Source organism: Taudactylus pleione, unplaced genomic scaffold (assembly GCF_031769625.1).
Source record: "Taudactylus pleione unplaced genomic scaffold, aTauple2 ptg000138l, whole genome shotgun sequence".
NCBI lineage: Eukaryota > Metazoa > Chordata > Amphibia > Anura > Myobatrachidae > Taudactylus > Taudactylus pleione.
The window spans coordinates 3,488,149-3,560,237 of NW_028284540.1; positions in this window are offsets into that span (position 1 = coordinate 3,488,149).

Sequence of the window (72,089 nt, forward strand, 5' to 3'; positions counted from 1 at the left end):
TGTGGAATTATTTCCATCCCGATCCGGACAACAGTTGTCAAGCCACATGTGCCCATTACCATTCAAGAGTGAGTAGAGGGAGGGACCTAAACCACCTAGGAACCTCCTCCTTGTTACGTCACTTGGACCGCATTAATCAAATAATAAAGTGTATGTCGCCAAGTTCCAAAACTCAAAATGTAACAAGTCCAGTATCACCTACCTGCTCCCTCTCTGTGGTATCCAAGCACCTTCAATCTCCAACACCAACACCTGCATCATCACCTACATCCTCATTCGTGATCGGAAGTCCTTTAAAAAAACAATTGACTATTAAACAATCCTTTGATAGAGGAAGTAAGTATAACAGCTGTCACCCAGTTTCACAGCAGATCACTGACACCATGATGGCTGTGCTAGTATTAGATGGTAAAATTATAAAAAATGAGGATGATAGTGTGGAGGAAGTGCAAAAGTAGGATGAGGGGGAAATTTGTGTCCTATCTGACGCTAATGTGGATGTTGATGATAAGGATGTGGTATGTGTAAATCAGCCACCAGTGGCAGCAGTTCTTGCTAATTATAAAAAGAAAGCCAGAAAAGCAACATCTTGGGTGTGGAGTTATTTTAATCTAAATTCTGACAACAGTTGTAAAGGGATCTGTTCCATTTGTAAAGCCAAAGTTAGCAAAGGAAGGGACGTTAACCATCTAGGCATCTCCTCCCTGTTACATAATTTGCAGCAAGTTCATGTAATTTGTTTAACAAATTTATAATTTGTAAATTAATAACAAGCAGTCCAGTATCAGCTAACAGCAGTTTGGACCATAACATGCAATCTTTACCACCAACACCCTCATCATTAACCTCCTCCTTAATAATTTAAGGTAGTCCTTCCAAAAAATGTTTTGTGGGGGCCCATACAAACCAAGGAGTTGTTGAAGCTGGATTAGTGGCTGAGACGGAATCAGCGTAAAAATTAGCTTGCGCGATGCCATCTTGCGAATGGCAGCTAGACTCCATTTTAGAAACAAGAACCTGCAAGATGCCATTTTGCGACCAGCGCCATTTTAAGTTACAACTCACGAGCTAAGTACAGATGGCAATGTTTTTGATAACCTTTTTAGAAGCCATGACAGGCCCTTTCTGGGGACAACCTTGCATAGAGAAATACCAAAACAACTAGAAAAACAGCCTCCTGAGAAAAGTAAATAGAATAGACAATACACCAGTAACTGTGAGTGTTTTACATACAAATTGGGAATCCCTGTATATAGACAATTATAGTTGTGGCAATTGTAATATAACCCAGACATTGATCTGCACAATTGAATTTGTCTGAATCCTAAACAGGTTTTAGTCTCACTCCCAGACAATATGGCCCCAGCTTCACAGCTCGGGGTCTCCACCTTGTTTGAGAAGTGAATCTCACTGCCCATAACACATTTGCATTGCAGTTTGAAACTGTTAGTAAGGAATGAGATAAGTGTATATATATATATATATATATATATATATATGTTAAATTCATCATAAATAGAATCTCATGCATACACACCACACATTACGTACAGTTGCGCTGCTAACATGATGCACAGTAGTGAATGCTCAATTTCCTGCATGCAAAAGCTGTTTATTAGCTGCATGTGTGCACATCTGCCCCAAACCTTATCAGCAGTGGGTAGTCAACATTTCAGAGGCTTTACCTCTTTTATCAAGACATCATATCTGTATTATGCAAGGAACACGTCAGCCTTTATGATCCTAATGGCAGAAATTCAGTAGGTTATGTGACATTTCAGATCATGTCTAAGAAGCCTTAATTTGAGTATATATATATATATATATATATATATATATATATATTAGGGGTGAGCGGGTTTGGATTTCTGAAATCCGAACCCCCCCGAGCCCCCCCGATCCGAGTCCGATCCGAGTCAGGCTCGACTTTTCCCGCCTGACTCGGATCTGAAATCGAGGCAAAATGTCATCATCCCGCCTTCCGAGTCTCGCGGGTTTTGGATCCTATATAAGGTACCCGCGTCGGCGCCATTTTCTCACTCGGCTGTGGACAGTGAAGAGGGAGGGTGGGAGTTAGGGCTGTGTAGTGTAGTGTAGTGTAGTGCTGCTGTTGTCCACTACTTCAAAGTCCATAGGGGCTGGCTGTGTTGTGCTGTGCTGCTATTGTTAATAGGGGCTGTGTCCACTACTTCAAAGTCCATAGGGGCTGACTGGACTGTGTTGTGCAGTCAGTTCTCCATAGGGGCTGTGTCCACTCCAATGTCCTGTGCAGTGTCCCAGTCCTAAAGGGGTGCTGTAGTGTTGTCCAGGGGGTGCTCTGTCCATCAGGGGTGCTCCCCCCAAGTGCTAAAAAAATAATATATTTTCTGTGTTTGTGAATTGTGTGCGCAGTAGCCGCACGTGCATCAACAAAGTAGTGCCAAGCGTGCGCCTGTGTCATAGGTAAAGGGCCGGCTGGCTTGACCGTTAAAGGGTGCTGTAACCCCCAAAGTATACTCCAGTCCAAACTAAAAAAAAAATTATTTTCTCTGTTTGTGAATTGTGTGCGCAGTAGCCGCACATGCATCAACAAAGTAGTGCCAAGCGTGAGCCTGTGTCATAAGTAAAGGGCCGGCTTGCTTGACCGTTAAGGGTGCTGTAACCCCCGAAAGTACACTCCAGTCCAAACCAAAAAAAAAATTTTTCTGTGTTTGTGAATTGTGTGCGCAGTAGCCGCACGTGCATCAACAAAGTAGTGCCAAGCGTGCGCCTGTGTCATAAGTAAAGGGCCGGCTGGCTTGACCGTTAAAGGGTGCTGTAACCCCCAAAGTACACTCCAGTCCAAACCCCAAAAAAAAATTTTTCTGTGTTTGTGAATTGTGTGCGCAGTAGCCGCACATGCATCAACAAAGTAGTGCCAAGCGTGCGCCTGTGTCATAAGTAAAGGGCCGGCTGGCTTGACCATTAAGGGTGCTGTAACCCCCGAAAGTACACTCCAGTCCAAACCAAAAAAAAATTTATTTTCTGTGTTTGTGAATTGTGTGCGCAGTAGCCGCACGTGCATCAACAAAGTAGTGCCAAGCATGCGCCTGTGTCATAAGTAAAGGGCCGGCTGGCTTGACAGTTAAAGGGTGCTGTAACCCCCAAAGTACACTCCAGTCCAAACCAAAAAAAAAATTATTTTCTGTGTTTGTGAATTGTGTGCGCAGTAGCCGCATGTGCATCAACAAAGTAGTGCCAAGCGTGCGCCTGTGTCATAAGTAAAGGGCCGGCTGGCTTGACCGTTATAGGGTGCTGTAACCCCCAAAGTACACTCCAGTTCAAACCAAATAAATAATATTTTTTGTGTGTTTGTGAATTGTGTGCGCAGTAGCCGCACGTGCATCAACAAAGTAGTGCCAAGCGTGCGCCTGTGTCATAAGTAAAGGGCCGGCTGGCTTTACCGTTAAAGGGTGCTGTTACCCCCAAAGTACACTCCAGTCCAAACAAAAAAAATATATATTTTCTGTTTTTGTGAATTGTGTGCGCAGTAGCCGCACGTGCATCAACAAAGGAGTAGCGCCAAGCGTGCGCCTGTGTCCCATAAGTAAAGAGCCGGCTGGCTCATTTCTGAAAGGCTGGTGTAACCCACAAAGTGCACTACTCTCCAGCAAAAATAAAGATATATTTTCTGTGTTTAGCAGCACGTTTATATCAAATCGATATAACATAAATGGAGGACCAAACTTTCTCCGATAAAAATAAAATAGAGAAAGATCAAGAACCACTTCCTCCTAGTGCTGAAGCTGCTGCCACTAGTCATGACTTAGACGATAACATGCCATCAACGTCGTCTGCCAAGGCCGATGCCCAATGTCATAATAGAGGGCACATGACCTTGAAAAAAACATTTAAATCAGCTGAAGAGAAACGTAAACTTGCCAATATGCCATTTACGACACGGAGTGGCAAGGAACGGCTAAGGTCGATCCCTAGTATGTTCATGACTAGTGGTTCAGCTTCACATGACGATGGAAGCCCTCCTCCCACTAAAAAAATCAAAAGAGTTAAGCTGGCACAAGCACAGCGAAGAACTGTGCTTTCTATGAAGATATCACAAATCCCCAAGGAGAGTCCAAGTGTGGTGGTGGTTGCGATGCCTGACCTTCCCAGCACTGGACGGGAAGAGGTGGCTCTTTCCACCATTTGCACGCCCCCTGCAAGTGCTGAAAGGAGCTCCCACAGTCCACTTGTTGATATGCAAATTGAAGATGTCACTGTTGAAGTAAAACAGGATGAGGATACAGGTGTAGATGGCGCTGAGGAGGAAGTTGGCGAGGAGGATTCTGATGGTGATGTGGTTTGTTTAAATCAGGCTCAGGGGGAGACAGTTGTTGTCCGTGGGATGAAAAAAGCCCATCACGGTCATGCCTGGGCAGAAGACCAAACATTCCACCTCTTTGGTCTGGCAATATTTCTATCCAAATCCAGACAACAACTGTCTTGCCATATGTACCTTATGTAAAGGTGGAATAAGTAGGGGTAGGGACGTTAACCACCTAGGAACATCCTCCCTTATACAGCACCTGCAGCGCGTTCTTAATAAGTTACTGTCAAGTTCAGAAACTTTGGCTAAGACTGTAAGCAGTCCAGGGACACCTAAATCCCGTTGTCCTGTTGTATCCAAGCGCCTGCAAACCACACCGTCAACTCCCTCCTCGTCAATTTCCTCCTAAGTCAGGATCGGAAGTAGTCCTGCAGGCCGTGTCACTGGCATGACTGACTCTCCAATTCGGGATTCCTCCGGAGGATCCTGCATTGCTACGCCTCCTGCTGCCGCTGCTGCTGTTGCTGCTGCTGGGAGTCGTTCGTCATCCCAGAGAGGAAGTAGGAACACCACTACTTTTACTAAACAATTGACCCTCCAACAGTCCTTAGCGAGGAGGATGAAGTACGACAGCAGTCATCCTGAAGCAAAACGTATAACTGAGGCCTTGACTGCTATGTTGGTGTTAGACGTGCGTCCGGTATCCGCCATTAGTGCAGTGGGATTTAGACAATTGATGGAGGTAGTGTGTCCCCGGTTCCAAATCCCGTCTAGATTCCACTTCACTAGGCAGGCGATACTGAGACTGTACAGAAACGTCAGAAAAAGTGTCCTCAGTGTCCTGAAAAATGCCATTGTACCCAATGTCCACTTAACCACGGACATGTGGACAAGTGGAACAGGGCAGACTAAGGACTATATGACTGTGACAGCACACTGGGTAGATGTATCACCTTACGCAGCAACAGCAGCAGCGTCACCAGTCGCAGCATCTCAGAAATGCCAGCTCGTTCCAAGGCAGGCTACGCTGTGTATCACCGGTTTCAGTAAGAGGCACACCGCCGACAACCTCTTAGAGAAACTGAGGGAAATCATCGCCCAGTGGCTTACCCCACTTAGACTCTCCTGGGGAATTGTGATATCTGACAACGCCACCAATATTGTGCGGGAATTACATCTGGGCAAATTCCAGCATGTCCCATGTTTTGCTCACACAATAAACTTGGTGGTGCAGAATTTTCTGAAAAGCGACAAGGGCGTGCAGGAGACGCTTTGGGTGGCCCGAAAAACTTCAGGCCACTTTTGCCATTCAGCGACTGCGTGCCGAAGACTGGAGCGCCAGCAAAAACTCTTGAACCTGCCCCACCATCACCTGAAGCAAGAGGTTGTGACGCGGTGGAACTCAACCCTCTATATGCATCAGAGGATGGAGGAGCAGCAAAAGGCCATTCAAGCCTATACATCCACCTATGACATAGGCAAAGGAGGGGGTATGCACCTGACTCAAGCGCAGTGGAGAATGATTTCCGTGTTGTGCAAGGTTCTCCAGCCCTTCGAACTTGCCACACATGAAGTCAGTTCAGACACTGCCAGCTTGAGTCAGGTCATTCCCCTCATCAGGCTTTTGCAGAAGCAGCTGGAGAAAGTGAAGGAGGAGCTAAGATGGAGCAATTCCGCTCGGCATGTGGGACTTGTGGATGAAGCCCTTCATTCGCTTTGCCAGGATTCCAGGGTGGTCAATCTGTTGAAATCAGACCACTACATTTTGGCCACCATGCTCGAACCTAGGTTTAAAGCCTATGTGGTGTCTCTCTTTCCGGCCGACACAAGCCTGCAGAGGTGCAAAGACCTGCTGGTGAACACACTGTCAGCTGAAGCGGAATGTGACACGTCAACAGCTCCTTCTTCATTTTCTCCCGCAACTGGGGCTGCCTGGAAAAAACTTAGGTATCCTAAGCAACCCGCTGGCAGTGATGCAGGGCAGGCAGGACCAAGTTTGGACATCTGGTCCGGACTGAAGGACCTGGCAACAATTTCTGACATGTCTACTGTCACTGCATATGATACTGTCACCATTGACAGAATGGTGGAGGATTACATCGGTGACAGCATCCAAGTAGGCATGTCAGACAGTCCATACCTGTACTGGCAGGAAAAAGAGGCAATTTGGAGGCCCCTGTACAAACTGGCTCTATTTTACCTGAGTTGCCCCCCCTCCAGTGTGTACTCCGAAAGAGTGTTTAGTGCAGCCGGGAACCTTGTCAGTGAAAGGCGTAGGAGGTTGCTTCCACAGAATGTGGAGAAGATTATGTTCATCAAAATGAATTATCAGCTCTTCCAGGGAGACCAGCCTCCAGAACGTACAGAGGGACCTGTGGTGGTGGATTCAAGTGGGGACGAGCTAATACTTTGTGAGGATGAGGATGTACACACTGAAGAGGGTGAGGAATCGGTGGATGAGGAGGATGAGGATGACATCTTGCCTCCGTAGAGCCAGTTTGTGCAGGGACACATTAATTGCCAGCTTGTTTTGTGGGGGCCCAAACGAACAAATCATTTCAGCCACAGTTGTGTGGCAGACCCTGGCGCTGAAATGATTGGTTTGTTAAAGTGTGCATGTCCTGTTTATACAACATAAGGGTGGGTGGGAGGGCCCAAGGACAATTCCATCTTGCTCCTCTTTTTTTTCTTTGCATTATGTACAGTTTGGGGCCTAGTTTTTCAAACTGCCATCCTGTCTGCCACAGCAGTATCACGCCTAGATGGGTCACGTGTTTGTGCCGCCCACTCGTGTCGCTTAGCATAGTCATCCAGCTACCTCGGTGCAACCTTTTGGACATAAAAACACTATTGTGAGGTGTGAGGTGTTCAGAATAGACTGGAAATGAGTGGAAATTAAGGTTATTGAGGTTAATAATAGCATAGGAGCAGAAAAACCTACAAATTCTGTGATTTTAGCTCTTTTTATGCTTTTTTTCAAAAAAATACAGATCCAAAACACAAAACCCAGAACCCAAAACACGGAAGGGTGGTTTTGGCAAAACCAATCCAGATCCAAAACACGAAGTAAGATCCAGGTCCAAAACCAAAACACAAAACACGAAAAGTGGCCGGTGCACCCCCCTAATATATATATATATATATATATACACACACACACAGTATATATATATATATATATATATATATATATATATACAGTATATTTTGACAAGAATCACATAGACCGGCGTAAAATCAGGTCAGTGCAGTGTTCACATGCAAAATGTTAGAGCAGGTGCACAGAATCTTCCATACAGCAACACAGTTCTATTACTGGACCCTTAGGTCCAGGATCCCTAACACGAGTTACCCCCAGGCCTATAACCTGGATGACTAAATCACCGTCAGGATCATTGTGGATTTGCACTTAACTCCGGATTACTTAAATGGACCCAAGCAGAGGCATCATTAAGGTTGGTGTCACCCGGAGCTGTAATGCATGGTGACACCCCCCCTTTCCCCCCTCTACCAAAAAAAATATTGAGACCAAGTTACACACACACATATTTATATATATGTATACACACACACACAGAGTATATACACTAACACACACACACAAAAAGTCAAAGAGTAGATAAACTATTTAAAAAAATATATTTTGAAAAATGTAATGATTAAAAAGGAAAAAAGCATTTTTAAATCTATAAAAGGCTTGGGGGCCAATTTATCAATAAATGAGATCTAGGCATAATATTAGCGCCCATGATAGTATGCAATGATAGTGCCAAGATTTCTGAAATAGCACCTGCAGGGACAGGGGATCTGAATGGAGCGCATCCCTGCAATGTGCAAGGAGTGAATAGACCACATCAGCGTTAATAATATGTATGAGTCCTTAATAATTGAAAACTGTGCTTACTTGGCACCCGCATGTTAATTTATGTGGTGTTGAATGAACTTGATCCTCTGTTCAGTGTTGCCTCTTTTGATCACCAGCCAGCTGCCAATGGCAGAGGCACACATAGATAATGTGGGCAGAGGCACACAGAGGAAAAGGGACAGGAGCATAGATAGGGGGCAGAGGCACAGATATGGGGAGAGGGGGCAGAGGCACAGATATGGAGAGAGGGGCAAAGTCATAGATATGGGGATGTGCAGTGGCACAGACATGGGGAGGGACCAAAAGCACATATATGGGGAAGGGGCAGACATATAGGATGGTGGCATAGACAGGAATGGCAGAAATGACAGTGGGAGTGGGACAGACTTCACAGGATAGATGGGCTGAGGTACCTCTTTGCATGGGCAGCATTGACACTTTCTCTCACATGCTGTAAATATCTTCCTTTGTGCTGTGCACTGCATTCACACTATACCCAGCAAATGGGAGCAGGAGAGGAGAGCTGGGGGGAAGGGACAGCTGTACAGGGTGGCAGAGCTAAGAAAGAAAGCTAGCATGGGGCTGAGGGGGGAACTGCATGTGAGAGGTGGGCCCAATTTTACAAACTTCCTCATGGGGCAGGTGCCAATAATCCAACCTGGACCCAGAGGGGGTCACGGGCAGCGTTCATGGGGGGGTGCAGCCTGTAACCAGGGGACGGGACTGCTGTAAGCAAGAAAAAAAATTCCTGTGTACAGCAGCACTGTGATTAATGGTTCTGTGGGCGGCCTGAAGCTGTAGTTCCACCCACGGTCCTGCCCCATTGTGGTAATCCGGGGGAGGGGGGGGAGGTGCAGGCAGGAGTGTGTGGCTTTTGGTGTCACCCCCTTGCTTCACTAATATTCCATTCCACACGGATTTCAACTTATTTTTGGACTCATTTCTTTATGGTTCAAACACCAGCCTATTAGAGTCATATATGTATCTATTCCAGAAGGCCCTACAAAGTACCTTATTAAGTCATCAATACTGAGATATTTATTTAACCGTGGATATTATTAGTTGCATTGTTATTTTTAAGTGAATGTGATGTGTGGTCAAATATGTCAAATGTAATTAAATTATACATTTTTGCATATAAGAAGCCCTGACTGTTGTTATATATTTCTGCCATCTTACAGTCTAGTAGTGTATTTCTAATTAGTGCAGTCTTGTTTGGTTATTTGCATTTTTGTTTTTGCTGGAGAATCACAATCCCTGGAGTTTAGATTTGCAGCTGATTGTTATATTACCTCCACTTGCAAAGTTGCAGGACAAAGAAGCACTTAAATCAATTGTATATAGTCTTTATGGTTCATTAGCGCCGAGGTCATTGGTTGGTTTTCATCAAATGAAAGTGAGCATGATCTGTGACTAGATGGAATTCTCATCCCAACAGATAATATTTTAGCAACTCTACTGCCCACTTAATTGCCAAGCACTCCTGTTCCACAGTTGAGTACTTGCATTCTCTGAGCAGAAATTTGCAGCTAAGATAGAGTATAGGTTTCTCCCCCTCAACTACCTCCTGGGAAAGGACTACTCCTAAGCCTGTCCCAGAAGCATCAGTCTGCAACACAAACTGCTTCTTAAAGTCAGGCGCTTGCAAAAATAGCCACTACACACAAGGCTTGTCTTAAATCCTGCCAAGCAGTCTCTGCTGGCCTAGACCATATTATCTGGTCTGGGGATTGTTTCTTAAGGCACTCAGCGCCTGATTCAGAGCCGGACGCTCTGACCAGAGCGCTCGCTCTGAATCAGGGCCCTCCTACCTAAACTTGGAGCGGCCTCTTGGACGCTCGCATAGCTGTGGGTTACCACCCACAGCTTATGCGAGCGTCCATGATGATGGTCGCGATGGTCAAGACCATCGCGACCATAGGGCTTGCGATGAGACCCTGCGGTAGGGTCTCGGTGACCGCAAGCCTAGGAGTGATTTTGGCTCTATCAGAGCCAAAATCACTCCCACTGCCATCACTAGTGATGTCAGTGGGGCCGGACCCAGACGGTAGACATTCCCATAGGAACACCTCCGTCAATCAACATCGACAGCACGCCCCCTTTGGTGTGAGACCTGGAGCGACGGCTTCCCCGTCGCTCCCCGGGTCTCGCGCATGCGCACGACGGAGCTCCCTCCATCGTGCGCATGTGCACTAGGGCGCCATTGACCCGCTTGCGAGCGCTCACGAGCGGGTCTGAATCAGGCCCTCTGTCAGTGGTGCCAATGTTTCTTCAATTGTTGAAGAAACATTGGCACATATTGAAAGCAGATGATGAATTGGCTTCTATTCTCCCAGAAAAACCAAGAATCATCTATAAAAAGGCACCCACAATAGGTAATAACCTAATTAGAAGTCACCTAAAAAGTAAAAAAGAAAAAAATGCAATGTGGCTAAAAGAGGAAACAGCAGGTTTCTACAGCTGTGGAACATGCATTGCATGTAGAAAAACAAAAAACTGCTCTACAAAACCCATCACTTTTATTGAATCCTATTCAACAGGCAAGAGATTTTACATCCGAGAAAAAATGACATGCCATTCAAAGGGAATCATATACTTGCTATATTACCCTTGCGGGTATCAGTATGTAGGCAAAACTATACGCAAACTAACAACACGAATCAACGAACATCTGAATAATATAAAGAATAAAAAGGAGAATCATAGTGTTCCAACACACTTTATGGAAGCACATGATGGGGATCCTTCAAAACTCTCATTCACAGGTCTGAGACAAATTAAGGTACTGTGGAGAGGGGATGATTTAAATAACTGCCTATCCAAAGAAGAAACTAAAATGATCTTTGAGTTGGATACTTTACAACCTAAAGGTCTCAACATTGACTTTGAACTTTTATCTTTTTTGAAAGGCTAGATCTATATTACATGCTTCACCTTTCCAATATATTAATTTTATGGTGCTGTTTGTAGTGGCATTCTAATTACCATAATATATATTATCCTTTATATTCTGATTGTCCTATAATATGTCATTATTGTCTGTGTGTTTTGTTTTGTTTTAATCTTATGGCTTAACATCAATAGCCAAATAGGACATTGACAGTTCTGTATTATTGTCTGTGTCCAGGTTGTGGGCGGAAGAGAGGATCACATGAACTCTGGAGGGTACCGGGCAGAAGTGACCCCTATGTTACATGTACAGACAGTGCTTGTAGCAGATGATATCTGGCAGTGGAACCTTATAGAAAAACGGAAGTGACACTTGTGAACTGGCATCGTCCGCAAACCGGAAGTTATACTCCGCCGCCGTGCGGACATGACGTATACTGAAGGACCTGGGTGGAAGTGACGTCACTGGAAGCTACCGCACGGCAAACCGGCGGAAGTGAGGGGGAGGACCCACAGTCAGTGGGTACTTAAGGAGGAACAGAGGGACCTTCTCAGCATCCTGACGAAGACCGAGGTGCGGGCGAAACGCGTACATCAAGTGAGGTAAGGGATATCTAGAGACGTGGTTCACACGTTCTCCACCCTTACAAGTTTGCCAGCAAACGACCTCTACCTCTACAGACACCCCTGACATACAAGGCATTGGGCTGTTTAGCCCCTGATTAAGGTACCACTTTTATTGACTTTCTTTTACAATAAGACATTGGAGCAATACACCCCGGAGGGTGTTACACACTATCTGAGAGACCAAGAACTTAGCGCTATAAGTGCACTTCCTCATTACCGACCCACTGAGGGCTGCAACTCATAATTTTTGTTTTATGTGGTTTGTCTTTATATGTTGTCTACTAGTAGTAGCTGTTTTATATATTTACTTATAATTTTGAATGCCCTTTTATCTAATTGTGTAATAAATTTCATATACATTTTTATTTACGGTTACTGATTCTTTTTTTACGATCCTCATACTGAAGCGCCAGGGATAATTCTATTTTCCAACTAATTTATACAAGGAAAGTGAACCCCTGTTATTTGATGCCCAGGCAGCATCCCAGAGGCGTTTAGGAGTTATAGCGCTGCCATCTCAACCCCTATTTTTGTTCTCACAAATCTTTCATTAGTTTAGATACAAAAGGAGTACTTTTATCCATCAGGACCTCTTTTGGTATTCCCAGACTGGTATATAGCATCAATAACTCCCGGGCAATAGTGCTAGATTACATATTATGTCAGGGCTTAACACATTTTTCTAAAATCTAGAAGCCAGGATGAAAGTGTAGGAACCAGATCTCTGTCCTCCCAAACAAATTACAGGAGTGATTGAGGAGCACAGCTCTGTGTGTTATGCAACTGTTATACACACTATACTAGTCCAAAAAATGGTCGCAGTTGAATGGATATAGTAACATGGAGGCCCCCTCACTGCTCTGCACAGCTCCTCTACTCCAACCCTCACCCTCCAGTAATACCGGACCACATTTCATATAAAACAATGGTGCCAGAAAGCACAACAGAACCCCCTCCCCTCGTGGTCACATCACTATCCCTCTGAAGCTGCTACACAATCCCTGCCCATGCATAGACCCTATTACTGGGGAGCTCTAAGCAGCCAGAGTTATGAGACAGTAGACAGCCGGGATATACAGAAGGATCAGACTGCGATAGAAAGCATGGGTCAGAGCAGGCCAGGATGGAGAGGAGTCAACAGCGCAGGCACGGATGGAGAGTAGGAGTCAGCACAGGATGGGATGGACAGGAGGAGTTAGCACAGGTTGGGATGGAGAGGAGGAGTCAGCGCAGGCCAGCATGGACACAGGCACAGCAGTCACCGCAGACGACACTCAGCGCATGCACTCCTGTGCATGAAATTAACTCCGCAATACTATAGGCACAAATCTACGTGGGAGCTGATGAGGATCTGATTCCTCCACACTGCAAAATCTGCTAGCCAGGCAGAAAAATATGGTAGCCATGGCGACCTGGCCCCTGGGATTTGTCAAGCCCTGTATTACATAGTGGTATGGCCTCTGGGTACCTTGTGGCATAATCTACTACCACTAATAAGCATTGATACCTATGAGCAGATTTTTCTGCCGGCCCTATCAGATCCATACCAAATCTCTAAAAAGGTACAAAAATGAAAGGGTGGGAAACCAAAGGTGCCCGAAACCCTGGTCGGGGCTCTGTCTTCTGACACACTGGACATTCCTGACAATGGGTTATATTTACTAAGCTGTGGGTTTTTAGAATTGGAGATGTTGCCTATAGCAACCAATCAGATTCTAGCTATTATCTTCTAGAAGGTGCTTGATAAATGTTAAGTAGAATCTGATTGGTTGCTATGGGCAACATCTCCACTTCTAAAAACCCACACTTTAGTAAATATACCCCAATATTTTTTTACTGCTGCATGAATGCCTGGCCAAAAGAATCTTAACTGAATATACTGGAGAGTTTTCTCCACCCCTAAATGGCCACCCACAGGTGTGTATGAGCCGCCCTCAACACCAACTGGCTGTGTTTCTGGTGAACCAACAATTGGTCTACTCTTATCCTGAAAATATGTTACACAAAGTAACAAATCATTTTTCAATGCAAAGTATGGTACACCTTCTGTTGGTAAAGCCGTAACTACTTTACCATTTACTTCTACAACATTTTCAAATGCGTTTATCAAGTTCCCATCATTCTATTGGTCTTGGCCAAAGTCCTGTAAAGACACTTCTTTGCCGATGGGAATCCACTGTGCCTCGGACTCCCTCCCCTCCTGCTGCTCACTAGCTAAAAAGGGTGTTACAGCCAAGAAACTTTGAAATACTGCAGAGCATGGTTCTTGGAACACCTCTGATGCGATCCATCTGCTGTCATCATGCCAAATAACTACCTCTTGTTGTAACAGAAAATCCCATCAATGTTTAGGGTGGTCTGGCAGCTACTGCAGCTGCCACCTTGAGAGATCACCCTTTTATCACTACCAGGAGGTGCACTCGGTGACATTCTTCTACATATCCATGTACACATATAACCCTTACAGGGGATAGCATCTGATCAGTCCCAGGTGGAACCAGGTTGCAGAGATGATAGTTAATTCACTTCCAGTATTCACTAAGGCCCAGATCTCATGGCCTTTCACTTGCACCATCAAACGAAACAAGGTAGTCTCCGCCGGGGATATGCTTCCAACAGCCATGCTGAGCACCAGTCGAGTTTGGGTACTGGCTTGAACCCCTACTTGGCTTTATTCAATTTCCCAAGAGTCAGGTTTGTGGGTCAGCTTGTAGAACCCATTGCTATACAACTCGGTCTGATGCCCGTATAGCATGGTCTAGTGAAACCATTTCCATCATACACTGTGCAGATTGTATATCGGGCTGAAACCAGGCTTTACTCAGTGTGGCTAGTTTTGCCAATTGTACTCTAGAAGGCTCAGACAGGGTCAACTGCAACTCATGAAACTCCTGGGCTTTACTAGGGCCAGTCACCCCAACCCTGCTGAACATAGCCTCTTTCAGATGAGGATAAGAGCTGGCCTCAGACAGACAATTAACATATGCTCTTTGTATCTTGTTTGTTAGACAGGGAGCAAATCTGGCAGCCCACTCCTCCTCTGGCCATTTTAATGAACAGCAGTGTATTCAAAGGTTCACAAAAATGCCTCAATATCATCTGTTTTTGTAACACCTTCTGCTCAACATTTCTTATTTCCTGTAATTCAGCGTGTAGTAACTGTATTTGAGTTTGCTCTCCAGCAGCCAGAGTTTGCTGCTGGCCTGCAACCAATTCAGCATACACTTTCACCTCTTCCTCCATATTACACTGCTTTTCCATATTGTGGATAAATATGGAAGGCTTATTTAACTCTCTCTTGCAAGCCAGATTCCCAGCAATCAATTTCAGCTGGCTTCCCTTAAAACTGCACTACATTCCTTGGGCTCCCAGCCCCGTACACATGAATTAAGCAGTTTTATATTGTGCACAAGTTGCTCAGTGACAGGCAGCCCAAACAGCATATTATGAGCAGTGTGCGACAGTGAGAGCTAAGCTCCCAACATTCCTCATCTATCAAAAGAAGTACCTCCAGAGCTCCACCTCCCCGCCAGCTGCATCTAATCACGGGCCTTAGTATGCGGGTGACGTGATGATGTCACACCACACACTCTCTACTCCCCATGTGCCGGCCTGTAAGTGAATGTGTGAAGCAACAGCAGAGGAGGAGGATGGGAGAAGTGCACTAGCACACAGCACAGTAGCAGGGGGATGCTCTATGGCATGTCACCTGACTGAGATGCATAAAGCCTCAGTTACTTTTGGAGTTGGGCAAAGAGACTTTGAAGAGGAGAGGCCAGGGGTAGTACTGATTACAGCTATCAGGTGTAAGTATAGCTATATATAAAGACATATATATATATATATTTATATATATATATATATATATAGTATGTGTGTTTATATTTGTATATATATATATATATATATATATATATTGTAAGGGCACAGTCATTATATGAAGGCTGCATCTAAAAAAATGGAATTCTCTATAGAGAAATCTGAAGAGGGAGCAGGGTGTTCAAAGGGCCACACCTCAAAAGCTATTAGAGGTACGGATCTGAAATTTGGAAGGGGGAGGGTAGAACTGTCGCACGGTGCTGCATGCCAAACTTGAGTGCAAAAACATAAAAAGTGAGGATTTTAAAGTAATCTAAAGCTCCAACTGTCACTTTTTTCTGACATTCACAATTAGGAACCCTTTTCTGCTATAGTCTATGGGGGATTTTTGGAAGGCAAAACTCAGGGTAGAGGTGGAATTTACACTTGGGGTTTGTTTTATTAGGTAGCTATTGTGCCAGGGTACGTGCATTTGGGGTTCAGGTAAATTAGACAGTTACAGTTTTTAAACTATTACCTCAAGAATGCACCATTGTAGAGATAGGACTTTTCAACTTGTTGTGCAGCCGCAGCAGGAGCCTCCAGCAGGTGTAATAACTGTGGCTTCAAATGGGTGAACCAAGATGGCAGTCGTTTGCGGGCGGTAACGGGGGCCAGGTCCGGGGGAAGAAGCTGGTGTTAGATGCAGCGGGAACCGGCGGACAGGACAGTCACAGGGGGAAGTAGCGGGTGTCAGCTGTGGTTAAAACCCGGGGACAGCAGTGGGCTTTAGCGGGGCGGCAGTGTGGGCGGTGCAGACACTAGGACCCGGGGGAGGTAGCAGCACACAGAATGCAGGCTCGGATCTGGTACCTGCTTCTGTGTTTAATAAAAAAAAAAGGTGTGGCCCCGCCCCCAGAAAACAACCAGCACAGGGGTTTGGAGCCCCAGTACTGGTGTGCTAAATACAGGGGACAAATGATGTAGGGATCCCCGTATTAAGCACATCCAGTACCAGGCTTTGCAGAACCTGTCCTGGTTGCCAAAACACAGGGGACAAATGATGTAGGGGTCCCCTGTATTAAGCGCAACCAGCACAGGGCTCTGAGCCGGTCCTGGTTCTGGAAATAAAGGGGGAAAAATGCATAGGGCACCCCCTGTATTTACCAGAACCAGCACCGGACACCTTCTAGCCAAGGGGTGATGCCACAGCCAGGGGAGCCCTCTCACTGGGCCCCCCATCCTCAGCATCACCCATGACCGCTAGTCAGCCCTGGCCGGAGATCCTTGGGGAGTTGGGGACCCCACAATAAAGGGGTTCCCCTCCTCAGGGCACCCCAGGCCCAGGCTGCTAGCTTGGGGCTATCCCCAGCACCCCTGGGCGGTGGGTGCTGGGTTAATTGTGTTGTGTGGTGCATATGAAAATATAAATATTGTCTTTTGCAGTTGTATTCCAGGTCCCAGCGGGCATCCCCGCATACTAGTACTTGGAGAACCACAAGGGCATTAAGGGCCTGCTGTCACCTGTAGAACCCCTGCAAAAGAAATATTAAAATAAAATACAGTTTTTGAGAGTATTTGCAGGTGGCCCGGTTTGCTCATCCTAACCCTGATAGTTAATACATTTTAAAAAGCTATGAAATTCCATAGAAGAAAAACCTTACGGTATCACATGTTCCATTAAGGCTGCTTAGACATGATCTGAAAATTCACAAAACCTATTGATTTTCTGCCACTCAAACTTCAAAAAACAATGATGACAATTATGATCATTAAGGCTGATGCCTTAATGGACGTGTTCCTTGCGCAATACAGATATGGTATGCATTCACACAATGTGGTTAACTGCAGATTCAGCACTCTCACAGAATGAGATTGCTGTCACTCACAAAATGGTGGAGCTGCTAATTCACCGAATTGTCTGCTCATTGGAATACACGCATGCAGTCTATGCAACTGAGGTCAAAGCAGAAAATAGAGCTGTGCAGATGGGATTAAAGTGGTGTGGATGGGGGGAGGAGACACAGCAGCATGGATAGGTGAGATACAAAGGCGTGTAGTGGAGGGAAGGTTAAGCAGTACAGATGGGGGTTAGCCAAAGTAATGCAGATGTGTGGAAAACAGTGGTGTGGATGGGGGGAAACAAAGTGGTACAGTTTGGGGGGACAGCGACATGGATGGGAGAAGAGAGTGGCATTGACATGGGAAGACAGAGCAGTGCATATGGGTAAAGGCAGATTGGTGTGAATAAGGGAATACAGACTAGCACAATAGGAGAACACACAACAGTAGGGATTGGGGAAGACAGATTAGTGTGGATTGGTAGGAAAAGAGTAGTGCGGGTGGGGGGAGGAGACAGAGTTGCACAGTTGGGGGGGACAGAGTTGTGCAGATGGAGGAAGAAAGAGTGCCACAGAGGAAAGGAAGACAGCAGCGTGGCTTAGGTGAAGGCAGTGGTGCAGAAGGAAACAGAGTGACATGGATGCAGGGCGGTGCAGATGGAGAAAAACAGATTGGTGTGGATGAGAGAACACAGACTACCATAGTTCAGAGACCACACAGCAGTAGGGATTGGGGAAGACAGATTGGTGTGGATGGGGAGGAAGACAGAGTGGTGAGGGTGGTGGGGGGACACAGAGTTGCATGGTTGGAGGACCAAAGTAGTGCAGATGGAGGAAGAAGAGTGCCACAGATGAGAGAAAGACAGCAACATGGCTGTGGAGAAGGCACAGATGCAGGGTGGTGCAGCTGGGGAAAAACATTGGTGCGGATGAGGGAACACAGACTATAACAGTTGAGAGTCCACACAGCAGTAGGGATTGTGGAATATATAGCAGCATGGAGGCATATAGTGGAAGAAAGTGTACATGCATAGACAGAGTATATTTTTAAAAATATGGGAGCTGAACGTGGATTCTAATTGAGATAAATGTATGCAGTGAGAAGGATGTTGGAAGCCAGTGAGATTGTTTTGGTGATCAAATGGGAAGATTTTGGGCACTGAGTGGGATGTGAGAGCCACATAACTGCTCAAACCTCACTTGCATAGACTGCATATGTGTAGTCCAATGAGCACACAATTCTGTGAATTAGCAGCTCTACCATTTTGTGAGTGACAGCAATCTCATTCTGTGATAGTGCTGAATCTGCAGTTAACCACAGGGTGTGATGGCATACCATATCTGTTTTGCGCAAGGAACACGTCCATTAAGGTATCAGCCGTAATGATTGTAATTTCATTGCTTTTTGAAGTTTGAGTGGCAGAAAATCAATAGGTTTTGTGAATTTTCAGATCATGTCTAAGCAGCCTTAATGGGACATGTGAAACCGTAAGGTTTTTTGTCTATTATATATATATATATATATATATATATATAATTTGTGTGTATATTTAAATATATATGCACACACACATACATGATGTACTGTATATATATATATATATATATATATATATATATACACACATGTATGTGTGTGTTTAGATGAAGTGGGGGTATGGAAATAACAAGGGGGCCCAAATCCTGAGCCCCCCTGATATTTCCATACCCCCACTTTCTGGGCTACCAGTTTACAATGTGAGTGTTGTATGTACATGCCCCCTCCCCGTTCGGTCACGTCCCCTTTCTGGGAGCATTCATGCCTTCGGCACATGCAGAGAAATGCCTCCTATAAAACAGAAGATGTTGTGGTGGGGGCACGACTGGGAACTGTTGCCCTGAGCTCCACAATGTCTACATCCAGCACTAATCATCATTGTCCTACTCCTCACTGAAGTTCAAAGCACCATGCAGCAGGGGCAGGCGCACAATAACTCAAAAAGTCATGTCCCCTGTACTTGCTCACTGGACTTCCAATCCAGTATGTTTTGCAGGGTAGGCCAAAAATGTTGCAAATATGGACAGAATGATATGAAAAAACAAGACACAAATTCTCTCAATACTCTGCAATGGACCAGCAAATATGACATGTATCCTACATAATAGTAAAATGCAGAGGACTCTTTTACCTCTTTTACACAAAATATGTGATAAGCCACCAGACATGTCAAGATATCTCTGCTCAGGTCATCCTACACTACATAATAGCCTCATTTTGGGTCAGATATTCAGGTGTTTCTAAATTGAGAGCCAACTAAACTGGAGGCATCCAAGATCCTCCAATAAGGCACTACAAGTATCAACATTCCCTTCAACTACATATCCCATACATGCCCCTAAGAACAGTGCTACACAGAATAGAAGTTACTCATAATCACTTTATAGGCCCATTACAGGTCCTTCTAAGAGAGGGGTTAATCTAGACAAGAAAAAACAAGACACTAATTCCCCAGCACTCTGTATTGGGCCAGCAAAAGAGGCATGTATCCTACATAATAATAATAAAATGGACTCAGGGCCTGATTCATTAAGGATCACTATTGTGATCGCAACTCCGTAATCGCACACAGGTCTGCTGCAAAAATATACTAATGAATGGTATAGCAATGCTGTCACACTACCAGCATAAAGATGCCCACTGCCTCCCACTGCCACTATCTCACATCCATAATACCTTGCACACCTCCATAAGCATCGGTAACTTGGAGTACCATTGGCGCCTCTTGCAGAATTGCAGAATCCCTGACCCTTTTAAGAAATTGCTGACCTTGTTGCACACAGTAAGCACTCAAGCTGCGTATGCAATCACACTGGCTAATTTATGCACGCCCATGCAACGGCGGTCACGAGGACAGACATGTCTGTGTTTCTCCAACCCGTCACCACCCCCAAACACTCACTGTCTGTCATTCACACTGCAATGGCTCCCTGTGGTCTCCGTGATCGCAGTGCAATCGCAGTGGTGCCTTCGTGTACGTGCACTGCAATCCATACGCATGCACAGTACGCAACAATTGCCCGTCTGCATATGCTTTAGCAATATAGATCCACAATTAAGCAGCTCCCACAGTTACACACATCTGCAAATATGTGATAAGCCACCAGCCACATCAAGATCTCTCTGCTCAGGTGATCCTACACTACACTGCATGTGTGGTTAAATTATAACTAAACCCTGGTGCCTCATTAGAATAATTCAGTATACCCTCCAAAATGAAGTCTTATTTTTGTTTGTGTGTTTAAAATAAGCTATAAAATACACACAACTCCACTAATCACAAGATGCTACATTTACACCAATCAAGAACCTCGTTCTTGGCCCTCCAATCACTGCACCTCCCTGTATAAACCTATGCCCTAAGGGATATCTTTACTAAAGGCCGGGTTTACAAATGTGGACATGTGGCCCATAGCAATTAATTAGATTCTACTTATCATTTATCTAGTACCTTCTAGAAAATGATAGCTAGAATCTTATTGGTTGCTATTAGAGATGTGCGCTGACCCCCGTGTTTTGGTTTTGGTTTTGGATTTAGATCTCCCCTAGTTTTGTATCTGGATTGGTTTTGCCAAAACCTCACCTCCGTATTTTGTTTTCGTGTTTTTGGTTTTGGATCTGGATTTTTTCTTAAAAAATAAAAAACAGCTAAAATCACATAACATTGGCATTTTTTTGTTCCTACAGTATTAATAACCTCAATAACATTTATTTCCACTCATTTCCAGTAAATTTTGACCACCTCACAGCTCACAATATTGATTTGTTCATCTTGTTTATTCCCAAAATTTGCACCAAGATAGCTGGCTGACTAAGCTAAGCTGCAGCAGTGGGCGGCACAAACACATGGCAGTTCAACTTCAAACATGGCACATCAGGAAACACTTTTATTATTCAATAGAGGCCTGAGGGAGATGGAGGATGTATGTAGGTGAAGGTAGGGCATGTACAGGAAGGGTTGATTGGTAGTAAATTTTATTTTGTTTTTTAATTCAAAAGAAAATTTATGAGGGAGAAGGGGAGGAGGCATTTACAAAAAATTGTGATACAGTACATTTATATCAGTCCTTACCACAGAAGAATCCTTGAGCATGGCTGCTGCTGCTGGGAGTTGATTTTCTCATCCCAGAAGGGGACTAGGAAGAGTGCTTTCCACAAAAAAATAAACAATTCTCTTAAATAATGCTTTGCAAATCTTCTATAAAGGAATTTCCCAACCTGTACAGGGACATAAAAAAACATAGTTAGTTAGTGGCCTTCAAACTGCCGTTGTTCCCACTGTCCACTTCTTAGATATGTGAATATGTTAGAATGTAGAAGGCCAAAAATTGGGTGGACCACACATGGCTGATTGATCAACCTTGGCGACTGGATTAGTGTCATAAGGAAGAGGAGGATGCAAACTGGGTTTCATGTTATGAGTTGGCCATATGGGGTATGTTGCTGTTAAGGTATCAGGCTGGTTATGAGTGGACACTTTATTATAGTTGTTGTTATTTTGGGTTGCCATCTCCTGAAGGGTGTTAACCAGGGCTATAGCTAGGGTAGTGCAGCCGGTACCATCGCACAGGACACCACAGGTCAGGGGGCGCTGTTTGGACCTGTAAAATTTTTGTTTATTATCATTCACACTTGTAGCTTCCTCTTATTTCATCCCCGGCATCTCCTTGCCTCCCCTATTTCTTCCCTGGCCCTTCTCCGTGAGGACATGGCCCTTTTTGGTGGTGCATCATGCCCCTTTGAAAAATGAGGGGGGCGCCAATGCTCTTTCTGGCACAGGGCACCAAAAAGTCTAGTTACGGCTCTGGTGTTTACCAACAGACAGATACTACATACCTATCAGCTCAGGCATAGACACTTCCTGAGGAACAGAGCTATGTTCTCTGGAGCAAAGCCAAGTAGGTGGGAGCCCCTATTCCAACATCTGAAGCTCTTATCTCTTGACATCATCTATTATAGATGAAAAAAAATGTAATCGGGGAAATCTAGCTCCTCTTTCTGTACCCTGCTCACCCTTTTTGGATAAGAAGTCCAGGATGAATGGTTTGGAAGAAGAAGGCCTAGCAACAGATGGGTATGGTCATTATCAAGACCTGGTCCCCCCCCAGTGGGTGTAGTCTGGGAGGTATTGGTTGGCATTCAGGCAGTGGAATAACAAAGGCCTCCATGTTGTCTGTGCTTACTATTCCGTATTTCAGTTTGCGATTCAGGTAGGAATAAAGTCGGCTAGAGAACACAGTGACAGAATCACTAGATGTCTAAGTGCATTCAAGCCTAATATGATCCATGAATTCCCAGACAGATTCCAGACAGATGATTCCTTTGCTTGTAATAATCTTTGATAATTCCTGGCAAAAGTGGGTGTTATAGCCAGACACTTTGAAGGCTGTAACTTTGAACTGCTTTATAGAAAACATGTGAATGAAACCTTTCCATACTGCAGAACATGATGGAGAAAACCCTTGAAGTTCAGCACCTAGAGCATCTTTTTTATGTTCTCTGAGGCCTTTCCTGACTTTTGTTTATGTTTTTGAATGGATCTGTTTTATAATTTAGGATGTCTACTCTATATAGGTTTGTAAATAAATATAAGCTTCAGTTTTTTAGAGCATATAACTTTATAAGCTGTTAGGATAACATTTCTGCTATGTTTAAGATTTAAAAAAACAACTTTTTGTAACCCAATAACTTAAAAAAAAAGTTTTCATTGCAATATTCATGAAGCCCCTTGGCTGACAGCAGCACAGCACCCCTACACACCTATGCCGTTGACAGTGACAGCCAGGTGTGGCTGACATGCACACTATAAAAAATGTTTATTTATTATTTTGGGCAGCAGACCCTTGACAGACAGCAGCACAGCACCCCTGCGCACCTACGCAGATGACAGTGACAGCCAGGTGTTGCTGACACGCATACAATAAAAATTATTTATTAATTATTTTGGGCAGCAGCCCCTCGACAGACAGGAGCACAGCACCCCTGCGCACCTACGTCGATGACAGTGACAGCCAGGTGTGGCTGACATGCACACAAAAAAATGTAACAAAAAATAGACAATATATATATATTTTTTTTTCAGCTCCAGAACTTGGGCCCTGAGCACAGATTAATCACGACTGGAGCCAGGCAGCACTGGGTTGCAACTTGCGTTGTTTGATCTTGTGCAGTACTGCGGTTAAGCCTAACATGCACACACACACGCACAGAAAAATATAAAAAACACTACTATTGATTTTTTTTCTTTAGCACGACTGGAGTTGGGAAGCTCTAGGTTGCAACTTACGTTGTTGGCTGGATCTTGTGCGGTACTGCGGTTAAGCCTAACACGCACGCACACACAGAAAAATATAAAAGACACTTTTATTGATTTATTTTTTTAGCCTAACACACACGTACACACATGTACACAAACAAACAGAAAAATATAAAGGACATTTTGATTGATTTTTTTTTGTGACTATATATATATATATATATATATATATATTTTTTTTTAGTCCAGAACTTGGGCCCAGATGGACACACCACCAGCCCAGATGTATCTGCATTTCTGCACCAGCCCAGATGGACACAGCAGACAGCACAGTGACAGCACCAGCCCAGAATGGATCAGCACCAGCCCAGGACACAGCAGACAGCACCAGCACCTCTCCCAGCCCTACACTACCCACCCTCCCTGTTCAGTCTCCACAGCCGGAGTGAAATGACATCCGTTGTGTGGTCCCCTATATACTACATTGATCATAGAGATGAAAGCTTGCGAACCGCGAGATTTCTGACTCTATAGTTTTGCCTCTGTTTGAGATCTGAGTCAGGCGTGAAAAATCGAGCCTTCTTGGATCTGACTCGGAACTGCTAAATTCGGGTGGGTTCGGATCTCTGAAATCCGAACCTGCTCATCTCTAGTTGCTATGGGCAACATCTTCACTTTTGTAAATCCACCCTTTAGTAAATATACCCCTAATAATCTAAAGATATGTCATACATTTTTTACAATATCAAATACAAACATAATAGTTTCCTATTATATAAATATAAAGCAAACTCTACAAGTAAATGCTGAATTAATATCCCTTTTAAATACATTTCAGACAAATGATGCTAGGCTGTTGTTCTTGGTATCATTGTGGTAATCATTCTATTAAACTATTTCATGCACAAGCCCAGTTGAGACCTTGAGGACTGCAACAAATTGAAAATTGAAGGTTTGGAGAATGTGGCCCATAATTGGAATTATTACACTTTGAAAATGACTTAATTAATAAGCATAATAGTCATAATCTTGCATACCTTGGCTGTACAGCATCTGTATGGATTGTTTGGTATTATGCGCTGCTCATACAGACATTTGATCTGATGTGCCGATGTGAATGAGAAAGCTGAAATCTTTGTTTGACATTAAAGAGCTGTTTTCAGACTGTCAGTATCTGAGGCAGACAGATACCAGCCACTTCAGGGACAGCGTGCCCTTTGTCAGAAAAAAAAGCAAAAAAGTATTTTCACTTCCTTTATCAATATGGGTCACAATGGCAACATCTCTGGATATGAAACCCCATATGCATACTGTTGTTGGATAAAAGGCTATGCTACCCTAGACAAGACACTAGTTTGGTCCCCCACTTCCCCTTCTCTGAACCCTGCTAGGGACGGATTTAAAATCAGATAGATGGTCAGAAATGTGGTCGATGCAAGGTATGTGGCAGATGACGACTGATAGGAAAGTGTAATCTTGGACCCTCAGTAAATAATATTAAACAAAATAAATAAATTAAAAACATGTTATACAGTAGTAGCCCAGGCTCCTCAGCAGCAACTGGGCCTAGTCAGGAGACTATATTTTATAGTGATGAGATCCGGATCTGTCCATAAGCATAGGTTTTCAGTGTTCAGATGACATTTCACACAGAGAATGTGGGCAAGGCTCTGTGGTTGGTTTAGAAAAAAATTATTGGTTTAGCAATTAAAAATTAACAAACTTAGAGGCACTGACTCATTTTTGACTGCATAGTGTACCTTAAAGCCGCTAAAAGCACAGTGTCATTAGAAGCATTGTGTTCTTTTTAAAGGGGCACTAGTGTTCCATGAAAAAAAATCCATTTAGAAGCAGTGCATTGTGTCATTTGTTAAAAGAAACATTTTATTCTTCTAAACTTGTGTGTGTTCAGGGCCAGTCAGTGGCACTGTGTTAAAAAATAATGTTCAGTAGGTGCCATGCCACACTAAGTATCAGCACTGTGAGTAGCAATGTGAAGTTGTAATTTGCTCAAAAAAGAACAAAAACATTTTTGAAAAAAAAACTTGTGTATTCAGGGAGGCAGTGGCAGTGTGTTAAACAAAAACATACAGTAGGTGCAATGCCACCATTATGAGAAGCGCTGTGAGTCAATATGGATCATGATCAGTTGATAGAAGAGCAGGAGCAACAACAAAGTACTAGTACTGCAGCTACTGAAAGTGATGATGATACTAGTACTTCAACATATAATAAAGCCTGTGCTCAAGAGCAAAGAGGGTTTATGACATCAAAACAAAATCAAAACAACATTTCACAAAGTTAAGAAAAAAAACATCACCTCTAAATAAAAAAAGAAAGTTTACTGCCAAAAACATAAAATTTCTAAGATGCCATATACCACACAGTGGCAAAGGAAATTGCTAACATGCCATATACCACACAGTGGCAAAGGAAATTGCTAACATGCCATATACCACACAGTGGCAAAGGAAAGATCAGGCTTTGGCCTTTATTTGCTAGTAGTGGTTCTAAAACTGCTTTCATTCAGCCATCTTCATACATCTTCTTCTGATAATGTTGATGATGCAGATGTTGTTTAAGTCAGGCACTAGTGGCAGCAGTATTTGCCCGTCATAAGAAGACGGCCATTGTCATGTCTGGGTATAAGACCAAAAATTCCACCAAATATGTGTGGAAAATTTTTTTATTCAAATCCTGACAACAATTGTCAAGCCATCTATAGCATTTATAATACCTAAGTATGTAGAATTAGGAATGCTTACCATCTAGGAACCTCCATGTTACATCATTTGCAGCAAGTTCATACAAAGGTTTTGGAAACATCTGAAAAATATGCTAAATTAATAATAATACAGTACCAAGCAGTCCAGCAACAGCTATCTCTTATCTCTCAGCTAGAGCCCAGCACATGCAATCTCCATTGCCGACAATTTAATTGTCAATTGTCATAATTGATTGGAGACCATAAAATTTGCAAAGGCTAACTGATTCCTCCGCTATCCAGGTTTCCACAGAAGAATCCTTGAGTGCTAAGCCTGCTGCTGCAGATGATGAATTTACATCCCAGAAGGGGATGAAGATAACTACTAGTAGTTTCAAACAACAAATGACTGTGAAAAAATGCTTTGCAAGAGAAAGTATAAAAGCTGCTATGCTGTTGCATAGCAGATCACTGAAGCTATGATGGCTATGCTAATATTAGAACTGCATCCAATAACTGTCATTAACACATCTGGTTTTAGACAGTTAATTGATGTCCTGTATCCCTGCTAGTATCCTTGCTACCAAATTCCATCTCAGTTACTGTACATTTTTCAAGATGAGCAATACCTCACCTTTACCAGAACTCTCCTTAGGATTTGTCATTTGTGATAACGCAACAAATATTGAGAGAGCATTGCAACTGGGTGAATTTGAACATGCCCCATGTTTTGATACACAATCAACTTGGTGGTACAGAATTTTTTTTAAAATGACAGGAGATGCTATCTGTGGCCTAAAAAATTTTGGGCCATTTTTGCCATTTAGTAGCTGCATGTAGAAAATTGCAGCACCTTCAAGAACAGTTCATTTGCTATGCCATCAACTGAAGCAAGAGGTAGTTAAATAGTGGAATTTCACCCTTTATAAGTGTGAGTGAATGGAGGAACAGCAACTAGCCATCCAAACCAACACAACAAGCCAATGACATAGAGAGAGGAAGAGGAATGTACATTAGTCCAGCACATTGGAGAATACTTAGCATTTATGCAAGCTACTGAAATCATTTGAAGTCGTAACCTATGAAGTGAGTTCATACACTGCCAGCATGAGTAAGGCGATTCAGTTAATTAGACTACTGGAAAAAGAGCTCTAGAAACTGAAGGAGGAGATGAAATGAAGTGATTCACCTAAGTATGTCAGACTTGTAGATCCAGTACCTTATTTGCTTTGCCAGGATCCAAAGGTTGTCAACATCTTGAAATTGGATAACTACATATTGTTGACCATGCTTGATCCCAGGTTTAAGTCATATGTAATGTCTTCCTTTCCAACTGACACAGATCTTAAGAGATGCAAAGAGCTCCTTGGGAGCAAGTTGTCAGCTCAAGTGGCACATGACACGACAACATCTCCTTCTTCAGTTTCTCTTGCAACCGCTGCTGCCAGGAAAAAAGATGAGCATTCCCAAGAGACCCACTGGTGTTGAGGATGAGTCAAATTTAGTGCAACAGAGTGATACAACATTTTGACAACTGGTAAGAGAGAGATCATTAACTGCCTTAAGCCCATTGGTAACCAAACACTTCAGCCACAAAATAGGCAGACCCTGTCACTGAAGTGCTTGGTTTGTTAAACTGTGCATATCCATTTTAATATAAATTATATGGGTGTGTGGGAGGACCCAAGCACAATTCCATATTTCATCACTTTGTTTTCATTATGGGTGTATTTTTGGGGGCATTGGGGATTGTCTTTGTTCCATAGACAAACATATTTATTGGTTATTGCTCTAATACATTACTAATTTGCAACACATTATAGCCAGAAAAGAATACAATGTTAATAGCCAAGGATTCTTGACAAGGGTTAAAACAAGAAGTCAAGTAAATTAATAGTTGCACTGCAGGTCTGCAAACTCCAAATCAGTTTATCTTAAACAAATATTTGAATGATGGCCTGCTGGCCATACTATCCCCCCTCACTCCTTCCTAATTAGATAACACACCCTTACATTACATTTATTAGGTACACCAGAGGGTCTGATTATGCAGGATATTGCTTTGTTTTTTCTCCTAAATCTGTTCCGCAAGCAGAGAGATTTTAAGCTACAAGCTTGCAAGCATTTCTGTTGACTCTTGTAATAATTTCTCTTGTGCATCTTACTGAATAATACAAAATATGCTTCATATCTTTTTTGTTTTTGTTATCTTACATTTTTTTTGTCAGCCAATTAAATTAAATTAACTAATAAATCCTTCCATCCTTCAATCCTAATGCCGGTATCCTGACCGGGGTAGGATACCGACACCTGCCAGAAAGTACCCTAACCCAACCCCTACCTCTAAACCTAACCCTCCCTCCCTGCAACCTAACCATCACTCCTGCAGCCTAAACCTTACTTACCCCTGCAGCCTAACCCCAAATCTACCGCCACCACAGCCAAACCATTTCACTCGCCCTTGTTAAAAAATAAAAAATAAACAGTGCTAGCGTGGGAGTTGTTGTTCTAAGTGGGGTTCAGGCTTCGAAGGTGTGGGCATTTCCACACAGAAACGCGTTGAGCTTGCTAACTACACCGTGCATGTGCAGTGCCTACTGATATCTCTATTCTGAATCTACTCTGGGAGGACTTTAAATCACTGTGGACATTCCAACAGGATCCGGACCAGTACATATTTCCCTTCTGAGACACAACTGGAATATCCCTCCATAGGAGGACATTATTGCGAGGACATCTTGCTAACCAGGATTGGTAACGTCTCTTTCATTACTGGAACATTCTCCGGAATCTACAGTCTAACGTCTACTACCTACACCAGTGCCTCCCTTATGAGTAAGACATCAAAGTCAATTGACTGATACATATATATTTGTGATATCATATTTGTGCAGCTATATTACTACTCCAATGCAGGGAGCAGTTTATCAATACTGTGTTTTATATATGATGTAATAAATGCTTTTTTAACCAAGCCAGATGCTAATATATTTGTTATAGATTAGTATTATCCAGGGTGATTTCCTGAACCCCACTTAGAACAACACCTCCCATGCTAGCGCTGTTTATTTTTTATCTATTGATTTGCATTAAGGAGATTAACACCCTCCTTTTTACAGCTGCGTGTTGATAAGCGCCACTCCTAGTTTTTTCTTCTGTATTCACTCTCCCTTGTGCCTAACCCCTAACCCTAACCTCAATACTTACTATCGGGATGCCGGCAGTTGGGATTCTGGTGCTGGGATTCTGACTGTTGTCAGGATTCCAGCTCTGGCATTCAGAGCACCAGCATCCTGACAGCCGGTACGTCAACTACATCCCCTTCCTTTACCTGTCTTCTACTACATACATACTCCACCTCCATTTTCCTGTACTACCCTCAGGGCTCTGATCTAGTTCTTGATTAATGAAAACATTCTTGATTTTATGGGGTCAAATAGTTTATTAAACTGCCATCCTTTCTGCCAATGCTGTGTGGCAATGTTTTGTAGATGTTCTATACTGTATTATTTTAAACTGCCATGTGTTTGTGCCGTTGCTCTGTTTAGCTAGCCAGCCAGCCTTTGCCAATATGGCAACTTGTGCTGATTATCACTATAATGGGGAACTAGCTACTTGGGGTGCCCCAGTTCTCATCTCTGTTTTACCATCACAATTCACCCCCCACATTTCTACAATTGTTCCACATATTGCAAGAGAAATAAGTTAGTGAGCCACATAATTAGTCACTCAATGGTTGTGGAATCATAGTCAACTTTTAAAAATATTTTGGTGTGCTTTTACCCCGCTACCATATTTGACTGAAAAATTGTATGGTTAGTGGCAGTGTTGGCACATATTTTAGGGGTGCTCAAGCACCCAATGCACCCACTGAGCTAGTTCCAATAAAGACTTGTGGGACAGTAATTATTATTAATATTACTATTATTATTATTAATATTATTATTATTATTATTAGAGATGTGCACAGAACCATTTTTGCTGGTTTCAGTTTTGGTTCTAAGTCATTGGCCGGTTTTGGTTTTGCCAAACCACCATGACTTGTTTTCCAAAAATTGGCAAAAGCTAAAATTACATAATTTTAGCTTTTTTTTCTAGAGTATTATTAACCTCAAAAACATTAATTTCCACTCATTTCCAGTCAATTTTGACCACCTTACAGTTCACAATATTGTTTTCAATATTACGTTTTGTGACTGGGTGAGAGCTGTCACACTTGCTTCCTCTTGCAAAGGATTGTTTCACAGTCAGTTATTTTTTTTAAATAGTACTCTTCTTGGTCCTCTTCTGGGATGAAGATCCATCCCCAGCAGCAGCAGCAGGCCTAGTGCTGAAGGATTCTTCTGAAGAATCCTGGATAGGGAAGTAGTCATCAAGCCTTAACAAATTGGATACAGGACTACCTCCGATCATTACTGTGGATATTGAGGATTAAGGTGTTGGCAGTATGGATTGCAGGTGTCTGGATCTAGTTGAAATTGAGAGAAGGGAGCCAGCTTATGCTGGACTGATTTTTTCTGATGCTGTCGAAAACTTTTCATGAGTTTGCTGCAAATGACGTAACATGGAGAAGGTTCCAAGATGGTTAACATACTTACCTCTACTTATTGTGGTTTTACAAATGCTACAGATGGCTTGATAACTGTTGGTTAGAATTTGGGTAAAAATTATTTCACACATAAGAGGTACAGAACATGTATTGGTCCTATACCCAGGCATGACAATGGCCTTCCTCTTATCATGGCCAAGAGCTGCTTCCACTGGTGCCTGACTTACACAAACAACATCCTCATCCTCAACATCCTCATTAGCGCTGGCGTCAGCTACACATATATCCCCCTCTTCCTCTTGCACCTCCTCAGTGATAGCCTCAATTTCTATGTCATCAGCTATATTTGTGCTGCACATCCCCACATTTGCAGAGGGAGTAGAAATGGTGGAAAGCAGCTTCTCTACGAGTACAACAGTATCAGAAAGGTCAGGCTCACACATTGCACTCGTGGATGCACATAGACTCTCCTCAGGGATTTGCGTTATTTCTGTTTCTGAATGCACAGTTTGTTCTACTGCCTTAGTGGTTTTCATTTTTTTGACACCTCTTCTACACTCTGAGTGATAAGGTCTTGCATCCTCATGAGAGGCAGAGGAAGATGCCTCACTGACACTTGCAGAACCACCACTCATAAACAAAGGCCAAGGCCTCAGTCTTTCCTTGCTATTGCATGTGGTGAATGGTATGTTGACAATTTTATGTTTTTCTGCACCACACTTTCCCTTTATTAGATGTGTTTCTTTCATTAGCACTCTATATTGTTTTTTTTTTTTTTGCTGCCCTGACTTAGACCCTCTATGCACTTGAGCATCTGCTTTAGTAGATGACGTTGAAGGACTAGTGTCATCATCATTCATGGTGGCATCAGCTGCAGCAACAGTCTTCGTTTGCTTGTCTTCTCTAAATGGAACGTTATCCATATTTCAATTTGCAGATCACTGTGTAGCTTATATATGCACATGAACAAAACAGAGCGCACCAAACAGTACAAACAATAGAATAGAAACGAGCAGGTTTTATAAATGGCTATGGTGAGGCTGCAATTGTACTCGATGTTACTGATGGTTTCGCAGTCTTGCTAAACATTACGAATGTGTGCTAAGTGAAGTCAGTATCCTTGTGTAGTGCTGCAATGGGGTAGCGATCGCAATGGATTAGCATACTATCACAGTTGAACTGCATGCTAAAATTTAATTACATAATAAGTGCATTGTCTGTACTGTTTTGCTCACGTGCATATATAAGCCCTGTGGCTCTAGTCCACGCAGGAATACAGCTGCACCATAAAAAAAAAATAATTGTATTGTTTGTACTATTTGGTATGCTTTGTTTTGCACGTACATATATAAGAACAGTGACAAACAGCACCAAACAGTACAAACAATAGAATTATTTGGACTGGAGCCAAAAGGCTTATATATGCATGAGTATGTACAAAGGGCCTGATTCATTACCGATTGCAACTTCAATTCCGCACGCAATCTGCTGATTGTTGGGTTCTGTGCATGCAACACAATGCGCGTGTGTGAACACTCCCACTGCGATCGGTACTGTGCAGACCATCGCAAAGTGATTGACAGGAAGTTAGCATTTGGTTGTGGTGATAGGGGGGTGCTGAGTGTAACCCAGGTGTGCCACTGCTTTTGAACACCGTTGCAGGGAAGTGCATAAATTAGCCATTGTAATGCTATACTCAGCTTGGGCTTTCACTGCATGCAATGAGGTTAGCAATTCCTGAGTAAGGTTAGACGTGGTGCAAATGTGCATGAGGCTCCGATTGCACTCGATGTTCCCAATTGTTTCGGAGACTTACTAAGTATTACGGATGTGTGTAAGGTAAAGTGGGTGTCCTTATGTTAAGTTGCGACATCGTTGTGATTGCAATCATTAGCATATCTTTCACAGTAAGACTAAGTGCAAATTTGCTATTGCGATCGCAATCAGACCCAAAAGTACAAACAATACAATTATTTATTTTTTTGATGGCGGCGCTGTAGTCCTGTGTGGACTGGAGACAAAGGGTTTATATACTGTATGTACATGAGCAAAACGCACAAAACAGTATAAATAATACATCTATTGTTTTTTTAAGGTGCAGCTGTACTGCTGCATGGACTGGAGTCATTGTTCTTATATATGTACGTGCAAAACAAAGCGCACCAGATAGTACAAACAATACAATTATTTTTTTTTTATGGTGCAGCTGTATTCCTGCGTGGACTAGAGCCACAGGGCTATATATGCACGTGAGCAATACAGAACAGACAATGCAAGTATTATGTAATTAAATGTTGGAATTTTTTGATGTTGCAGGCTCAACTGTATTCAAACTACATGGAGTCACAGGGATTATACAGTATATGTACGTAAATGTCTTACTGATGGAGTCTGGACACTGCACAGTCAATACAGCAGAGCACAGTACAACATACAGCAGCGTGCACCCCCTATACACACTGACTAAGCAGCAAAGCCACTTGTGACTTGTGAATCTTGAGTTTGGACCCAGCCTATACAACAGAGTACAGCACAGCAGCATGGGTATGCAGTCGGGAAGCCTGTGGACCTAATCCTGACAGCCAGCTTCCCGCCTGTCATATCCCGGCAAGGTCATAAAGACAGACGTCAATATGCAGATGCCTGTGATTAAATATAAGCCAGGAGCCCGACGCCTGGCATCCCGATCGAAGGGACGCCGGCGCCCAGCGCGGATAGCCGCGCGCGGGGGGGTTAGGTTTAGGGTTCCCGGGGGGGACTTTGGGTTAGGCACCCCCCCGGGAGGTTAGGTTTAGGCTAGGGGAAGGGGGGATTAGCGTTAGGCACCCCCGGGGGGATTTAGGGTTAGGCAGCAGAGAAGGGGGAGTTAGGTTTAGGCACTTAGAGGGTGGATTAGGGTTAGGCACTGGGGGGGAAGGTTAGGGTTAGGCACCCCTAAGGGAGGGTTAGGGTTAGGGGTTAGAAATAGTATATACTTTCCTTTGACGATCGGGATTCCCTCCTCTGCTTGGATGCCGCTGTCGGGATTCCAACTGCCGGGCATGGGTCCGGCGGTAAATCATACCGATTCGGCAGCATTCACCCCTCTTTATACACATTAACTAAGCAGCACAGCCTATACAGCAGAGTTCAGCACAGCATACAGCAGCATTCTTAACAAGGAAATGGCACAGTGTCCCATCTGTGACGCCTCATATAGAATCAAAAACCTGCGGGAATCCACCGCTGCTAGGATGACGTTTTGCCTCAAAGTGGAATCCAAGTCAGATGAGAAGATCCAAGCTGCCACTCAGCTCTACTTGGATTCCCTATGTTCGGGGATGTTCGTATTCCAAGGATTCCGAACCGCTCATCTCTAATTACACTGCATAGCAATGAAAATGTTTCCGATGTGAAAATAATTTCCTCTAATTGATTTCAGCATGCAAAGAATGAATATGACATTTAAAACTCTCAGTTAGCTCTGAGTTCCGAGATATAGCCCATTTATGACGATGTAGGGGTATTCCTAGTAAAGTGGGCAGAATGGAGAAAATCTTGACCAGCAATCTGTGTCCTGTGGAGAGGGGCTGGGGCCTAATAACCCATTTAAATGAATCAGTTATTTTTCCCCTCCCCTATTCAAATATATGCGATTCACGGGATTACCCACACAAGATAACTGTGGTGCACTGAGTGACAAGCATAGTGAGCGATTCCACCAAGACATTTCAGCAATGGAACAAAGATATCAGGGTAGGTGAATCACTACTGTTGGACAGTGGCAAGAGATGCCCCAGAAGAGGAGTACAAGTGACAAGCAAAGAGAAAGCACCGCCATGAATAGGCCACTATATTAGATAGTACTTTCGTATGCTATATGTTTGTTTCGTATGCTGTATGTTTGTTTCGTTTTGTGTTCTTATTTGTGATTGATAGAAAATAAATAACAGTTGTTTTAATTCAATCAAGAAAATATCAGATTATTTTAAAATAGCTTTTCACTATGACTATATTACTAATGTACATACAGTATAGTGCAAGTAATGTAGATCAAAAAATAGAGCTAGTAAAAACATTTTAGTTTTTCTTGACCTCAAATTAGTAAAGTATGACTATTTTTAGAAAGGAAACAAATTAAAAGTATCAATTTGTTGTACAGTGTTATTAAATAATAATAATAATAATAATAATAATAATAATAATAATAATAATAATAATTTATGCATACTTCACAGTGCTTTACAATTAGGAACAAATAGTAATAAAACAAGACTGGAGAATAACAGACAAACAGGTAAGTGGTACTGCTTCCATGCTTACATCCCATAGTATCAATACAGGCTTGACCATTGTAATTGGGAAAAACAATAAAGAGTGGGCCTTAATCTGGGGAAAATCTATACAGGTGGTCATGATTTGGGGGACAGTAAATTAATTGGATAATAATTTGTGGTATAAGCAACACAAAAGGAGTCTGGGGGAACCCTATTTATTAACTGTTTGCAAAATTGGGCCTTTCTTTTCCATTCTAGAATGTTGCGAAGTGTATTTATCCTAATAACCAGTTTTTGGGCTGGCCATTTGATGGCTGCAATCTTAGATTACAAGAGTGGATCAAACATAATGATGCCCCTTCCCCTTCTTTGATGGCTTTTGTTAAATAACATTTTTGTACAAAGCGCCAGCATAATCAGAGCCGGCCCTAGGCATAGGCATTCTAGGCAAATGCCTAGGGTATTTGGAATGCATAAGGGGCACCCTGTGGCTGGGAACTATTAGCGGTGGAGCAGGTGCATTGCACCGGGTCCCACAACAATAAAGGGGTCTGCCGCCGGCAGTGTTAATAATGAGTCAAACTGACTCATTATTACAGTACGTTGCGCTGGCTGCGGGCAGTCTGACTGTGGTCAGAGGAGGAGGGTGTACTCCCCTTGTTATGCTCACTCTGACCAGGCTGTCACTATGCCTGAGACCATCCCCTTCATCCGAGTCCCTGTCCCCTCCTCTCTGTCTGTACTACAGGCACACTCGTTTCTCTGCCCTAGACCATGCCCCCTAACTTCGGGTCTCCGCCCCCTGTCTATTCTACAATGACACTCCTTTCCCTGCCTGAGACCCCGCCCCATAACCCCGGGTCCCCGCCCCTTCCTCAGACTCCCGTCTATCCTCTGTCATCTCATAGGCTCTCTTGACTCCACTCCTTTCTGTGCCATGGAGCCCAGTACCAGCAGGGAACACACATCCACTTCCAGGACAGGTAAGTGTCAGTGTCATCTAGGGGGGTGGTATCTGTATGCAATGGGGAGGGGTGTATTTGTTTGTTTTTCTGGGAAGGGGGGAGTTGGAGTGTATTTTACTTCTATGTGGTGGGGAGGTCGTGGACTCATGGTGTATTAATGTAGTGTGTGTGGGGGTTTGTATTAATTTTTTTTGTGTGTGTGTAAGGGTGTGTTTATATTATCTGAGTTATAAGTTATATGTGGGTCACTAATCACTGTCCTCTGTGTTATATGGTGCTCACTGCAGTGCTCTCTGCTTTACATGACGCTCACTGTGACACACTCTGTATTATATGGCCCTCACTGTGACGCACTCCAAATTATATGGCCCTCACTGTAATGCAGACTAAATTATATGGCCATCACTGTGACGCACTCTTCATTATATTGCCCTCACTGTGACACACTCTGCAATATATGGCCATCACTGTGATGCACTCTGCATAATAGAAACATAGAATTTGACGGCAGATAAGAACCACTTGGCCCCTCTAGTCTGCCCCTTTTCATGTATCCTTTAAGCAAATTCAACCATATTTGCTCCTTACGGCTCCATATATAGCCCTCACTGTGATGCACTCTGCAATATATAGCCTTCACTGTGATGCAATCTGCATTATATGGCCCTCACTGTGACGCACTCTGTAATATATGGCCCTCACTGTGATGCACTCTGCATTATATGAACCTCAATGTGACGCACTTTGCAATATATGGCACTCACTGTGACGCACTATGCAATATACGGCACTCACTGTGACGCACTCTACAATATATGGCCCTCACTGTGATGCACTCTGCATTATAGAAACATAGAATTTGACGGCAGATAAGAACCACTTGGCCCCTCTAGTCTGCCCCTTTTCATGTATCCTTTAAGCAAATTCAACCATATTTTCTCCATACGGCTCCATATACAGCCCTCACTGTGATGCACTCTGCAATATATAGCCTTCACTGTGAGGCACTCTGCATTATATAGCCCTCACTGTGTTCACTCTGCATTATATAGCCCTCACTGTGACGCATTCTGCAATATATGGCCCTCACTGTGACGCACTCTGCATTATATGGCCCTCATTGTGACACACACTGCGTTATAGAAGCATAGAATTTGACGGCAGATAAGAACCACTTGGCCCATCTAGTCTGCCCCTTTTCATGTATCCTTTAGAAAACTTCAACCCTATTTGCTCCTTACGGCTCCTTATATAGCCCTCACTGTGATGCACTCTGCAATATATGACCTTCACTGTGATGCACTCTGCATTATATAGCCCTCACTGTGAAGCACTCTGCATTATAGAAACATAGAATTTGACGGCAGATAAGAACCACTTGGCCCCTCTAGTCTGACCCTTTTCATGTATCCTTTAAGCAAATTCAACCATATTTGCTCCTTACGGCTCCATATACAGCCCTCACTGTGATGCACTCTGCAATATAAAAGCTTCACTGTGATGCACTCTGCATTATGTAGCTCACACTGTGTGCACTCTGCATTATATAGCCCTCACTGTGACGCATTCTGCAATATATGGCCCTCACTGTGACGCACTCTGCATTATATGGCCCTCATTGTGACACACTCTGCATTATAGAAACATCCTCACTGTGATGCACTCTGATTATATGGCCCTCACTGTGACACACTCTGCATTATATGAACCTCACTGTGACGCTCTCTGTATTATATGGCCCTCACTGTGATGCACTCTGCAATATATGGCCCTCACTGTGATGCACTCTGCATTATATGGCCCTCACTGTGATGCAATCTGCATAATATGGCCCTCACTGTGACGCACTCTGCAATATATGGCACTCACTGTGATGCACTCTGCATTATATGAACCTCAATTTGACGTACTCTGCATTATATGGCACTCACTGTGATGCACTATGCAATATACGGCACTCACTGTGATGCACTCTGCAATATATGGCCCTCACTGTGACCCACATTGCATTTTATGGCCCTCACTGTGACGCACATTGCATTACATGGACAAGCATAAATGCACTGGCTATAGTGAGCAGCCAAAAAGATGGTCGCGATGGTCTTGACCCTTGTTGTAGGGTCTCGTCTGCTGCAAGCCCTGGAGTGCTTTTGGCTCTATCAGATCCAAAAGCACTCCCACTGACATCACTTGTGATGTCAGTGGGGCCGGCCCAAGACGGTAGGCATTCCCATGGGAATGCCTCTGTCTGGCCAGCCACGCCCCCAGCACGCCCACCAAGGAGGGCGTGCTGTCACTCACCATCGACAGCACGCCCCCCTTGTAGACCCGTAGCGACAGCTTGCCCATCGCTATCCGGGTCTCGAGTGCATGCGAACTGGCCCAGCATCGACCCGCTTGTGAGCGCACAGCACAGTTTGTTGGGGACCCGGGGTGGAAACAGGAGCAGACACAGGTTTAAACTGAAAGTTGGGTTGTTTAATGTGACTGTTTGTAGACATGAATAATAAGATAAACTAAAGTCCTGTAATAAACAAACTGATATATGTGGCTGAAGGGAGCTGTAGTGAATGTGAGAAAACAAATGTCCAGATCAGTGACAGAGATGAATCCAGATAGACTGTGAGAGTGAAGTGGATATCCAGGTTTACTGAATAGTGGCTGAAGGGGATATTCGGTAGTGCTGTGATGCTAGCTGAAATTGAAATCTGGAAATTCTGTGATGGGTTTAATTGAGGAGACAGGTTCAAGCAGGAGTGGGTTAACTGAGGAGACCAGTTCAGGCAGGAGTGGGTCTGGTGGAAGGTGCAGGGCTGATCTCAGCAGACAGCAAGGCAAGGCAGAGCAGTGCAGGCTATGCAGGGAGCTAGAGGCAGACAAGGAGCTAGGGCAAGCATCGGAGCACAAGTCTAGGTTTCAGGAGTGCAGATAACTCTCTCACAGCTACGCTGTCAACTCATTGCACTGGCAAATACAGGGAGCTCCAAACACCTTTAGGTACCCAGTAGCAGAACATGATAGGCCAGAGAGAGCAGGTGACCTACAGACGATTGGCCTGCGATGTCACATGGCTAATGACAACATGGTGGCGCCCAGACACAGACGCAGAGATGCCGCTAGACTTACCCTTGCCAGGGTGGCCCAATGCTGGCAGACCTCTGCGTACATCCAATGCCAGTCTCCATACACCAGCTTCCCCGACAGAAGGACCGCACCACAGGGCCCTCACCGCTAAGGACTGCAAACCTCCACGCCACAAAACCCTGGTCATGACAGCTAGTACATACAGTACATGAGGTGTAGGTTCTAACAATCTTGGGTAAAGACAAATGAGTGTGAGTGTGGACTATGGGCCAGATTCATTACCAATCACAACTTCAATTATGCATGCAGACAGCCGATTGTTGCGTCTGTGCATCCATGTGCACCGCAGTGCGCTAAGGCTCCACTGCTATCGGACTGTGATCGCAGTGTTCATGCAGACCCATCGCAGAGTGATTGACAGGTAGTGAGCATTTGGGGGTGGTTACAGGGGGATGGGGGGCGAAATGCAGGCATGCCAGTGTGTTTGAACGCCATTACAGGGGTTTGTATAAATTTGTCACTGCGATGCCATACACGGCATGAGCTTTCACTGCGTGCAGTTAAGTTAGCAATTTCTGAATAAGGTCAGACCTTGTGCAAGTGTCCGATGGTACTTGATGCTACCGATGGTTTTGCAGACTTGCAAAGTATTACGGATGTATGTAAGATGTAGAATGTGTCCTTAAGATAGGCTGCGACGGCATTGCGATAGCATTCATTAGCATATTTTAACAGTAGGACTAAGTGCATAATTGCAGCTGCGATCGCAAGAGCAATCCATAATTAATCAGGCCCTATGCTGTGTGGAAGAAGTACTTTTGGTTGCTTCGGCTAGCTTACATTAGATGATAGAAAAAGTGTATGTACTGTGTAATGTTTTATGTATAATTTAGGGGTGTGCACCGGCCACTTTTCGTGTTTTGGTTTTGAATCTGGATCTTTCTTCATGTTTTGGATCTGGATTGGTTTTGGCAAAACAACCCTTCCGTGTATTGGGTTCTGGGTTTTGTGTTTTGGAACTGTATTTTTTTGAAAAAAAGCATAAAAACAGCTAAAATCACAGAATTTGTTGGTTTTTCTGCTCCTATGCTATTATTAACCTCAATAACCTTAATTTCCACTAATTTCCAGTCTATTCTGAACACCTCACACCTCACAATAGTGTTTTTATGTCCAAAAGGTTGCACCGAGGTAGCTGGATGACTATGCTAAGCGGCACGAGTGGGCGGCACAAACACGTGGCCCATCTAGGAGTGACACTGCAGTGGTAGACAGGATGGCAGTTTGAAAAACTAGGGCCCAAACAGAACATGATGCAAAGAAAAAAAAAAAAAGAGGTGCAAGATGGAATTGTCCTTGGGCCCTCCCACACACCCTTATGTTGTATAAACAGGACATGCACACTTTAACAAACCAATAATTTCAGCGCCAGGGTCTGCAACATGACTGTGGCTTAAATGATTGGTTCGTTTGGGCCCCCACAAAACAAGCTGGCAATTAATCTGTCCCTGCACAAACTGGCTCTACGGTGGCAAGATGTCGTTCCCATCCTCCTCATCCACCGATTGCTCACCCTCTTCAATGTTGTGTACATCCTCATCAACACAGAGTATTAATTCGTCCCCAATTGAATCCACCACCACAGGTCCCTCTGTACATTCTGGAGGCTGGTCTCCCTGGAAGAGTTGATAATTAAATTTTATGAACATCATCTTCTCCACATTTTGTGGAAGCAACTTCCTATGCCTTTCGCTGACAAGGTTCCCGGCTGCACTAAACACTCTTTCGGAGTACACACTGGAGGGGGGGCAACTCAGGTAAAATAGAGCCAGTTTGTACAGGGGCCTCCAAATTGCCTCTTTTTCCTGCCAGTACAGGTACTGACTGTCTGACATGCCTACTTAGATGCTGTCAGCGATGTGATCCTCCACCATTCTGTCAATGGTGACAGTATCATATGCAGTGACAGTAGACATGTCAGAAATTGTTGCCAGGTCCTTCAGTCCGCACCAGATGTCCAAACTTGGTCCTGCCTTCCCTGCATCACTGCCAGCGGGTTGCTTAGGATACCTAAGTTTTTTCCTGGCTGCCCCAGTTGCGGGAGAAATTAAAGAAGGAGCTGTTGATGTGTCACATTCCACTTCAGCTGACAGTGTTTTCACCAGCAGGTCTTTGCACCTCTGCAGGCTTGTTTCGGCAGGAAAGAGAGACACCACATAGGCTTTAAACCTAGGATTGAGCACAGTGGCCAAAATGTAGTGGTTTGATTTCAACAGATTGACCACCCTGGAATCTTGGCAAAGCGAATGAAGGGATTCATCCACAAGTCCCACATGCCGAGCGGAATCGCTCCATCTTAGCTCATCCTTCACTTTCTCCAGCTGCTTCTGCAAAAGCCTGATGAGGGGAATGACCTGAATCAAGCTGGCAGTGACTAAACTGACTTCACATGTGGCAAGTTCAAAGGGCTGGAGAACCTTGCACAATACGGAAATCATTCTCCACTGCACTTGAGTCAGGTGCATACCCCCTCCTTTGCCTATGTCATAGGTGGATGTATAGGCTTGAATGGCCTTTTGCTGCTCCTCCATCCTCTGAAGCATATAGAGGGTTGAGTTCCACCGCGTCACAACCTCTTGCTTCAGGTGATGGCGGGGCAGGTTCAAGAGTGTTTGCTGGTGCTCCAGTCTTCAGCAAGCAGTCACTAAATGGCAAAAGTGGCCAGAAATTTTTTGGGCCACCCAAAGCGTCTCCTGCACGCCCCTGTCGCTTTTCAGAAATTCTGCACCACCAAATTTATTGAGTGAGCAAAACATGGGAAGTGCTGGAATTTGCCCATATATAATGCCCGCACAATATTGGTGGCATTGTCAGATATCACAAATTCACAGGAGCATCTAAGTGGGGTAAGCCACTGGGCAATGATTTCCCTCAGTTTCTCTAAGAGGTTGTCGGCGGTGTGCCTCTTACTGAAACCGGTGATACACAGCGTAGCCTGCCTTGGAACGAGCTGGCGTTTCTGAGGTGCTGCGACTGGTGACTCTGCTGATGTTGCTGCGTAAGGTGATACATCTACCCAGTGGGCTGTCACAGTCATATAGTCCTTAGTCTGCCCTGTTCCACTTGTCCACATGTTCGTAGTTAAGTGGACATTGGGTACAACCACATTTTTCAGGACACTGAGGACAATTTTTCTGACGTTTCTGTACAGTCTCTGTATCGCCTGCCTAGTGAAGTGGAATCTAGACAGGATTTGGAACCGGGTACACACTACCTCCATCAATTGTCTAAATCCCACTGCACTAATGGCAGATACCAGACCCACGTCTAACACCAACATAGCAGTCAAGGCCTCAGTTTTACATTTTGCTTCAGGATGACTGCTGTTGTACTTCATCCTCCTCGCTAAGGAGTGTTGGAGGGTCAATTGTTTAGTAAAAGTAGTGGTGTTCCTACTTCCTCTCTGGGATGATGAATGACTCCCAGCAGCAACAGCAGCAGCAGCAGCAGTAGGCATAGCAATGCAGGATCCTCCGGAGGAATCCCGGATAGGAGAGTCAGTCATGCCAGTGACATGGCCAGCAGGACTACTTCCGATCCTGACTAAGGAGGAAATTGACGAGGTGGGAGTTGACGGTGTGGTTTGCAGGCGCTTGGATACAACAGGACAAAGAGATTTAGGTGTCCCTGGACTGCTTACGGTCTTAGCCAAAGTTTCTGAACTTGACAGTAACTTTTTATGAACGCGCTGCAGGTCACGTATAAGGGAGGATGTTCCTAGGTGGTTAACGTCCCTACCCCTACTTATTTCACCTTCACATATGGTACATATGGCAAGACAGTTGTTGTCCGGATTTGGATAGAAATATTGCCAGACCTAAGAGGTGGAATGTTTGGTCTTCAGCCCAGGCATGACCGTGATGGGCTTTTTTATCCCACGGACAACAACTGTCTCCCCTGGAGCCGGATTTAAACAAACCACATCACCATTAGAATCCTCCTCGCCAACTTCATCCTCAGCGCCAGCTACACCAGTATCCTCATCCTGTTGTACTACAACAGTGATATCTTCAATTTGCATATCAGCAAGTGGACTGTGGGTGCTCCTTTCAGCACTTGCAGGGGGCGTGCAAATGGTGGAAAGAGCCACCTCTTCCCGTCCAGTGCTGGGAAGGTCAGGCATCGCAACCGCCACCACACTTGGACTCTCCTTGGGGATTTGTGATATCTTCTTAGAATGCACAGTCCTTCGCTGTGCTTTTGCCAGCTTAACTCATTTGATTTTTTTAGTGGGAGGAGGGCTTCCATAGTCATGTGAAGATGAACCACTAGTCGTGAACATAGGGAAAGACCTTAGCCGTTCCTTGCCACTCCGTGTCGTAAATGGCATATTGGCAAGTTTATGTTTCATCTCAGATGATTTCATTGTTTTTTTTAAGGTCATTTTCCTGAACTTTCTCATTTGGGATTGTATATGCCCTCTACTATGACATTGGGCATCGGCCTTGGCAGACGATGTTGATGGCATGTTATCGTCTATGTCATGACTAGTGGCAGCAGCTTCAGCACTAGGAGGAAGTGGTTCTTGATCTTTCCCTATTTTAATTTTATTGGAGAAAGTCTGGTCCTCCATTTATGTTATATTGATATATACGTGCGGCAAAGGCACACACAAACACAGAAAATAATTTTTTATTTTTGTTGGAGACTAGTGCACTTTGTTGGTTACACCACCCTTTAAGAAATGAGACAGCAGGCTCTTTACTTATGAGACACAGGCACACGCTTGGCGCTGCTCCTTTGTTGATGCCCGTGCAGCTACAGTGCACACATTTCACAAAGACAGAAAAAAATTATTTTTTATTTTTTGTGGAGCGCACTTTGAGGGTTACACCACCCTTTAACAGGCAGACGCACGCTTGGCGCTGCTGATTTGAGGATGCACGTACAATGCAGACAATTCACAAACACAGAAAAAAATATATATTTTTTGGAGTGCACTTTAGGGGTTATAGCAACCTTTAACGGACGAGCCAACCATCCCTTTACTTATGACACAGGCGCACGCTTGGCGCTACTTTGTTGATGCACATGCGGCCAATGTGCACACAATTCACAAACACAGAAAATGTTTTTTTATTTTGTTTGGAGTGCACTATCACCCTTTAACAGGCGAGCCAGCCAGCCCTTTACTTATGGCACAGGCGCACGCTTGACGCTACTTGGCACATGCGGCCACAGTGCACACAATTCACAAACACAGAAAATAATTTTTTATTTTGCTTGGAGTGCACTTTGGGGGTTACAACACCCTTTAACGGTCAAGCCAGCCATCCCTTTACTTATGACACAGGCGCACGCTTGACGCTACTTAGTTGATGCACGTGCGGCTACTGTGCACACAATTCACAAACACAAAAAAATATATATTTTTATTTTTTTTGGAGTGCACTTTGGTGGTTACAGCACCCTTAATGGACAAGCCAGCCGGCCCTTTACTTATGACACGGGCGCACGTTTGGCGCTGCTCCTTTGTTGATGCACGTGCAGCCACAGTGCACACAATTCACAAACACAGAAAATATTTTTTTATTTTTCTTGGAGTGCACTTTGGTGGTTACACCACCCTTTAAGAGATGAGCCAGCTGGCCCTTTACTTATGGGACACAGGTGCACGCTTGGCGCTGCTCCTTTGTTGATGCACGTGCAGCCACAGTGCACACAATTAACAAACACAGAAAATTATTTTTTATTTTGTTTGGAGTGCACATAGGGGGTTACAGCACCCTTTAACGGTCAAGCCAGCCGGCTCTTTACTTATGACACAGGCGCACGCTTGACGCTACTTTGTTGATGCACGTGCGGCTACTGTGCACACAATTCACAAACACAAAAAAATATATTTTTTTAATTTTTTTGGAGTGCACTTTGGGGGTTACAGCACCCTTTCACAGACAAGCCTGCGGCCCTTTACTTATGACACAGGCATACGCTTGGCGCTACTCTGTTGATGCACGTGCGGCCACAGTGCACACAATTCACAAACACAGAAAATAATTTTTTATTTTGTTTGGAGTGCACTTTGGGGGTTACAGCAAACTTTAATGGTCAAACCAGCCGGCCCTTTACTTATGACACATGCGCACGCTTTACGCTACTTTGTTGATGCATGTGCGGCTACTGTGCACATCACTCACAAACACAAAAAAATATATATATTTTTTTTTTTTTGGAGTGCACTTTGGGGGTTACAGCACCCTTTCACAGACAAGCCTGCGGCCCTTTACTTATGACACAGGCATACGCTTGGCGCTACTCTGTTGATGCACGTGCGGCCACAGTGCACACAATTCACAAACACAGAAAATAATTTTTTATTTTGTTTGGAGTGCACTTTGGGGGTTACAGCAAACTTTAATGGTCAAGCCAGCCGGCCCTTTACTTATGACACATGCGCACGCTTTACGCTACTTTGTTGATGCATGTGCGGCTACTGTGCACATCACTCACAAACACAAAAAAATATATTTTTTTATTTTTTTTGGAGTGCACTTTGAGGGTTACAGCACCCTTTAATGGTCAAGACAGACGGCCCTTTACTTATGACACAGGCACACGGTTGGCGTTACTTTGTTGATGCACGTGCGGCTACTGCGCACAGAATTCACAAACACAGAAAAAAAATTATTATTTTTTTGGGAGTGCACTTTGGGGGAGCACCCCTGATGCACAGATCACCCCCTGGACAACACTACAACACCCCTCTAGGACTACAGCTTTTATTGGACACTGCAAAAAACAGTCCAGCCAGCCCCTATAAACTTTGGAGTGGACTCATCCCCTATGACTGCAACTGACTGCACAACACAGCCCAGCCAGCCCCTATGACAGCAGCACAACACAGCCCAACCAGCCCCTATGGACAACAGCAGCACAACACAGCCCAGTCAGCCCCTATGGACTGAGTGGTCACAGCCTCTATGGACAACAGCAGCACAACACAGCCCAGCCAGCCCTAGCTCCCACCGTGCCTCTTCACTGTCCACAGCCAGAGTGAGAAATGGTGCCGTCGCGGGGACATTTTTTATATAATCCAAAACCCGCGAGATGCGGAAGGCGGGATGATGACGTTTTGTCTCGATTTCAGATCCGAGTCAGGCGGGGAAAGTCGAGCCTGACTCGGATATGACTCGGATCGGGGGGGGCTCGGGGGGGTTCGGATTTCAGAAATCTGAACCCGCTCATCCCTAGTATAATTTATAACTTTTTATGAGGGGTTGTGGTATAGTGTGCTTATTAAGAAGGCTACTCCTGTGTACATATGTTTGAAAGTGAGTTGAACTTACAGTTTTTTTTACAAGGGTATCTATCTACAGTATATATTGTGCATGAGGGGAGAGAGTTACTATTGTGATTGCAAGCTTAGCTGACCAAAAATGTAGTTTTCTGAGAGTTGTGTGTGGTGGACAAAAAAGCAGTCTTATAAATTGTACATATGGAGGGGATATAAAGGGACAGAGACTATAGCTACCAAGCTGCACAAGGGAAGATTGTATGTGCTTGTGGGGAAGTGTATATTACTGTACTTACAGGCTGTTTTGGCCTTGTTCGCTGCACACCAAAATAATAAAAACTATAAAAAGACATATTTTCTGGTTTAATTTTTTTTTACATTTTATATTTTCAGGGAAGATTATGTTAGGCTGTGTATAATAATGTACTTACCGGCTGTTTTGGCCTTGTCCACTGTACACTAAAATAATAAAAGCGAATCATTTTTTTGCTGGTTTAAATTTTTTTTTCAAGTCTCTTAATTAAACTGTATAAAATATATTCCAGGGAAGATTGGGTTCAGGAGGAAGCATATTTTCCTGTACACTGTACTGCACTCCAAAATATTAAAAGCTAAAGAAGTCATTGTTTTCAGGTAAAAAAAAAAATATAGTATTTCAATTTAACTTCATGGTTAAGGTAACAATCCTTAATTTCCCTATCTCATTGTATGTTCGCTTTGTGTGGTCGCAGCTGCAAGTTCAAATACAATAGCTTTACTCCTGTCCTGGTGTAAATGAATCAGGACCAGTCTATAGAAGAACAAGAACATCTCAGTACTAGTGCTTGCACTTATAGTAATTCTTCAACATCTACTTTTTTCAAAAAAGGCAAGGGGTAAGAAGAATGTGTAAGAAATCCCACTCCAAGTCCAAACAATGTTTGACAATCTTTAGGAAAATTTCAGCTCTAAACTTAAAATTGGCAACATGCCATATACCACACCCTGTAGCAATGAAAACCTTAGGCCTTGGCCTTTATTGGAAGTAGTGGTCTTGCTACTTATCTTTCATCCTATCCATAGAATGCCTATTGTGAAAGCCAGGGCCAAACATAGTTAGGCAACTTCTATAACATCACATGCACCACCTTCTCACTCTGAGTCTAGATCAGTAATTCCCAACCTCGGTCCTCAAGGCACACTAACAGTCCTGGTTTTAGTGATATCCATGATTGTGCACAGATGGTTTAATCAAAATAACTGACGCACTAATTAAGTCACTTGTGCTCAAGTATGGCTATCCCTAAAACCTGGACTGTTAGTGTGCCTTGAGGACCGTGGTTGGGAACCCCTGGTCTAGATGAATCACATCTAAAACCGGTAAATCAGTGCACACAAACAGCACTAAGGCTGAAGGACAGATTTTGTGTTCACAAACTTCACAAAATCCTCAGGAAAGTCTTAGTGTGTTCCCGAGTGCTATGTGTGAGTCTAACATTTCTGATTCTGATACTTTAATCCTTCCACCATTTCCTAGCCCTCTGCAAATGTGAGGATTGGTAGTATTAAAAGTAATGATGATAATAGTTTAAACATCGAAAATGAGGATGCAAGGGGAATCATTTTGTATTTGACACTAATGAGGATAATGATGATGGTGAATGTGTTGGACAAAAACAAGCCGATAAAATTCAGGAGGATGATGTTTGTGTTGAAGTCAGCCACCAATGCCTTCATGCCTGTGATAAGAAGAGCATGATCATGCCTGGACAAATGACCAAAAAAGTAAACTCTTTGATTTGAAATAATTTTTACCCAAATCCTGACAACATTTGTAAAGGCATCTGTTGCATTTGCTGTGCCAAAGTAAATAGAAGTAGGGATGTTCAACATCTAGGCACCTGCTACCGTACCTTTTATGTAATTTGCAGGGAGTTAATTCATGTTTTTTATCAAAATCTTAAAAATCATACACAAGCAGTCCAGCATCAGCAGCATAGATAAATATAAGCACATGCAATCTCCAATGCCAACAACTTCATCAACTTCCTCACTAATCACCAGTGGTAGACTTCCTGCATCCAATTTGCAAATTTTCTCCTAATGCAATTCACAATTATTAAGAAGAATCCCAAGAAGAATCCATGTGCTGCTACTGTGGGTAAATCTTCATCACAAAAAAGGACTAAGAAGACTGGTAGTTTCAGACAAAAATTGTCTGTTAAACTATAATTTACAAGAGCCAAGTATGACAGCCCCAAATATGTTGCATAGTGGATCACTGAAGCCATGGTGGCTATGTTAGCATTAGATGTGCATTAAATATCCACCATCAATACTTCATGTATTAGAAAATTAGTTGAGGTCATGTGTCCATACTACCACATTTCATCTTGAGTCTATTTTTGCAGAACAGCAATTTCTCACCTGCATGGAACCTTAAACAAAGTGTTTTTCATGGCTTTAAAAATGCCATATTACTGACTATCCATTTAACTACAAATATGTGGATAAGTGGTACTGGTCAAACTAAAGATTATGTGACTGTACTGTGACAGCCTACTGCATGTGTGTATCATCTTCAAAGCAGTATCTAACACACAATGCCTGCTCATACAGGTAGGCTACTCTCTGTATCATTGGCTTCACTAAGAAGCATACTGGGGTCAATCTGTTGGAAAAACTCAGGTATGTGAGAGCAAAATGGCTTACCCTGCTAAGAGTCTCCTAAGAATTTTTCATTTCCGATAACGGAACAAACATAGTATGAGCATTACAAATGGGTGAACTTTAACACCTAACTTATTTTGTGCACACAATAAACTTGTTAGTTCAAATTTCTTAAAAACTGACACATCCGTGCAGGACATGCTGTCTGTGGCCCATAAAATTTCTGAGCATTTTTGGCATTCATTAACCACATGTAGAACATTGCAGCTTCTGCAAGAAAAGTTTAATTGCCATGCCATCAACTGAAGCAAGAGGTAGTAAGTTGTATAGGCTTTTGCAACAGGTGGTACAGCTACAAGCCATCAAGATGCATAGATCAAGCCATGACATAGGGAGAGGGGGGTAAGTTACTTTACTGCAGCTCACTGGAGAATTATCTCAGTTTTATGCAAGCTATTGAAACCATTTGAAATTATAACCTATGAAATCAATCACTTCAGATACGTCCAGTTGGGTCATATCCTTAATTACACTTTTGTAAAAGCAGCTAGAGAAACTAAAGGAGGAAATGAAACTAAGTGATATTGCACTTGTAGATCAAGTTCTTTATTCGCTTTGCCTGTACCAAAGGGTTTGCAACATCTTTCAATTTGATCACTACTTTTTGGCAACCATGCTTGATGATAAGTTTAAGTCCAATGTAAAGTCTTTCTTTCCAACTAACACAGATCTTAAAAAATGCATATAGCTCCTTTTGATTCTCATGCAAATGCTAACGCCAGGAAAAGTTGACCTTTTCCAAGAGACCTACTGGTAACAAGGACCAGTCAATTCAGTGCACCATAGTGAAACATTTTCGACATCTGGTCATTGCCCAAATATATTGATACCTCTACTGTTACTCGATTTGATACAGTAAGCATGAAGAGAATGGTGGAGGAATAATTTAATCATAATGTACAAATTAGCATATAACACAGGACCTGATTCAGAGCCGGACTCAATCAGCCGTTCGCCCGCAGTAGGTACGACCGTCCAAATGTCAAACCAAGCGCTCGCACGTGTGGTCGCTCATAGCGAGTCTTCCGCCCCATTTTTCCACAACCCCTCCTCTAGCTAACGAGCATCCGAAATAGCGAGTGCACTACTCGTTTTTGGATGAAGTGTTTGCTCGCACAAGTACGACCGGAAGTAGGCCTGTCATTTGTCGATTGCCTTGTTTCTCCTTCGTCAAACATCCATGAATCGATTGGTGCCAATCATTACCTTAATTTACTTAATTGTTGGTCGAAAGTTTTCAATCTTGTTTCTTTTTGAATGTCAATAAACTTTATTGTTTATTTTGTGTTCATTTTGGTCCGTAGAATCCATTCGCTTTTAACGGCAATCTCGTTTTTTTTTCAATCCAAAGGCTGTTTGTTTGATTTTGTAATAGCTTTTATTTTGGTTTATAATTTAGAAAATGTTTTATTTCCGGCTTGTTGCTAACGCATCCAAATGCAGCAAGCCAATCATAAGTCACAATATATTTTTAGGGGTTGTTCACATGACTCACACATTAACCAATAGAATTCTTCATGTTATTTTTGAAAGTACATTAGCCAATCAAAATTTAGGGGTCCCTGTAATAAAACTGATTTGTGTAAAAAAAAAACCATTGCCATCATGAAAGCCAGTGCTTTTACACGGCGTGACCTGCTGGTGCTTACTGAAGTGCTGGATCACCGAATTACTGACATGCCGCCCCCCGTCACCAACCAATGCAAGCGCCGGGCGTACGCGGAGGTGCGGCACAGGCTGAGGGCCTTGGGATTTCGGAGGACCATCGGCCAATTAGAGCGCCGGTGGTCGGATTTACGCCACCGGTCCCCGCACCTGCTTGTGCATCTTCGGATGAGGATCCGTCGGCGTAAGTGGATATTTGAATGTTTATATACCTATAACAATCTGTTGTTACTTTTTGTCTTTGCTAATGTAAATTTGCATTAATGCGTGTGCATGTGTGCAGTATGCGTTTTTTTTCGGGCTAAATGAGACCTTGTTAATGTAGTTTTTTTTAAATTAATATTTTCTTTTGGGTTAATGTTCTACATTTTAAATGTTTTTTGGTATACATATTTGCTAATATTACAAACTATACATCATTTAGGTCAGGAGCAGATCCATGGACGGAGATGGAGGCCTGCCCGACCCCTCTCACCAACTCCCACCATCTCCTCCCCTGCCCACTCCTCCCAAATTTCTCCACCCTCCCCTGACCTGGACATCCTTATTTCCCCTCCCTCTTCTGCTCCCCAAATCCAAATAACCCCTCCCTCCCCTGTCCTACCCATCCACATTCCCACACCCTCCCCTGATGCACCCACTCCTGATTCCAACCCCTCCCCTTTATCCCCCCCGGACATTTCCCCACCTTCTTCGGCCATCCACTGGCCCACGTCTTCGGAGGAAGAGGATCTGGGCCAACCTGGCCCTGAACCTGCAGGTATTTTGTATTTCATGTTTGCAATTATTGTGTTAAAATGTGCCCTATATGCATACACTGTGGTATCCCTGCTTACAATCTAAGGGCAGTCCATTTTTTTTTTTTATTTATTTTGGGTTAAAGTTTTTTTTTTTTTTTGGGTGCTAATTTTAGAAAAATTTGGGCCAAAATTTTAACTTTCATTTTTTTTTAAATAGTTTTTTTTTTTTTTAAAGTTTTTTGGAGTTTGTTTTCCTAAATTTTGGCCAAATTTATTCATGTTTCATAACAAAATAAACTTTACAATAACCACATATGCCAGAGCCAAATACAAGTTTCATTGTGCTTTTGTAAATTTCTACACTAAAATCAATATACAAATTGTGTAAGGATTATTTAAGATCCCAAAGTAATTGTTCAAACCACTATTCTCATGTTCTTGTTTTGTTAAGTTTTTTTTTGTGCCAATTGGTAATTTAGGCAAATTCATGTTACCACTATATATTAGCACAAAAATTAGCATGGTATGTAAACTTTTTTTAAGTGTAAATCATACTGTTTTTATTTTGTTTTATTTTAAAAATTCACAATTAATTAAAACACATATTTCTCTTTAAACAGACCCAAGGAGGCGGGATCAGGTGATTTTGGGTCATATAATGGCGTTGAGGGGCCATTTGGTGCAGCTGCTGGTCTCAATGGACCATTTAATTGTTTTTTTGCGCAATTAATTTTTTATGTAATTTTTTTGTTAATAAAAGCTGTTTATTTAAACAAATCTCATTTATTGACTCAAACATTAGCTCACAAGGTCAATCAATGTGTTTTTTTTATTTTAAACATTTGGGTTTATGGAATTTGCATATGAAAATGCAAACAATTTGGCAGACTAAATTTTTGGAGTAAGTATTCTTTAAACATTTAACTTTAAAAAACAAAGAGTGGTTTCCAAGACTTTAAAGACATATTTTGACATTCAACTAATTGGGACAATTGACATTAACTCCATAATGTTTTGCTAAAAAAACCCTGATGTAATTATTTAATTTATTCAAAATTATCCATGCAACTCCCAAAATAGGAAAATAAAGATGAAAAAAGGTAGGGCAAACTATGCAAACATGTTGTTAATTGTTATTTTGTTTTAAAAATTTATAAAAAATAAAACTTTAAAAAAAAAAAACACTAGGAAATTAAGTTAAAAGGTACTGTCCATTTGCTGTTTTTTCATGTAAAAAAAACCGAATAAATATAAAATTTGTTTATTACACAATATCTCACAATAAAAAACAAATACACACAAATATTTGAACAAAAAAATCAAGAACTGGTTGAAGATGGTACATGCCAACATGTTGTCCAAAATCAGATAAGAAACACATTTGTCCAGGGGTAAAGGTCATTTGTGAGTCATTAATGTCACAGGTGATCAATTTCAGGAAGTAAGAAGGTTGTTGTTTGGATTTTGCAAAAGAAAGAAAAAAAAAAGGTTAAAATTCGAAACATAGGATAGTAAACACACATAATTTTCATTCTTCACAATGTCAACAAATGTAAATTCAAATACCTGAAAACACATGTAACTACCTCATCACGTATGGCCCCCCTGACACTCTCCTCAGACCAACCTTGGGGGGGGCATCCTCAGGCAAGGCATCCTCTGGCTGCATTGGTACACCACTCCTTATGGCGATGTTGTGAAATATCCCACACAGGATCACAATTTTGGAAATCATAGCCGGCAAATACATGAGGTCGCCACCAGAGCAATGGAGGCATCGAAATCGGCCTTTTAAAAGGCCAATACAATGCTCCACCACCTGCCTGGTGGCAGTAAGTGCCGAATTATATTGACTTTGTGGCCCTGGTGTAGGAACCAAATAAGGAGTGAACAGCCAGGGCATGCTAGGGTAACCACTGTCTCCTGTGAAAATAAAAAAACATTCAGTACCATTTCTAAGTCAACAGTGTTTGCTTTAAAAATTAGGGGTACCACTTACCCAGAAGCCACGCATCACCAGCTTGTAGGTTGTTTAATTTGTGCCAAAGCCCTGATTGCCAGATGACAAATGAATCATGTGCACTTCCTGGAAATTTGGCATTCAGGGACAGGATCTGGAGGGAGGCATCACATACCACCATTACATTTATTGAATGGAAATGTTTGCAGTTCCTAAATATTGCCTCCAGCACTGCTGGAGGCTGAAGTGGTATGTGATTGCCATCCACAACCCCTTTGATGTGTGGGAAGCCTGCAATTTCGAAAAATTTCTGCTTCACCACATTAAGGGAACCCATACCCAATGGCTTATTAATAAAATGATGGAGGTGCTTAAAGAGTGCATCCATTACCACCCTCAGGGTACTTGAAAAGGAGGATTGGGAAATGCCAGCAACGATCCCAACTGTGGTCTGGAAGGATCCTGAGGTGCAAAAATGTAACACCGACATTAACTGCGGAAATGGTGGTATTGTTGTTGGATTGTTAATTTGCCTTTCAAGATCACTCTCTATTAATGAAAGAGTGTCTAGGATGATTTGGGGTGGTAGGCGATAACGCCGTAAAACCACATCATCAGGCATTCCAAAAAGGGTGACACGTGTTCTAATTATCTTGGGCCTTGCACGCCTACGATGCCTATGCCTAGGAGGATGTTCAGGTTGATCTGGGTCGTGTACCATCGCCACTGTAATTCGCCCAACATCAATCTGAAATGTTAGACAATGTAGTTATTTTTACAACATTTAAAAATGTGAAAATATACTTATCTTTTTTACACATTAAGAAGAATCTTACAGGGTTAGGCAGTGACATCTTTAAGTAAACCTACGAATTAGATTTACCATAAAAAGAATGTTAAAATTAACACAAACTAAAGACAGGCTAAGGCAAAAATATAAAGAATGCATGCACTACACATGATGTTGTTATTGTATGTTTTAATTTGAAAATTCCAATGTACGCTAACGCCACATACAGGAGATGTGCAAAATATATGCAATAGAGGATACAAAATACCGCTAAATGGTACGCTAACGCCACAGACAGGAGATGTGCAAAATACATGCAATAGAGGATACAAAATACCGCTAAATGGTACGCTAACACCACAGACAGGAGATGTGCAAAATATTCGCAATAGAGGATACAAAATACAGCTAAATGCTACGCTAATGCCACAGACAGGAGATGTGCAAAATATACGCAATACATTTCGCATTTTTGATTGCAATATAATCATTTGGCCCAAAAAAAAAATGCATAGTGTGACCCCTTAAAAAAACATGATACATTTTTAAAATAAACAGGATCAAGAATGTATGTCAAGAAACACTAACCACACAAAGACGATCCCCAAAATAGAAACGCAGTCCACAAGACGAAAGGAGAGAAAAAAAAAAACCTAAAATAAAAAAAAAAGTATTAACATTAAAAAAATTAAAAAAAACAAGTTTAAATCGACCCAAAAAGTGACCCACCAAACTTACCTCAACACAAAAAAAGGCTTAGTAAAAAAACGCAAAAATGCGAAAAATAAATAAATAAAAATTGACAACTCTCACCAAATCCAAACAACTACTTCACAAACCACTACTCCACACCTATCACAACCTCCAACCACTTCAATCAACCCACCCCAAAACAAGGCCTCAAAAAAGCCTTAAATAGACCTAACTTTCCCGCTCAAATCAATGACGCACAATAGATGTACCCGTATAATGCACACACATCTATAAAAACGTCACGAGAGGCCACAATGGGTCTGCTTTTCAAGGGTTAAATCATGTCAACTGAACAGCAGCAAAGCCAAAATCCAGGACCGCACAGTAAGTAGCTCCAAATTTAAAGTTACCACACAAATAAAAAAAAATATATATATATATTTTTTTTTTTGTAAGTTGTTGAGACTGACAATGAGGAGGCTGCGGGGCCTAGTACCCAGGCCAGGGCCAAACGAAAAAGACAGCCGCAATTCACAAGAAAGGAGATAGAGGCTTTGGTGCAAAAGTGCGTGGATAACCTGGCACAGGCACCCCCAAATATGGGTGCAACCCAGAGATGGAAACTGTGGGAGGAAATAGCCAGTGCTGTCAATGGGGTTGGTGATTTTGTCCGTTCAACCAAAGAGGTCAAACGCCAGTACGTAAATGCTGTAACCTATTTCCAAAAATCTAAAAACTTAGTTAAAAAACTAAACATACATTTTTAAACAACAGATGGAGCGACTTCAAATATCGGCTAAAACAAAAACTTGCTGATAAGGCTAGGCATGCAGGGGGGACAGGTGGTGGGCCATCCCCTGTGTCATTGGAGTTAACAGATTTGGAGGAGCTGGCACAGGGGTGTGTGCAGGAAGAGGAGGTGTTTGGCGTGTCCAACATGGACACAGACATGCCAGACTTTGCGGCTCCACATGTTGCTGCAGGTAATTTAGTTATAAATAATAGAACAACTTGTTTAAATACAAAGACAAATGTACTAATATTTTTATGATCTCTCTTTTTCACACAGGCACAGAAGAGGAAGAGTCATCTCCAGAACTGAGGTTTGCCCGCAGTAGATCTGCTGGCTCTGCAGGTGAGGAAGCAGTATTTCCGGCTGGGGACCCTGTGGCGGACAGTCCAGGGCCTTCCCCCTCGCAGGCAGTGGCCCATCTCACAGATCTCAATGATAAAACAGATAAAAACACAGAGATTCTGATGAGGATGGACGCCAATCTGCTATGGGTGGCGGACGCCCTTGAGGCAAACGCTGCGGCCAATGTCAGAATAGCTAATGCCCTGGAGCAGCTCGTCCACCTGCGCATGTTGGAGCCGGCCACCCTTCCAGCTGGAACATCAGGGCCCTCCACCTGTGGCGCAACATCGGCCATCCCTCCAAATGTACCTAGCCCTATGCCTAGCCCAGAGGAAACACCAGCTACCTCTGCCCAGGCACGCCATACAACCAGACAGACAAAGTCATGCTCCCTCCAACATAAAGCCAAGAAGGCATTGACAGCACTGGCTAATTTCCCCAAATTCCATCTCTGTGTTTGCCTCATATTTTTGCTACACCAAACCTCCCACTCCTTTCTTGTGAAATTTTTTTTTTTTTACATTAATTTATTTTTGGGATGTAAAAAAAAATATATATTTGGCTGAAAAAAAGCCACATTTCTAACAAAATGTGAACATTTAATTTTTTAAAAATAAAAATCTCTTAAAAAAAAAAAATGTGTGTCAAAATCATTAGCAAATAGCTAAAAGGGACTGGAACAAACATACTTAAATACATAACAAAGGTCATATACTTAAAAAAATGTTTAAATCCAAAAAACATAAGGTAACAGGTAGGTAAACAATAACACAAGCAAAGCAATTAGTAGCTGATTGTCTTTCTGTATTGTAACCAAAATGTAACAAAAAATTTTACAGACAAAAAAAATGTGTTGGGCTTTTTAAAAACAAAATAAATCTGACAACAACATGCGTACGGAATATAGCAAAAAAATCAAGCATTTTTACCTTATTTAAACATTTTGTGATTGCTGTGATTACAAAACACAAACAAATAGGAACACAACATGCGTTCCAAATTTAGCTAATAAATCATGGCCATTGAAAATCACCTTCTCGCAAGTGATCCAATTATTAGGTGATTGGTCTTGTGCCTTGTAAAGGAGAATAGCAAAACATCGATTCGCTAAGGGAGCTATGAAGAGACCATCGTCTTTGCGAGAGTAAAATACCCTACCACAAGCTGAACGAGCAGTCATAATGGAAACTGGATCACACAGTGACGTATCCAAAATAGCGTCCAAATTGAACGTTCGCACAAGATAATACATGTACGCCCAAAAAACAGCTTGCCACGCCTGCGTTTTCTCATCTCCACCCCATTACCACCCATAAACGGAACATTCTGTCAATCAAATGACATAGGTCACTTCCTGTTTGCTGTGTATACGAGTGAACGAAAAATGACCGCAATGATCCGGCCGCACATGCGCAATGAGAACCAGACGCATGCGTGGTTTAAAACAATCGAATGCGTATGAGCGAATGGCTGATTGCCTCCGGCTCTGAATCAGGCCCACAGTCCCTTTGAATACTGGGAGGAAAAAAAAGAAGCAATTTGGAAACCCTTGTATAAACTAGCCAGCTGGCCACCCTCCAGTGTGAATTTGGAAAGAGCATTTAGCACAGCAGGAATTCTTGTAAGCAATCAGCATAGGAGCCTACTTCCAAAAATGTGGAAAAACTGATGTTTATCAAAATGAACTACAAATTCTAAGAGGAATACTGGTACCTTTGCTGCCAATTACAAACAGAAACTGTAACAGTGGATTCCAATGGGGATGAGCTAATATTGAGTGCTTTACAAGTCACCATCATGTCTTATTGAACACCTGTGCTCCGAGCGACTCTCATCTGTCTGTTGCTAAGAGACAAGGACACCGGGATGCTTCTCCATGAGGTCTCCCATCTGTCTGCTTCATCACCTCCACCTCGCTCCTATTAGATCCTTCTCCTATTTACTCCTGCTGGTTCTCTGCTGCGGTGTCAGCTATAGCGTTCAGTATGTGCCTTCCAGTTCCTGTGTGTGGATTTCATCCTTGTGTTGTGTTCCAGTTCTTCCTGTCCAGCATCTGTCCCAGCTATCTTAGCCGCACTATAGTATCTGAGTGGACCTCGCCATTTACCATCACAACTATCTCTGCTGCACTGCGGTGTTTGATCATTTCACTGTTTGATAACATCACAGCAGTCTCAGCTGCACTGCAGCATCTGAGTGTACTTTAGTTATTAACATCACAGCAATCTCAACCGCACTGCAGCATCTGAGTGGACTTTTGTCTCTAATATTTCAGCAGTCTTAGCCATACTGGAGCGTCTGAGTGGAAACATCACAACAGTCTCAGCCTCAAGGCTGCAACTTGGCCACAAGGCCTGACCCCAGCCAAGTACACATCAGCCCTCAATGCTGCAACTCGGTCCCAAGGCTGAACCTCAGCCAAGTACACATCGGCCCTCAAGGCTGCAACTTGGCCCCAAGGCCACACCTCAGCCAAGGCTACATCAGCCCTCAAAGCTGCAGCTCAGCCCCAAGGCCACACCTCAGCCAAGAACACATCAGCCCTCAAGGCTAATCCATATTCTGAAGTACCACTGTCACAACTCCTGGTCTCTAGTGACTGAGTCTATCTTATATTAGCAAGAGTTACTCAGGGGATCATAGCAGCGTGGTGATGATATTAATAACAATAAAGGAGATGATGATGACAACATCTTCAGCTTTGAGGATGATTAACACTGTTAGCCTTAAGCCCACTGGTTGCTTGGGTTAACCACTAAATTGTTTTCTTTTGTAAGGGCCCAAACAAACCAAGCACTTAAGCCACAAAAGTCATAAGTGTGGGTTGGAGAAGTCAAGGACAAATCCATTGTGCACAACATTTCATTATGGGCTTTACTTACTTTGCTGTATTGGTGTAAAAATTTTACCTTGCTACTACATCTCCATTTTTCTACACTTGGTCAAAACTGATTGTAAATTAATGTTATTAATGTTAATAACCCTGTAGGAACAAAACAGGTACAAATTACTTTATTTTATCTGTTTCATCAATTTTAAAGAGATCCAAAACAAAACAATTCAGTTTTCCAAAAACTTATATAGGATGTTGATTTAGACCCAAAAGCATAACACAGCTGTCTGAGTTAATCTCTAGTTTAAAAATTTCTATACTAAAGCTCATACAGTATGTACTTATTTACACTTTACAGTCTACTTGGATGGACTTAGACAATTATTTTGTATTATATTTTAAATGTTTATAAAGGTAATACTTAAATGATTCACAAACATTCTGCATACTGTACATTTTAAATATTTATTGTAATTCAGTATAGTTACATGTATCTTTCATAAATAATGTATATTATAAGATAGAGTTTTAACACGCAACATGTATAAATTATGGGTTTGTCTGTACAGGAATGTCACAAGTAGGACAAACGTTAAATCAATGATGTCCCTAGTTAAGAAACCTTTAATTTATGTGATGATGCCCCCAGTGAGGGTCAGTAAGATGAGAGGAACTACAAAGAATGCACATGGAATATAGGATCCTATCGCCTGTATATTTTTTCTGCTCATAAGTGTTCTTCAATAAAGTTAGGAGTTTTTTATTAAATTTGTTATGGAAGAAGCATTTTTGAACATTAGATATTTTGGAAACAGCATGCAAAGAGCAGATCCCATATAACATAATGATATTAGCAGCAGATATCTACGGCTTTTCCTTGACATATAAAACACCACTTCCAGAACACAAACCTATGAATAAAACAAAATGATTTAGTGTAAATGGTAAGTGGGTGTCTTACATTGGCTGTGGATTATTTTATTACCATACATGAAGGCATCTTGTAAAGCGTTTTCAGCATACAATCCTGCCTAGAAGAACCAATGCCATTGCTTGTGTTTCATAGGATATTGTACAGCTGGGGTTGGGTGAATTTTTAACAATTCAGTTTTCTGACTTCAATCTTAAAATTTAAAATACAACAAATAAATGCATTATATAATGCCCATTCAAATATTTTTTTAGTTCAACGCCAAAACCATCTTTAAGTTTGCACCGTAAGTAATGTCCATTTTTTCAACTTGTATTGTTTAAAAATGCACTATTTTTGTTTCTACACTTCAGTTTCTTTATTGGTTAGTTACCTAGTACAGTTTAAAAGAAAAAAATGTTAATAAGTTCTAATGTGGTTTTTTTTTTAGTGAAAACAGTAATTTATACAAGAGACAATTTGCCATCACAATATATTAAAGTATATTGAAACAATCAAAATTATAAATTGACAGTGCTGAATAAGTAACAAATGCCACATCTTGGGGTCTATTTACTAAGCAGTGTTAGGAGAAGTGAAAAATGAAAAGTGATAAGGTGCCAGCCAATCAGCTCCTGACTGCCATGTCACAGGCTGTGTTTGAAAAATGACAGTTGGGAGCTGATTGGCTGGAACCTTAAAACTTTTCACTCTTCACTTTTCACTTCTCCTAAATAGACCCCAAAGTGTCCTAGCTGCTCAGACTATGAGCAGAGTCCAGCGACACAGAATATTTGTCCAATGAACACCAAAGGATAGGTGTATGAGTACACATCTGTATGCCCAATTTATTAGCCAGTCAGATCACTGAAATGTTTATAGTATGGGTATTATTGGATTGTTCATAACAGCAGGAGATCAGTGTATTTAGAGGTGGTCACCTGTCCATTCATGTAATTGTGTTTAGAGGTGCTAGAAGTTGTTTCAAATTGGAATTCAAACAAGTTTTTCATACCAGCGTTAAGTTTTAAACTTTATGTAGACTACAAAATACTAGCTTGGTGAACAGTTTGGTGATGTTTAAGCTTTAAGTTGATACATTATATGCTATTTAAAAAAATATGTGAATTCAAAGTAAAACAAAAATATAATCTTCTTTGTTAGAGTTAAAAAAGTAGTATAAAATGTAGCCATTGAAGTTTGAACAGGCAGGGAGGGAAACATTTTATTTTTAAGTCTTTTACTGTAACTTTGAGTGTGAACTTGGAATTTTGAGCTATATTTTTGAATTTGAGTTAACAGTTTAGCTATGATAAAATATACAACATGGTGGCTAAACCACAATTTTTAACATTTGTATTGAGCAAAGTTTTGAAGTCATCAAACTGGGCTACTTCATTTAATTTTGAACTGGCTTGAAGAGTTCCAGCATCTCTAATTTAGAATTGCATTTGGAAGGGACAGAGTCATTTTAGAAGGGGGAGATGAGGCAAGCAAAAATCAAGACTAAGGAGGAATTCAATTCTCAGTGATGTGTGGTTGTGACATATGGCTGCGCTCATCCCATAGATTTACTGGACAGTAATATCACTGATTTTCCTACTCACCTTTATACAATGCAATCAGGGGTGCCAAGAGGGGGAGCAGGTACTAATTACCTGGGTTTTTTATAGGGGCCTGAGTGTGACGTGGCCCCCCCCTCCCTCTTACCTGTCAGTAGCCGAGCACACACTGCAGTGTTCTGGGCGGCAGTGGGAGACCAGGGTGACTGCTGCCGCTGAGCAGCAGCAGTCTCCTCTCCTCTGCCTGTGGGGGGCAATCACACTGATTGCACGCCCATGGATTATCTACGGGCTTAGAAGCTCACAGTGCCGCCCTCCCCAGTGCTGCATATACGTTTTTTTTATTTCTATTTTTCAAAAGGGGTGTGGCCACATTTCCCATGATTATGCCACAACCCCATAGTAATGGGGCCCTGGCCGGGTGTCTATGGCCCTGGCTGTGAGGAGAAATGGATAATCTTGGTGTCCATGAGGTGACTGCATTCGTATCAACTCCAAGTTGTTTCATCAGTATTTAGTGGAGACGGATAAGAATTGAGTTAGGCAGTGACAGTAGCAGGCTCTCCAACCAAACAGAGTAGGAATATTGTGGTGCAAAATCTGTTTGAAAACAAAGTAAATCATATCTACATTCTGGGTGATAGTAACTGAGTACTTTTCAGTTACTGTACTAACCCGATAGCAGCAATCACCAGTCACTATCTGACAGTATGTAATTATTTCTATGGCCACCAGTTCAACTTCTTTTGCCAGTATTTTAGTGTATCACAATTTAGTAAAATTACCATTGGCAAATTTATAAAGACCTCTAAAATCATGCATGCATTCATTGTTATATGATGTTGCTCTTTAATTTCCTTGGTAGATTATTTTTGGTCCCTAAAACTTTTAAATACAGAGGAAGAAATTTGTGACTTAGTTTGCATTTCATCAACACTTTCTGTACCGTTATTTTGTCTCTGAGATTATTCTCTTTCTTGCTCTGTGAAAATATTAAGATTTTGCATGTGTGCTGTTTGGCACCCCTCTTCTCCCATTGTGAAGAACAAGAGCATTTCTAAAACACTGATATTGCTATAATAATGTCTCTAAAATGTTGGAACTTGTCTGAAGTATTATTCTGATGTAAAAAATGGATTTACAACTCCCATAATTCTATATACAGTATACTACACCCCCTACTGTGGAATTTGTTTGATGAATAACAAGAGTATTTCAAAACACATCTAATATGGCCAGGGCTGCCTTCAGAAATTGTGGGGCCCGGGACTAAAAAAAATAGACGGGCCCCTCACGCACCCCCCCAGCACCTCTTCTGTTTTTCTGTCAGCCAGCACCCTTCTGTCTCTCTATCAGCCAGTACCCTTCTGCCTCTCTATCAGCCAGCACCCTTCTGTCTCTCTGTCACCCAGCACCCTTCTGTCTCTCTGTCAGCCAGCACCCTTCTGTCTCTCTGTCAGCCAGCACCCTTCTGTCTCTCTATCAGCCAGCACCCTTCTGTCTCTCTGTCAGCCAGCACCCTTCTGTCTCTCTGTCAGCCAGCACCCTTCTGTCTCTCTGTCAGCCAGCACCCTTCTGTCTCTCTATCAGCCAGCACCCTTCTATCTCTCTATCAGCCAGCACCCTTCTGTCTCTCTGTCAGCCAGCACCCTTCTTTCTCTCTGTCAGCCAGCACCCCTTCTGTCTCTCTGTCAGCCAGCACCCTTCTGTCTCTCTCTGTCAGCCAGCACCCTTCTGTCTCAGCCAGCACCCTTCTGTCTCTCTGTCAGCCAGCACCCTTCTGTCTCTCTGTCAGCCAGCACCCTTCTGTCTCTCTATCAGCCAGCACCCTTCTGTCTTTCTGTCAGCCAGCACCCTTCTGTCTCTCTGTCAGCCAGCACCCCTTATGTCTCTCTGTGAGCCAGCACCCTTCTGTCTCTCTGTCAGCCAGCACCCTTCTGTCTCTCTGTCAGCCAGCACCCTTCTGTCTCTCTATCAGCCAGCACCCTTCTGTCTCTCTGTCAGCCAGCACCCTTCTGACTCTCTGTCAGCCAGCACCCTTCTGTCTCTCTGTCAGCCAGCACCCTTCTATCTCTCTGTCAGCAAGCACCCTTCTGTCTCTCTGTCAGCCAGCACCCTTCTGTCTCTCTATCTACCAGCACCCTTCTGTCTCTCTGTCAGCCAGCACCCCTTCTGTCTCTCTGTCAGCCAGCACCCTTCTGTCTCTCTGTCAGCCAGCAACCCTTCTGTCTCTCTGTCAGCCTGCACCCTTCTGTCTCTCTCTGTCAGCCAGCACCCTTCTGTCTCAGCCAGCACCCTTCTGTCTCTCTGTCAGCCAGCACCCCTTCTGTCTCTCTGTCAGCCAGCACCCTTCTGTCTCTCTCTGTCAGCCAGCACCCTTCTGTCTCTCTGTCAGCCAGCACCCTTCTGTCTCTCTGACAGCCAGCACCCTTCTGTCTCTCTGTCAGCCAGCACCCTTCTGTCTCTCTATCAGCCAGCACCCTTCTGTCTCTCTGTCAGCCAGCACCCTTCAGTCTCTCTCTGTCAGCCAGCACCCTTCTGTCTCTCTGTCAGCCAGCACCCTTCTGTCTCTCTGACAGCCAGCACCCTTCTGTCTCTCTGTCAGCCAGCACCCTTCTGTCTCACTGTCAGCCAGCACCCCTTCTGTCTCTCTATCAGCCAGCACCCTTCTGTGTCTCCAGCCCTGCACAGTCTCCTTAGCCTATTCAGTGCCCTTCTATCTCTCCGGCCCTGCTTTGTCCCATCTCCAGCCCTAGCCTCCTCTCAGCCCCATCACACTTACCTTCTACTGTTGAGGCTGATCCTCACCCGCTCCTACCGCCTTCCTGCTCCCACCGCCGGTTCAGCGCAGTGCAATAAAGTTTTCCTTGTCTGAAAGCCGGCGCGTGTGACATCACGCCGCACCATTGAAAGAGAGGATCCGCAGCGCAGCGTGATGTCACGCGCGCCGGCTCTCAAACTGAAAAAAACTTTATTGCTCTACGCCAGACCGGTGGTAGGAACAGGTGAGCGGTTACTATCAGAACAGGTGGTAGGAGCAGGCATGGTCCCCCCACTGACAAGGCGGTAGAAGCAGATGGGCGGGCGGTAAAACAGGTGAGTGGAAGGAGCAGGACTCCCCCATTGTCCATGTGTGCGGGCCTGGGACTCCTTTCCAGGCAGTACCCCCTGATGGCGGCCCTGAATATGGCCACTGTTAATTGTTGCTCTGACACAGATCAGATGGCATGACTGTTTAGGACAGACATTTTTCGATTTCAGAAATAAGAAGTGTGAATAGGCCACATAGTACTTTATAAAATTTTCTCTTTTGATGGTGGCTGTAATTTCTACTGGTAGAACCTACTGTATGATGTAAATAAGTATCAGCAGTGTGCAATGGAGGTCAGTCCACAGGGTAGATAACTTAGCCAGGTTGGGTGGTTTATTAACTGGAAGAAAACAGGATGCAGAGTTGTATGCAGCAGGTGCACAATGCAAGCCTACAACAGGTATACAGTATGTCCAGCAGATCCAGCCAGGAGTAAATGGAGTTAATGCAGGTAGTGTGCATGTAGTGTAGCACACCCCTGTATATGCAGCCAGTGGTGGCAATGGCTTATAGAATATATCCAGCTGTGGTGGCACAGTGACAAAACCAAGGTCTATATGCCATACACACAGTCTTCTTGTAGAAGATGCTCATGGACACGTCTTCTGCTATGGAGGATGCTGGGGATAAGTCATGCTGAGAAGCCGCACCAGCATGGTACCACCTTTTGGTTGGGGTCATTGATCGCATCTGTGATGCACTTCCATATCCAGGATAAAAAGGGACCCACGCACTCCCCTCTCAACAGGATGGGATTTTGCTTTTTTACACCAATTGTTAAATTCCAGCATGATTTGCATATTGTTCCAGTTGTTTTTACAATTTTTATTAGTTTTAGCTTTGAGCAAATTGATCCACTCTACTTTATATTATAAATATTCGGTTCGGTTTTGCTGAAAACCAAACACATCTGAACTTTGGGGTTCCATGTTTAATTTAGTCCCAGTTAGGATCAATTTTGGGATTCTGAGTAGAACTGAGTCCTGACCCAGGTCTGCTGTAAGTTTGGAACTCGGATTTAAAAACCAAATCTAGGGTTTTGGATTGCATGTAAACAAGTGCAAATGACAGCCTTTTTATAAATTTTAAAGAAATCCAAAACCAAAACAGAAATTAACCAAAACAGTTGAGTGCGGTTTTCACAAAACCAATAACAAAACACGGTGGTCCATGCACATCTCTACTTTATATACCACTAGTGATCCTCAATGTTTGTAGGGCAATGTCTTTTAAGTTTGTGTAATATCATCTCTATTTGAAATTTTGAAAATTCTTACAAATAGCCAAATATACTGTATATGCCAAATAATAAAGTAATTCATTACCTCATTACCTTTGTGAATGTTGGGTGTCATTTATGATGTTTCTTACGTAAGATACAGTTAATTCTGCTTGCCTCCCGTATGTCAGTGAAAGCACTTAAGGATACCCCCAGGGATCTCATTTGGAAGGTTTCAACTGTAAAATAACAGTTTATTAATATAAATCTCTGTGGACTTTCCCTCCATCTGCTTTCCAATTACTTATACTAAAATAAGGCCTTTGGATATGTATCTGGCTGGGAGTCACAGCTAATTGACAAGGTCTAAATGCATAGTACAACTTTGATTTTGGTCTTGAGAGAGAGAGCTTTCTAAATAAAATATCCTGCCTATTCTAGATTATGTTAATCTTACTGTATGAAAAATAGTTTCCTGGGAGATGAGATATTTAGCATGTGTAGCACTGAATGTATTTGCTGGAGAAAACTAAAATAATATTTTACAATTTATCTATCACACATGAAAGTGGCAGCTAATTTGTGGTGTGTACCAATATTTATGAGGATATGACCTTTCGAAGACCCTGTGCCTAAGTGGTTTTCATATGTCAAATTTAAGTTATAAGCTGAACAGAGCCGGATTAAGGTCTGTGGGGGCCCCTGGGCAACAAACTTGTGGGGGCCCCTATATACCACCATCCCCTTTAGTAATGCCCATTATGCAGTGCCCCCAGTAGTGGTCCCCCTATACAGTGCCCCCATTAGTGCACCTTATATAGTGCCCCCAGACCCAGTAGTGTCCCCCCTATGCAGTGACCCTTATATAATGCCCCAGTAGTGGTCCCCCTATACAGTGCCCCCAAACCCAATAGTGGTCCCCCCTATGCAGTGCCCCTTATATAACTTCCCAGTAGTGGTCCCCCTATACAGTGCCCTCAGTAGTGCCCCTTATATAGTGCCCCCAGACCCAGTAGTGGTCCACCCCCCCATGCGGTGCCCCTTATATAGTGCCCCCAGTAGTCCCCCCTTATGCAGTGCCCCCAGTAGTGTTCCCCCTATGCAGTGCCCCCAGTAGTGCCCCTTATATAGTGCCCCCAAACCCTGTAGTGGTCCCCCCTAGGCAGTGCCCCTTATATAATGCCCCAGTAGTGGTCCCCTATACAGTGCCCCCATTAGTGCACCTTATATAGTGCCCCCAGACCCAGTAGTGTCCCCCCCATGCAGTGACCCTTAAATAATGCCCCAGTAGTGGTCCCCCTATACAGTGCCACCAGTAGTGCCCCCAGACCCAGTAGTGGTCCCCCCTATGCAGTGCCCGTTATATAACGCCCCAGTAGTGGTCCCCCTATACAGTGCCCCCAGTAGTGTCCCCAAACCCAATAGTGGTCCCCCCTATGCAGTGCCCCTTATATAACTTCCCAGCAGTGGTCCCCCTATACAGTGCCCTCAGTAGTGCCCCTTATATAGTGCCCCCAGACCCAGTAGTTGTCCACCCCCCCATGCAGTGACCCCTTATATAGTGCCCCCAGTAGTCCCCCCTATTGCATTGCGCCCAGAAGTAGTCCCCCCCTATACACTGCCCCCAGTAGTAGCCCACCCCTATTCAGTGCTGCCAGTAGTTGTCCTAGGCACTGCCTCATGAAGCGGCCCCCCCTATGCAGTGCCCCTTACACACACAAAAAAAAACCACAACTTACCTGAATCCCCGCTCCTGACGCGACCGCCGTTGTCTACTCCGGCTCCTCTTCTCTTGCAGTATGGGAGAGATGTCAGCGTCATGACGTCGCTCCCATCATCACCTGGGGGGGAGCCAGAAGACGGAGCTCATAAGTGAGCTCCAGCCTGCTCCCTCCCTTGAAGCAGCAGCCAATGAGACTCTGTGTGACTCTCATCGGCTGCTGTAACAAACACACAGCTGCCGCCAGCACCGAAGCTGAATATTGATTAACCCAAATATATTGGTGAATACCCACAACAAACATAATAAAGAGCTATTATCTTATCTAACCCTTTAATGTAATGCCAAGGGGAAGAAAAAGAGAGACTCTCCTCCTTGGCATTATATGTTTGATACATTTGACTATCAGTGTATCACCAACCTTACTGTTGGTTTACTACATTTTTTTTAAATTTAAACTATATACAACCTAGATATTGTGCGGAATCAACCTGCTTTCATTGAATTGTTAATCCTTTGATGACCAGGACATTTGATTCCTTCATGTTCAGGTTAAAAATCCTGTTTAGCGGATTTGCCAGTTTCCCTATGGCCAGAAACACAGGTAAATATTTTTAATCTTAAATATCCTGTATCATCACGAAGCAAGTCTGTACAAAAGACTTTATGGTGGGAGCAAGTGATGGCTTTAGAAAGTACCAAAAACATCTCTCCAGTCTACTTCTCTTTTGAAAGAGGAGTAGATGGGAAACAGGTGGCATCAATTAGGTACTCCTGGGTCTAACGATGGGAACACAGCACTTAGTATTGCTTATTGCGTGTATGGGAGACATATTTAATAGATTCCAGACATATTATTGGATAAAAAAGCCAAAAGAGACACCCCAGTTCCAGGAATTTGGCAATGGGACAGCATCAGGAGTTTGTTGCACTTATTCTTAGCACAAAGTATTGTCGACTACTACTACAGGGTAATCAGAAAGACGTTCAGTTTATAGACTATATATGATGCTAATATACCCTATATTGTTAGTGATGCATATTGAGCCAAATTCACAGAAGTAGATGGAAAGTAGAGTTACTTACTTCTCTCTAAAACATACACTTTGGACCTGATTCAGAGATGGACACAATGCAGATGTTTGCACAGTTCAGCAATTATGTCCTACTACACATGCACAATAAGGGGTCTATTTACAAAGCTTTGTAAGGAGATAAAGTGAACGGAGATAAGGTACCAGCCAATCAGCTCCTAACTGTCATTTTTTCAAACAGAGCCTGTGACATGGCAGCTAAAAGCTGATTGGCTGGTACCTTACCTCCGTTCACATTATCTCCTAACAAAGCTTAGTAAATAGATCCCTGAGTCCTGAAAACACCAATGACACACGCATTCCATGAGTGTGTGATGAGTCCTCTATTGCATATGGAAGCACTGGCATTAGAACCAGCAAGGCAAAACCATGTGCATTCCTGGGTGATGACTGGGAGTATTGGGGGGACAGACCCGGTGGCTGTAGACAGATGGAGAGGCAGCATGGAGCGCACTCCCCTCTCAACGTGTCTGAATGTGCAAGGGACTGAAACACCCACTATGAACATTTTTGGATACTGTAATACTGTTTGGTGTGTCTATGATAGATGCACATTTTCCATCTGAGTATAACCTCCAATGTGAGTGATTAAGTGTCTGTGTATGCAAACACTTCAGTGAAATGCCTGGGACACTCCCATAACATGCCCATTAGATGGACCGTATATGAACATCTGAATAGCCACCTCCCAGACACAGCTCAGTAATGTCCAGCACATTTTCAATACATTTGTTGCCCCCAACTTTGGATCCCAGAATGATGCAAAATGTCATCTTCCTGGCACCGGATCTTGTGTTTTTTGAATTGTGCCATCTTCCTGGCATTGCATTTTTTGGATTGAATATAAAAGTCTCTACCTTGTGATTAGGTGCCATTTCACACAGGAGACCAGAGGGATAGGGAGTAGACTGTGGATTGCAGCACTGAGAAGCACTGCCACTTCACTTTCAGGCACTAAAAACCCAGTTAGGAGCACTGTGTTATTAAAAAAAATTAAATAGAAGCACTGTGAGGCACTGTGTTGTGTGTTCAGGGCTTCAGGCACTGTGTTAAAAGAATACTGTGATGTGTGTTCAGGCAGGCACTGTGTTAAAAAATTCCATTAGGAACACTGGCCCTGATTCAGAGTCGGACGCTCTTTCAGAGCACTCGCTCTGAATCAGGGTGTTTTTTTTGGAGCCGGCATCCTGTGGTGACAACCCACAGCTTTTGCGAGCGGCCAGGTGATAGTCACGATGGTCGCGACCATCGCGACCATCAGGTTTGCGACGAGACCTTGGTCTCATTCCCTTAAGCCCCAGTGAGCTTCCTGCTCTAATAGAGCAGGAAGCTCAACTACTGACATCACAAGTGATGTCAGTAGGGCCGTCCTCAAATGGCAGGCGTTCCTCTGGGAACGCCTCTGTTTGGCCAGCCACCCCCCCACCTACAAAACTGGGCAAGTTGTCGATCAACAGTTGTCGACAGCCGCCCCGTTTTGTTGCAAGCCCCGGAGCGAGTGATTTCTCGCTCGCTCTGGGGCTTGCGCATGCGCAGTGCGCAGCCCGGCTATTGACCCTCTTGCGAGCGGGTCTGAATTGTGCCCACTGTGTTAAATGGGCACTGTTAAAAAAAAGCCATTAAGACCACACTGTGTGTTCTTCAGGCACGGTATTAAATTGTTTTTTTTTTAAACTGTAATTAGGGTGCTATTACTAGGAGTGCTTTGAGGCACTGTGTTGTATGTTCAGGCACTGTGTTAAAAAAATAACATCATTAGGGTGTCATTACTAGGAGTGCTGTGAGGCATTGTGTTGTGAATTCAGAAACTGTGTTTAAAATATGACCTCATTAGGGTGCAATTACTAAGCGCTGTCTGGCATTGTATTGTGTGTGTTCAGGCACTGTGTTGAAAAATGACGTCATTAGGGTACCATTACTAGGAGCACTAAGAGACACTGATGTGTGTTCAGGCACTGTGTTAAAAAGATATTAAAATAAAACTATTGTGTGTTCAGGTACTGTGTTAACAATAATGTAATTAGGGTTCCATTACTAGGAGTGCTTTGAGACACTGTGTTGTGTGTTCAGGCACTGTGTTAAAAAGATATTAAAATAAAACTATTGTGTGTTCAGGTACTGTGTTAACAATAATGTCATTAGGGTTCCATTACTAGGAGTGCTTTGAGACACTGTTGTGTGTTCAGGCGCTGTGTTAAAAAATAAAATCATTAGGGTGCCATTACTAGAAGCGCTATGAGGCACTGTATTGTGTGTTTAGGCACTGTGTTAAAAATATATTAAAATAAAACTGTTGTGAGTTTGTTATGAAACTCCTGCACTATTACATAAGATCCCTAGTGTCCCTCTATGGAGGGTCTTGAGCATATAACAACCACCCACTGCTCCCTTAGTGTTTGATGCACACACAGGTACTTATGCAGCCACCAGGTCTTATACCTCCGATTAGTAGGGGCTTATGCAATTGCCAGTATTTATTTATTTATTACCATTTATTTATATAGCGCGCACATATTCCGCAGTGCTTTACAAAGAGAATATTTGGCCATTCACATCAGTCCCTGCCCCAGTGGAGCTTACAATCTATATTCCCTATCACATGGGCACACACATACACAGTACACACTAGGGTTAATTTGTGTTGGGAGCAAATTAACCTACCAGTATATTTTTGGAGTGCAGGAGGAAACCAGAGTACCAGGAGGAAACCCATGCAAACACAGGGAGAATATACAAACTCTGCATAGGTAGGGCCATGGTGGGAATCAAACCCATGACCTCAGTGCTGTGAGGCAGTAATGCTAACCATTACACTGTCTGTGCTGCCCAGTAGATCACTAGGTAATAACCGAAGTAGTAGTGAATAAGCAACGGTAATATGGCAAGGACACAGTAAACTGAAATACTGACACTGAAGTTTTGTCCAGTACACTGGAACATGTAGTAGCAAGGGTATAATATGCAGACAGAGGATATGGGAATCATGTAGAGTAATGCAATTCTTGAAGTGCAGCACAGTATTTAACCATAGGTGGAATGCAAGTATTAGTACACTCAGATCTGCACCACAGTTCTCAATGCAGTAGCAATGGTTAAACACAGTCACTATGGTTGCAGCAGCATGCAGGGGTGCTGAGAGGGGGGGGAGCGGGTACAGGTTACCCGGGCCTTGGCTTCCAGAGTGGCCCAGCGGGGGCCGGGTCAGGCGCCACCCCCCTCACTTCCTCCCTCCTTCCTCCCTCTGCAGCAGCCCAGCACACAGCGTGTGCTGGGCTGCAGTGGTAGACTGCTTGCGGCTGCTAAGCAGCAGCCACAGCAATCTCCTATGCCTGAAGGGGGGAGTGATCACACTGATTGCGCCCCCCTCTGGCTTTGCACTGTGCAGAGGGGCTCACAGTGCCCGCTCCCTGGCGTGCAAAACAATGTTTTTTTTTCTTAAAGGGGGAGCGTGGCCACACCTCCCGCAATTAGGCCACGCCCCCTCTTTACCGGGGCCCCGCGTGGCTCTCTATGCCCCT